Here is a 72,089-nt window from a genome sequence, read left to right on the forward strand (position 1 = left end):
AGAAAATTGGTGCACACGTTAATATCTCTATGTAAACCTGACGTGTGGGCCTTTTCTCCATATTTCCTGATAACCCCCTGCAGAAGTAGACAAACACCAAAACTCGTGGAATTCTGTTAGATAAAACCCTAAGACTAGGCGTCGGTTGCATTTGGATCCTTTTCCATGATTAGTTGACGGTAAAATGTGAGCATTAAGGACCGTCAACAAGCTCCTCCAAGCTTAACCTTTGCTCGTCCTTAATGGTACACATGCGTTCAAACAAGATCTCATCTCTAGGTTAGGGTAAACTGTTAAGATTTAAACTTACTCATTTTACCTTCCACCATGGGGCTTGCAACCGTCACTTGTGTCATGAGCAGTTAAAAGATAGAACGGTCTAGTCAAGCACCATGTCTCTTGTTCTTCGATTAACTATAGCTCTGGAGTTTTTGTTGCAGATTTTCAAATAAAACTCAGAGATTCCTTGTATGACTCTCTCTAGTCTCTCTTTTGTGGTATTTTTGGATCCTTACCAAGGCAGTAATGGTATATGCCTTCTCTCAAAGTATGTGGTATTTTTGGTATGAGGCATAGTGGCATTGCCTTCTCTCTCACCCTACTCTAATAAGGTTTTGATATCTGGAGCTCATAGGTGGGAGACAGCTAATACATACTTACAAGACATTTATTGTATAGTCAAACCATGGATCTAGAAGAGCAAGTCAATAAGTCAAATCAAGATGTGGATGTGTGGAAAAATGAATGGTGATAATGGTGAAAATTATGGTGAAAGTCTAATTCTACTTTTGCTCTTTTGAGGGGGTACATACCTTCCTTGCACTTGAGGCTTTTGAGGGGAATGAGATGCTCTATATTTTATTTTTCTTTTCTCGCAGGTGGGTATCTTGTACCCCTAATTCTACTATTGGACACTTGTCCATTTTTACCTCTCGTCTCACTTTTTCTTTTTTTTTTCTTTTTTCGAGGTTTCGGGCACTTGCCCCTTTTTATTTCCTCGTATTCACTTTTTTTTTCAGAGCACTCACCCTCCTGGAATAATGTAGCAAGTGGTAGTAACCAAAATATCTAGAACATTTATTTCACGGGGAATAACAGGGATAGGATAATGTTTTTGGCTATTTTCTCCTAGATAGGAGTAGAATAATTTTGGGTCAATCTGGATATGGAAATAAGTGGATGTATGTGGATGCATAGTTCCGGAGTAGAAGCAGCATGTATGAGTGAACGTGCAAGTGAATCTTGATTTTAACCTCATGACAAGCTCCTAAGGGTCTACACAGCTTGACCACACTCAATACTCATAAGCAGTAAAAAGTAAATGTATGGTTCATAGTCTAATAAGCATGTATATATGGCTGTGGTAGGATTTTCAACTCTCATCATACAGGAACTCATCATGCAATATTTTAAAGATTTTCAAAGATAAAATTCTCCAGAATTGTAGCATCTCTAGGAACAGATAAACAATAGCTCAACCTTCCCATATCATATCCGTTAACGACTTAGACTTTAGATCAAGTACTTTTCCCACGAGTTCAGATTCAGAGCAAATCTTAATTAATAACAGTCATGCCTAAACTTGAGAGAGATTTCAATTTTGAGAACTAGTCATGGCAGAGCAACTATTCACCATTTCCATGTGAGAGCTTATCATGAGGGTTCATAACAAACTTTATTTATTTATTTAGCAAACTAAGCAAAGATATATGTATATAAGCACAAAATCTTTATTTGGGTTTTTACGATTATGCATCTTTTTATTATTTGAGTAAAGTATAAACGTGAGTAGAACACTTAGCTGGATAAATTGGGGTGCTCTCCCCGAAGCTGGATTTTGACATAATTTCTCCTGATGTAGCTAGCAGGTAGCGGAGGTGTATTTGAATGTCGGCAGCACCCTGACAGCGATTAGTATGTCCTCCGTCTGCTTAGTCTTCTTTGATCCTTGAATTATGTGGAGCTCAAATAGACAACAAAGCTTTGTGGAACTAGTTAAGTGTTAGCATAAATATCTAGCCTTTATCATGTTGAGCCTCCTCAATAAATGTTACTCTATTTAGTAGGATCATAAATTTATTTTTTTGTATTTTTATTTTTATAGGACAGGAATATATTTATTTTATTTTTATGCCACCACAGTGAATGTGCTTATCGGTTTTATGCCATGAGCATACTCACATGGGGCTTATTATTTTTAACATTTTTATTTTCTTTTCGAGATGATATGAACAAGGTACCAACTCAGACGCAGAGGTTCTTCAATATTCCCTTTGGGAAACTTAGTGTCCGATCTGCAAGCCTGGGCATAATGTTGACGCTGGAGCCAAAGTCGTAGAGTGCTTCTGGGAAGTCCACCATGCCGATGGAGATCGGGATGACGGGGCGTCCTGGATCGCCTCTCTTGACCGGCAGAAGGTCAGTAATTAGTTCCACAACCGGGTTACTCTAGTAGTTACCTTGATAATTACCTGAGTAGTTAGGCCTCTGTTGATTCCAACCTTGATTTTGTTGAGGACGGTTGTAGTAGTAGTAGTTGTTGTTGATGTAGTTTACGTCCTCAAGCATCTCAGGGCAGTGATTGCCTGAGTGTCTAGAATCTCTAGTGTGTTTGTGCTCGTAGATCCAGGTTCTTCACTTGCTGGAGTCTGAAAGTTGTAAAACTCCTTCATATTTTGCTCGAAGTGTACCTGCTCATAGAGACAAGGCAGAGATCAAGTGCATGGGCCCTGTTGGTGGAAAACACCAACAGAACCAAAAGTGTATTTATTCTTCTCTAACCTTAAGCATAGTGAGCAAGACAAAGTTGATGGATAATAAGATCATGAGTGTAACATTTAAAGTATTTGTCAGATCACATCGCTCAACCAAATGGAAAGATAATCTATCTATACTTATGTTTTTTTATATATCTTCCAAAGATTGCGTGTGCAACAATTTAGCTCATATGATTAGGAGCGTGGGATCACAAAGGTGGAAGGACTAAACATATTGAATCGATTGGGTTGGTTAATCTAGAGTTGTAAATCATACATCCTCTTTTATTCATGTGAACGCCAGAACCAAGGAGAAGCTTATAAATGTTACCTTACTTGAAGAGTGATGGTACAGTATCACCTTGTGAAGCTTTCCTTTCTTAGCGGTTGTGCAACGTGTTTGTGGCACCCTCAATGGATCATATCTTATGAGCTATGCCTTCCTTGTGTATATTGTTAACCTTCATGTGTCTATCTCTTTGTCTCCAATATGAGTTTATCTGAGGACTTCCCAGGTCGATATTGAAAGTTTTCCTGCAGGGGTTAGTCCAACAAAATATCCAATTCTACTATAGCATACTATCAGCTCAAAAATCAACCTAGACACCATGTCTAATTTGATTTAGGAGGGCATTTTAACCTAAGAACCATGCTTAATTTAAAATCCCTTGGAAGTAAGATCATCATTCCTAACTAAGCACCATGCTTCATTAAGAGAAATGAAACTACTCCAAACCTAGACATATACTAAAGCAAATAAAGGTAGCATGAGAGCATTTATAGAGATCTACTCAAGTGGAGATGAAGTAGTGTGATTAGTATTTAACAAATTGAGCATGTCTCAAAGGTAGGGACAACCAACATAGCAACATGGCAAAGGATGTTTTTATGTAAAGTACTCCCCCAAGCTTGAATTTTGCAAAATTCAAGTTTGGATGCATTTAATTGAATGTTGTATGATGATTGGTTGGACATACCTTGTGCTTGTCATTCATCCCATCTTCTTGCTCCAATCCTGGAAAGGTTAGTGCCAAGAATACCCGGAGGAATTTTTTATAATTATCCTTATATGCTCAATACACAAGGTAATGTTGTAAATAATTAAAAGCTCATGTTACGATCTGATCAGTGCTTATTTTAGGATAATAAGCTTGTCCTTGGGAAACCATCAATTTATGTCGGCAAAGTGGTTTACCCTCCAACGCTGACCTATATCAAGATCAACTCAACGAGATCTGCAATATTTTTATAGACATATGCATCGACAACCGCCCTTTTAATGTTTTTATAAATAGAAATGAAGATGGGGTTGGAGATCTTGAATGTTGTGATGTCGGAGAGACCAATAGATTGGGAAGATATTAAATATGAGCATGGAGTAAACGAAGTGGCTATGAAATAAATTCCATGCTCATTAATGTTTGGAGTGAAATCCATGTGGTATGGTGAAAATGGTAAGGTGAGTGTGGTGAAAAAAGGAAAAGAAAAAGGATACACGGATGACTTGGTTCGAAACTAGCACAGCTACCATTCCCCGGCAACGACACTAGAAAGCTTGTTGGGTATTTTAAACGCAAACAGAAAAATCCGCAAGCGCACGGATACCAATGTAGCTTTCACCCGGGAGTATTCCAGAGTATCGATTTTCCACAGGGAACGTGAGTGAACTAATTAAGATTCAAGATCGCCCAAGGATAACTATATAATTATTTTTGGTGGGAAGAGAGGAAGTTTCCTGAGAGTTCTCTAGTTGATCTAAGAATCAAGAATTACTTCGAAGATTATTTATTTCGGGACATCAGAACACTAACCACAGAAAGAGATGAGAAGGGGGCTAGGAAGCTCTAACTACGGTCCTACAAACACCGATCCGAACGAGGTGGAATACGTCGACCGTTAGGGCTGTCACTACCCTAGGGCTACCACAACAATCCGCAGGATTTGGTGCAATTCTAGGTAATTGCAAGACTAAACACCACATCTAATCTATTATGTACTACTCTAGTGTTTCAAAGACTAGAGCAGTTGATGCAAGCGGGAATCCAATAAATAACTTGAATGTAAATAAAAGTAATTAAAGAACTCATGAATTATGAATTGAAGAACTTGGAGAACGATGAAGAACGAACCAGTTGCTGCAAAAGTACAATGTTGAGGAAGATCCGACAGATCCGTCTCCTCCTCCGCTCTCCTCTTCTCTGTCCCTATTTTATAGATTACAACTAGAACTAGATGAACTAGAACTAGATGAACTAGAACTAGATGAACTAGAACTAGATGAACTAGAGGGATCCTCTCTACTTGGATGAATAATTGAAACCCTAGCTTTGATTCTATAGAAGAGGTATGTTCTCCAGGAGCTAGGGGGCCTGCTTATATAGCCCTTCCAAATGAATGTGGGCCGTCGGATCAAACCGACCTTAATCGCACGGTTTTCCTTGATACTCAAAGGCGGTGGAGCACGATCCGCGAGACCTGCCCTGATTGGTCACCAGGGCAGGGCAGGCGCCCAATAGGGGAGGGCGAGCGCCCTGCCCCCGGGCCCGCTCGGCCTCCCGTTCGTTCCCATGGCTTCTGGAGTCTTCTAGATGATAGAAAATTGGCACACACGTTAATATCTCTATGTAAACCTGACGTGTGGGCCTTTTCTCCATATTTCCTGATAACCCCCTGCAGAAATAGACAAACACCAAAACTCATGGAATTCTGTCAGATAAAACCCTAAGTCTAGGTGTCGGTTGCATTTGGATCCTTTTCCATGATTAGTTGATGGTTAAATGTGAGCATTAAGGACCGTCAACAATTCCCACAATGAAGAAGAGCATGTAGAGCATCTGCGTATAGTGTTAACTCGCTTGCGTGACCATCAGCTTTATGCTAAGTCTAGCAAATGCGAGATTTGGCTAAAGAAAGTACCTTTCTTGGGCCATGTCTTATCTGAAGAAGGCATATCGGTGGATCCGGCTAAGGTGCAAGAAGTGCTGGATTGGAAGGTTCCAACTTTGGTGCACGAGGTTCGGAGTTTTCTGGGTTTGGCTGGGTATTATCGTCGTTTCATTCCGGAGTTCTCAAAAATATCCAAGCCTATGACTCGCCTACTTTAGAAAGATGAGAACTTCGTGTGGATGCTTGAATGTGAAGAGTCATTCCACAAGTTGAGGACATTGCCGACATCAGCTCCTCTCCTAGCTCAACCCGATATCGAGAAGCCTTTTGATGTCTTTTATGATGCATCTGGTATCGGTCTGGGCTGTGTGTTGATGCAAGAAGGTCGTGTTATCGCTTATGCCTCGTGCCAACTCCGGAAGCATGAGGTCAATTACCCTACTCATGATTTAGAATTGGCTGCAGTTGTTCATGCTTTGAAGATATGGAGGCACTATTTGCTGGGTAATCTGTGCAATATCTACACTAATCATAAGAGTCTCAAGTTCATCTTGACCCAACCTGAATTGAACATGCAACATCGAAGGTGGCTTGAGTTGATTAAGGATTATAATCTTCAAGTGCACTACCATCCGGGCAAGGCAAACGTGGTTGCGGATGCTTTGAGTCAGAAACCGCACTGTCATTCAGTTCAGATTGAAGATCCATCGTTGTCACGTCTTATGCACCCGCTAGTGCTCCACAAGATTTCTCTGGAGAGTTCTCTTCGCAATCGAGTAATCAAATTGCAGCAAATAGATGTAGGTATCCACCATATAAAGAGGAAAATGAAGGAAGAAGAAACCAAGCATTTCTGGGTCAATGAAAACAGAATTCTGTGGTTCAAAGATCGGCTTGTTGTGCCGAAGGACCGTGAGCTCTGAAATCAAATCCTATCTGAAGCTCACTCGTCCAAGTTGTCTATCCATCTTGGTAGTAGCAAGATGTATCAGGATCTGAAACCTCTGTTTTGGTGGACGAAGATGAAAAAAGAGATTGTTGCTTTTGTTGCCCGTTGTGATAACTGTTGTCGTGTGAAGGCAGTTCACATGAAAGCAGGCTTGCTTCAACCCTTGTCCATCCCTGGTTGGAAATGGGAAGAAGTGAGTATGGACATTATCTCAGGACTCCCAACTTCTGTTAAAGGTTATGACTCTATCTGGGTGATTGTAGATCGCTTGACCAAGGTTGCTCGTTTTATTCCAGTTTGAACTGACTATCGTCCACATCAGTATGCCGAGTTGTACTTCGAGCACAATGTCCGTCAGTATGGTTTGCCTCGAACTATCATATCAGATCATGGACCGCAGTTCACTGCCCATTTTTGGTAGTGTCTTCATGAGCAGATTGGTACTCACTTGGTTCGTAGCTCTGCATATCATCCCCAAATGGATGACCAAACTGAACATGTTAACCAAATCCTAGAAGACATATTGAGGGCATGTGCTCTCTCTTCAAAAGGTTCTTGGGTAAAGTGGTTACCGTTAGTTGAGTCCTCTTATAACAATAGTTACCAAGAGAGCATCAGGATGGCTCCGTTTGAAGCCCTGTATGGACGAAAGTGTCGAAACCCGTTGAATTGGGTGGAACCCGAGGAACGAAGGTATTATGGCATGGACTTCGTGAACGAAGCAGAGCAGCAAGTCCGTACAATCTAGCAACATCTAGAAGCTGCTCAAGCTAGTTAGAAAAGTTATGCTGATAAGAGGAGAAAGCCGATTGAGTTTGCAGTCGGTGATCATGTGTATCTCAGGGTGTCTCCGATGAAAGGTGTACAAAGGTTCGGAGTCAAGCGAAAGCTTGCACCCCGTTATGTGGGACCTTATCGGATTCTTGAGAGGAAAGGGAACGTAGCCTACAAGGTTCAACTACCGGTTGAGCTACGAGCTATTTTTCCTATCTTTCACGTATCACAGTTGAAGAAATGCCTTCGTGTTCTGGAAGAAAGAGTGGAAGTTCAGGATATCAAATTGAAATCCGACTTGGTGTATGAAGAGAGACCTATAGCGGTTGTTGACTGTAAGGAACGGGTGACTCGTAATCGTGTGGTTAAGTTCTACAAGGTGTTGTGGAGTAACCACGGGGAGGAAGATGCCACTTGGGAAACAGAGGACTATTTAAAAGAAGTTTATAAAACCTTCTTCGAAAATCAGTAAGCTTTCAAATCTAGGGACGAGATTTTTGTAAGGGGGGAGGACTGTAACACCCCAGTGTTATGGTTGCATCATTTCACCTACATGGCATGAGCATTATCATCTTCATAAGCATATCATGATCATCATTTACCTTTGGTCATGTCATTTTATGCATAAGTGTGATTTAACTTGCTTAATTATGCCTTCTATGCTTATGATTGTTTGTAGCATGCTCTTGTTTGTGTTCTGTGTCTTGGTAAATAGTTCATCTATGCTTAACTCAACATTTGGAACAATGTTCATTTGGTCGCATCTCCAAATTATGTCTCTAAGCCATACTTTCACTTATAGGCCCTAAAAACAGCTTTTGCTTAGGCCTTTAAAAAGTGTTTTATAGATTGTTTGCATGTCAAACCTTCCTAAAGCAAAGTTGTAGCAAATTTTATAAGGAACAAAAGTTGTTTCATGGCCATCACATGAAAATGATCACAACATGCTCAAAAAGTGCATACAAGGCAGATTCGGGGGCTGTCTTGGCGCCACCAGTTTGCTTGATCTGTTTTGGAAACTTCATATCTCTTCATCCAGGCTGATTTGGTCTTTGCTCTAGTTGACAAACTTGTAGAACTTGATTAGTACTTCAAGAATGTCAACTACACCATCTCCTAATTCGCCAGGGTTGGGAAGTTAATCAACGTCAAAGTGGCTCTGTCACACAAGCATCGCGGTTTCTGAATGGACGCGGTCCTCGACGTCGTAGCCGACCAGCGCAGCACCTGGCTGCCGTTTGGCAGCCGTACACCGACGCTAGCCCCACTCATCAGGTCGTCGACACTGTCATGGATGCCATGACACCATGCACTCGCCCAGCGCTCGTCCACTCTCTCCCTCTCTCTCTCTCTCTCACGACTCCGACGGCGAAAGCGCCATCGCCATTGCCGCCGAGAGCTTCGCGAGCTCCTCGCGCCCTCGCCTTCGCGCCTCGCCTCTCCTCCGAGCGTCTCTGTGTCCGCCTCGAGCTCCTCCATCTTCTGCACCTCATGGCTGGCCGAGATGTCCCCGAGGTGAGCCGCATTTTGCGAGATTGCCGTCGTCGGGTTCACGGCCGTCGCGACCCCAATTCCGGCGAACCTCGCCGCTGCTCCATCCCTACCTTCTTTCTTCTCTCTGAGTCACGTTAGCAGTTGTCTAGGTCACAGTCGCGGTCTATGTCACGCCATTCCGGCCTTGGTGCCACTGTCGTGCGGCAACACGGCCACCGCACCGCCGCGCTCACCGCCGACGACCACCCCACACGTGAGCAGACTCACCGGAGCCATTAGGGTTAGGCGTTTCTACCTAGAAAGCTCCACGCTGTCTCACTGATGCTTAAGCCGCCCTTCCCCGACGCTCTACCGGTCGGAGATGGCCGGCATAAGCCGAGGTAGCTCCACCGTGCCGCCATGGCCGACGGCGACCTCTCTCCATCGCTCCAACCCTAGAGCCACCTACCTCTACCGACGCGTAATCACTCAAGGAGCACGTTGGTGCCCTTGGATCCGCCGGAGAAGCTCACCGTCGGCGAGCATTCGCCGGCGAGTGTGTTCTTTCTGGGTCGCTGACACGCGGGTCCCACTGTCAGTGACCCAACGGCTCCCTCCTCTCTTTTATTTAAAATTCTAGATTTCTTGCAACCTTGCAAAAATCATATCTCCAGTTTCTGAGCTCCAAAAGTTGTGAAATAAATTTTGTAATGATCCATGGGACGGCTAGTTTTTAATAAAAATATAATATGCACCATGTTTTCTGTGAAAAATAATTGTTATGAATTAATCTTGTTAATTAGGTGTAAATTCATATCTTGTTATATACTGCTCCAATTGCTGTGAAATTTTTATGCAATGCTCTGGATAGTTTTGGAATGCTCTAGTAAATATTTCATGATTTTTGGAGTGTTGTATCTCTGATATGTAATTTATGTTAATACTATGGCCTGATTTCATATTTAAAACATAATAAATGTTTTATGCTTATGCTGGTGTTCTCCTTTGGTGCCAAGCTTGTTCATAGTAGTACAAACATGTAAATAATCTGAAATCTATTGTTTGACACTATCTAAGTCATGTTTCTTAGTTTATGAAATAAGCACCTTGTTACATGTTAATTAATTATCTTAAGTGTGGCATGTGCAATTGCTCTGAATATTTTATGGTGATGTCCTGATGCCATGCTTGTGCATCTGTAATTTTTGTAGATTTTTCTGAGCACTCTTGCTAGTATCTTGTAATTATGTCCTCTTATGGAATTAAATTAATAAATGCCTTGTTATTATGTGTTTAGGGGTCAACATGTGGTTTTCTGGTAATCTTAGGTTATGCTTGTGCTTATAAGCCCCTTTGTTGGTACTGAATATGTTTTTGCTATGTCATCAAATAATTAATTGAAGGTTATATAGCTGTTCTGGACAGCAAGGGAGTAATCTGATCATTGTTTGATGATAACTTTCTTTTCTGAAAGAATTGTCTAAATCAAAGATGTTGTAAACATTGTGAACTAGCTGCAGTTTAAATTTGGGATCAATTGGTCCAGTAGTTTAAAAGTTATGGCTTTTCCAAGTTGAGTTCCAGAACTAGGCGCTCTCTGTTTTTCTGGAACAGAACCTGGAACCTTGTTTAGTTGACCTGCTTAACTTGTGAATCTTGCTGTGATGTCTAAAAATGAAATGTAAACAATTTCATGAGATTTCCAGAATGTCCTCTTCATGTTTGTTGGATCTGTTTTGCTTTAGTTATGATTTGTTCTTGAGCTGCTCTGTTAATCGGTTGTTGCTGTTTAGTGGTTTAACTTGGTGAATCTTGTTAGTAAAGTTGGTACTCTTTTGTGAGCTTGTAATGGGAGTTACTCCGTAAATGAGTGTCCAGTGAAGTTTCTAAGCATGTTACCAAGCATTCATCATCATCTAGTGTGCACCATTCCTCACTTATCGTGCATGCAATAGGTGCATCGGAAGCAGCAGCCTCGTTCGAGCTCGAGAGGGTGAACCACGAAGGCCCGGAGATCAATCAGGAGGTGGAGGTCCAGCCAGCAGGACAAGAGGAGCCCAAAGAGGAAGTCGAGTGCCCTAGTCACGAGCCAGCTTCGTTCGTGAAAGGCAAGACCCAGAGCATCTTAAGTCTTCCACTTTAATTTCAAAGCATACTTGAATATGTTATATCTATTGATGCATTACGCATAGGAGTTGTGATGAAACCCTTGCTGCATTATACCTTTCCTTGTCCAGATAATCATACCACTACCTGGTTGTAGAGTTTGGATCGAGTAGCAGCTTAGCTATACTTTAATCGATAGAAGTCGGGTGATACCCTGTCACCTGCGCGATATAGGGTTGTTGTTGGATCACGATTGACTATATGTGCTATCATGGGAAAGAACCTTTTTAAATTGGCTTAAGCCGGACGGAGTTTTGCAAGGTGGTAGTAACTCCGTCTGTGGCAGCTATGGACCGATCGTTGTACGTCCTTTTGTCATGTTGAACGCATGCCTAACACTTAGTTGGCCGGATAACTTGTTCCGACCGCGAAGCCTAGTAGTATGACTCTGTTGGAATATTGTTACACATGTATGGCAGGCCTGTATAGTAGCTAGGCTATGTTTAGTAGGAGGCTATGTTTAGTAGGCTACAGTTACACATGTATGGTAGGCCTGTATAGTAGGCTAGTATTGGTGTCTATCACCTCCTGTAATTCAGTCCATTGGCTTATATATAATGGCGCCCCTGGCTGTTGCCGTGTGTGGCCTTTGCCCCCAATCTAATCTTTCCACTCTAAAATGGTATCAGCCGCATACCCGATCCTCCGCTTCCGCTGATCGCGCGCCCAGGCCGCGACTCTTCCTCGCGACGCCGCGCGCCCAGGCTGCGACTCCTCCTCACCGCCGCCACCCCTCTCCGCCCTCCTCCACTCTCTCCCCTGCCATGGCCGACAATGCGCTCCTCTCTGATCCCACCGCGGCTCTTGCTGCAGCCCTCGCCGCAGCTCTTCCTGCCGCCGCTCCTCGCAATCCTGCTGCCTCTCTCGCCACCATCAATATCAAAACTCACCACCCCATCACCCTGGAACTTCACCCCCCAAATTATCGTGCCTAGTGTGAGCTTTTCACCACCCTCCTCGGCAAGTTCGGCGCTGGTCACCACATCGATGGTACGCCGGTGCCTGACCCGGTCACACCGGTGTGGACGACGACGGATTTCTCTGTCCGCTCCCTCCTCTATTCGTCCATCTCTCTGAAGCTAATGAACAAAGTGATGACGCCCGGCGCAAACGCCCGCACCATCTGGCTGGCGATCGAGGCGCAGTTCCGGAGCAAGAAGCCGTCGCGGACCCTTGCATTGGAAGCGGACTTCCGCAATCTCGCGCAAGACAACCTCTCCTTCTCCGACTACAGCGAGCGCCTCAAGTCGTACGCCAACGCGCTCGCCGATCTCGGATTCCCCGTCAACGAGCCGACTCTGGTCCTCACGCTCATTCGAGGCCTAAGTCTGACTCTTCGTCACATGGGGACCCTCATCAAATCCCGAGATCCCCTACCGACGTTCAACACTGCGTGCTCCATGCTGGAACTCGAGGAGGCGGACCTCAAGACCCCGCAGCCTAGAGAACAAACGGCGCTGGTGGTGGTGCCTCAACCGCCGGCACCCCAGCCGCCAGCTTCTCCTTCGGCGCCCCAGCAGTCCTCTTCTGCACCGCGGAACAACAACAAGAACCGGTACAAGAACAAGAATCGTAGCAGTGCGCCATCCTCCAGCAGGCCTGGCGTGGCCGGCGGTTTCGGCGGCTTCTGTCCGTTCCTGAACCCCTACACCGGCACCTTCCAGATGTGGCCAATGCAGCCTACCCAGGGCATGCTTGGTCCACGTCCCGGCGTTCCGCATTAGGCCATGTTCGCTGGCACCCCTCCTGGATTCCCTACTACCGGCGCGCCTGCAGCAGCTGCACCGACGACCGCCACGAACACCTGGGATCCCACTGCCTTGATCAACACGTTGAACTCCATGACCCTACAGCAGCCCGACTGGTTCATGGATTCCGGCGCATCCTCTCATCTGTCCAACAATCAGGGTATTCTCTCCTCCACTTCACCTTCCCAAACACCCACAAATATTCTTGTCGGCAACGGCTCTTCCATTCCCATCACTGCTAGTGGCAGTGTTGTTTTTCCCTCTCCTACCCGCCAATTTTCTTTATCCAACGTTTTAATTTCTCCTCAATTAGTCACCAATCTTATTTCTGTGCGCAAGTTTACCATTGACAACCTTGTGTCTGTGGAGTTTGACCCGTTTGGTTTGTCTGTGAAGGATCTGAAAACTAAGGCCCAGCTCTATCGGTGCAATAGCTCCGGCGATTTGTACCCTTTCTTCACGACACCCACCTCCACTCGTGCTGTGTTGCTGGCTCTTGCAGAAGACATTTGGCATCGGTGCCTCGGCCATCCCAGCGCCAAAGTTCTCTCTCAATTGAAGTCAGCCAACACCAACTCCTTCGCCCCAAATAAAACATCTGCCACTCCATGTCATGAGTGTCAGTTAGGAAAACATTTTTGTTTGCCGTTTGCTACATCTTTAACGCGCACTCAGCGCCCTTTTGAGATCATTCATTGTGATTTATGGACTTCTTCGGTTCCCAGTGTGTCTGGCAATAAATATTATTTGGTGTGTTTAGATGATTTCACTCATTATCTCTAGACTTTTCCCTTGAAACTAAAATCTGACACTTTTTCCACTATTCGCGACTTTCACACCTACGTGTTAACACATTTTCAGTGTCGTATCAGTTTCGTCCAATGCGATAATGGTTGTGAATTTGATAACCATGCTGCTCGCTCCTTTTTTCTTTCCTAGGGAATTCAGTTCTGATTCTCTTGTCCACACACTTCACCACAAAATGGAAAAGCTGAGCGTGTCATCCGCTCAATCAACAATATTCTTCGAACATTGTTGATTCAAGCCGGTCTTCCTCCTGCCTTCTGGGCCGATGCCTTACACACAGCCACCCACCTCTTTAACCTCCACCCCACAAAAGTCCTCAAAAATCTCACACCACACCAGGCCTTGTTCGGCTCCAAGCCATCCTATTCCCACCTCCGGGCTTTTGGGTGTCGCTGCTATCCCAACCTATCAGCTACCACTCCTCACAAACTTGCGCCACGATCCACCGAGTGCATCTTTCTCGGCTACCCCTCCGATCACAAGGGCTACCGCTGTCTTGATCTCAAGTCTAACAAAATCATCACGTCCCGGCATGTCGTGTTCGACGAGCTAATATTCCCTTATGCTGCTCATACCAGCACCCCTGCCTCTTCGTATTCATTTTTGGATGACTTTGCAGATGATGATATGGTGCTCCCTGGTGTTCCTGCGCCTCTGCCCGACGTGCCCAGCTCACTGCCGGCAGCAGGACCTACCCTACCGCCAGGCACACCTGGATCTCCCACGCCGCACGGGCCTGCCCCGTCGGCTGACGCGACTGAACCGGCGCCATCCTCGTCGCAAGCTGCTGCAAGGGTGCCGGCATCGCTGACTGGGCCAGCCCCGATACATGGCGCGCCTGGTTCGACGACAACGTCGCACGCCACGTGCGGCCCCTCCACGCCCGGCGCTGCAGGTGCAGCCACCTCTTCATCGGCACCGAACGACTACAACACCAAGCTGCCTATAACGGCTGTCTATACTCGTCGTCCACGTCCTGCGGAACCCTCCATCGACCAGCGCGCTCCCGCGCCGGCAGCACCTGGTCCTCAGCAGGCCACCGCGCCGGCAGCACCTGCTCCCCAGCAGGCCTCTCGTGCATCTGCTCCTACGCCGATTCCAGCCTCTCAAAGGTCTTCAGAAGCTCAGAAAGTGCCCATTCCGCCTGTCTCCAATAACCATTCAATGGTTACTAGGGCCAAGAGTGGGTTCCGTACTCCAGCTACTTTTCAGGTAGCCGGACCATCGCCCATTCCACTATCCTACAAGAAAGCTCTTGCTGATCCTAATTGGAAGAATGCAATGGTTGAACAGTTCAATGCTCTCACGGCTAACAGGACTTGGGATTTAGTGCCTGCCCCACTCAATGCCAACATTGTTACTGGGAAGTGGATTTATCGCCAAAAGCTTAAGTCTGATGGGTCACTGGATCGTTATAAAGCCCGTTGGGTGCTTCGTGGTTTCTCTCAGCAACCAGGTGTCGATTTTGAGGAGACCTTTAGTCCGGTAGTGAAACCTGCTATGATTCGCACTGTTCTTTCTCTGGCAATCAGCAGCAACTGGTCTGTTCATCAATTGGTTGTGAAGAATGCCTTCTTAAATGGTACTCTGGAAGAGACAGTTTACTCTCAGCAGCCATCTGGGTTCATTGATCCAGCCTTCCCACAACATGTTTGCAAGTTGGACAAGTCACTATATGGACTTAAACAAGCCCCACACGCTTGGTATACTCGCTTCTAGTCTTTCATCCTCTCTACTGGCTTTTGTAGTTCCAGATGTGACACCTCCTTGTTCAGTCGCAAGTCTGGCAATGACATTGCGTACTTGCTGCTGTATGTGGACGACATCATTCTTACAGCCTCCTCCTCGGCACTGCTTCAGCAGATCATTGCCTCCCTTCAACAGGAATTTGCTATGTCCGATCTTGTTGACCTTCATTATTTCCTTGGCATCACTGCATCCTGGAATACCTCTGGCTTGCTGTTGACTCAAGATAAGTATGCCCTGGAGCTTCTTACCCATGCCAAGATGCAGCACTGCAACCCCTGTGCCACTCCCATTGAAGTGAGCCCCAAACTACATGCAGAAGCGGGTCCTCCAGTTGCCGACGCCTCCCTCTATCGCAGTCTAGCTGGTGGTCTTCAGTACCTTACTCTTACACGGCCTAACATCGCTCACGCCGTCCAACAGATCTGCTTGCATATGCATGATCCGAGGGAGGAACACTTCTCTCTTCTCAAGCGCATTCTTCGCTACATCAAAGGCACTATCAAGTATGGCCTTCAGATCTCTCGCAGCTCCTCTCATGATCTGCTCCTTTACTCCGATGCGGACTGGGCGGGCTGCCCCGATACTAGGCGCTCTACCTTCGACTTCTGTGCCTTTATTGGAGATAATCTGGTGTCCTGGTCTTCCAAACGGCAACAGACAGTCTCTCGCTCAAGCGCTGAAGCTGAATATCGCGGCGTTGCTAATGCTGTGGCCGAAGCATGTTGGCTTCGCCAGCTTCTTGCTGAACTTCATCGCACGTTGTCTAAGGCTACGGTGGTCTACTGCGACAACATTAGTGTTGTCTACCTCTCTACCAACTCGGTTCAGCATCAACGCACCAAGCACGTGGAAATTGATTTGCACTTTGTGCGTGAACGTGTTGCTCTCGGGGAAGTTCATGTTCTACATGTTCCAACAACACTTCAATATGCGGACATCTTGACAAAAGGACTGCCTTCTGCTGTCTTCCAGTCGTTCCGATCCAGCCTCAACGTCCGATACTCTCTCGGTTGATACTGGGGGGGCTGTTGGAATATTGTTACACATGTATGGAAGGCCTATATAGTAGCTAGGCTATGTTTAGTAGGAGGCTATGTTTAGTAGGCTACAGTTACACATGTGTGGTAGGCCTGTATAGTAGGCTAGTATTGGTGTCTATCACCTCCTGTAATTCAGCCCATTGGCTTATATATAATGGCGCCCCTGGCTGTTGCCGTGTGTGGCCTTTGCCCCCAATCTAATCTTTCCACTCTAACAGACTCAGGCCGGAAGACCGGCAATTATAAAGTGCGCACTACCGGAGGAAGTGCGGTGTGCGGGGGGCCCTTGGCGTAAGAGCAAAGGCAGGTTAGTTAAAAGTCCTGACCTCCCTGGCAGAGTGGCAGCCCTGGGAGTGCGGCGCTGATCGGAGCCGCGATTCCTGAGTCGTACCAAAGGTGACCCGCTTGCTCTCCGATGGGGGATGCTTGGGTGAGTGCTAGGAATAACCCTCCAGCTGGATAGGAATCGATTCGAATCGCTGTCTCTCCTGGATAGTGAGAACTTGATAGAGCAGCGACAAACGTAGCATTCACTAAGTACAATGGTTTTTGATAATGATGTTGAGGATAGCAAGGAAGAACATATGATGAAACTTGATATGGTTATTATTGTTTGTAATAATCAAGTGAAGTGCTTAGTCTAGGTGCTAATCTAGTGGGAGGCTAATGATGATTAATATGATGCTTTTATAAATGGTGTACTATCCAATATAAGCTTTTGGCAAATTGTCTGAGTCAAGCCAGCTACACTTATACTTAGCCTTGCATGATCCTTGGTGTCTTTTGTGTTTGGTTAGACGGGTAAGTCTAGCTGAGTACATCCTCGTACTCAGGGTTTATTCCCACCTATTGCAGATGATGTCTTTTATGATGGCTTCTGCAAGACCTGTCTCCATCCCGCCGGGGATGAGGACTAAACCATTGGGCACGGTTCTCTAACAACTTCATATCCTAATGCTTTTGGTGGATGAGATGAGACTCTGGCAGTAACAAGAACTAATGAAATGTGTGTGTAAACTATTTTGCTTCCACTACTTCAAAACTTGTGTTGTAATAACTAACTCCGATGTGGTGCCGCTTCGTCGGCAATGAATGAACTATGTAACAATCGCTGTATTGTGTTGAACTATTACGATCTTGGTATGTTGCAAAGTTGGTTTGAAGTCCTTCGTGATTTTAGTTGACTACCAGGATTATATGGGCTCAAGTCTGGAAACTTGATTGCTAGATCGATCGTTTCTACACTTGAACTCTTATAATTTGGTCGGTTCTGGGAGATTGATGATCTCTAACAACTTTGTATTCAAAATTGTTTCATTTGAAGTCATCAAATGGGTCATTTGACCAAGTTTGAAGCACTCAATTTAGAATTTTGAAAGAATTCATAGCCACACACCAGTTTCCATAACCCTAGATGGTCTCAACTGGAAAAGTCATGAATACCAATATTGTTCCACTCATCAAGATCTACATTTAATATACAGACCATTTTTGCATTTGACAAAGTGTTGGGAAGGTGTAGTTGAAAATCCACAATTCTCACATATAGTTTCATATAGTTTATGTGAGATTCAAGATTTGGTGAGTATTGTTTTCTTAAAATTTGTCAAATGGAAAAATGGTCTATATAAAAAGTTTGGATCTTGATGATCTCTAACAACTTGGTATTCAAATGTTTTTCATTTTAAGTAATTTAGTTTGTCATTTGACCAAGTTTTACCAAAACCCGTCTTGGATTTTAAACACATGTGCCTAGGATTAGCTAAAATTTATCCAAATGGAAAAATGGACAATGTATGAAATGTAGATCTTGATGATCTCTAACAACTTTGTGTTCAAAATTGTTTGATTTGAAGTCATCAATTGGGTCATGTGACCATGTTTGAAGCACTCAATTTTGAATTTTGAAACAATTATAGCCACACACCGGTTTTCCGAACCCTAGAGGGTCTCGACTTGAAAAGTCATGAAAACCAATATTGTTCCACTCATCAAGATCTACATTTAATATACAGACCATTTTTGCATTTGACAAAGTGTTGGGAAGGTGTAGTTGAAAATCTACAATTCTCACATATAGTTTCATACAGTTTATGTGAGATTCAAGATTTGGTGAGTATTGTTTTCTTAAACTTTCTCAAACGGAACAATGGTCTATATAAAAAGTTTGGATCTTGATGATCTCTAACAACTTGGTTTTCAATTTTTTTTCAATTTAAGAGATTTAGTTTGTCATTTGACAAAGTTTGACCAAAACTTGTCTTGGATTTTAAATACATGTGCCTAGGATTGACTAAAATTTATCCAAATGGAAAAATGGACAATGTATCGAATGTAGATCTTGATTAGCTCTAACAACTTTGTGTTCAAAACTGTTTCATTTGAAGTCATCAAATGGGTCATTTGACCAAGTTTGAAGCACTCAATTTTGAATTTTGAAAGAATTCATAGCCACACACTGGTTTCCATACCCCTAGATGGTGTCAGCTAAAAAAGTCATGAATACCAATATTGTTCCACTCATCAAGATCTACATTTAATATATAGACCATTTTTGCATTTGACAAAGTGTTGGGAAGGTGTGGTTGAAAATCCACAATTCTCACATATAGTTTCATATAGTTTATGTGAGATTCGAGATTTGGTGAGTATTGTTTTCTTAAACTTTCTCAAATGGAAAAATGGTCTATCTAAAAAGTTTGGATCTTGATGATCTCTAACAACTTGGTATTCAAATGTTTTTCATTTTAAGTAATTTAGTTTGTCATTTGACCAAGTTTGACCAAAACCCGTCTTGGATTTTAAACACATGTGCCTAGGATTGGCTAAAATTTATCCAAATGGAAAAATGGAGAATGTATCAAATGTAGATCTTGATGATCTCTAACAACTTTGTGTTCAAAATTGTTTCAATTGAAGTCATCAAATGGGTCATTTGACCAAGTTTGAAGCAATCAAGTTTGAATTTTGAAAGAATTCATAGCCACACACTGGTTTCCATAACCCTAGATGGTCTCAATTGGAAAAGTCATGAATACCAATATTGTTGCACTCATCAAGATCTACATTTAATATATAGACCATTTTTGCATTTGACAAAGTGTTGGGAAGGTGTAGTTGAAAATCCACAATTCTCACATATAGTTTCATATAGTTTATGTGAGATTCAAGATTTGGTGAGTATTGTTTTCTTAAACTTTCTCAAATGGAAAAATGGTCTATATAAAAAGTTTGGATCTTGATGATCTCTAACAACTTGGTATTCAATTTTTTTTTCATTTTAAGTGATTTACTTTGTCATTTGACCAAGTTTGACCAAAACCTGTCTTGGATTTTAAATACAAGTGCCTAGGATTGACTAAAATTTATCCAAATGGAAAAATGGACAATGTATCGAATGTAGATCTTGATTAGCTCTAACAACTTTGTGTTCAAAATTGTTTCATTCGAAGTCATCAAATGGGTCATTTGACCAAGTTTGAAGCACTCAATTTTGAATTTTGAAAGAATTCATAGCCACACACCGGTTTCCATAACCCTAGATGGTCTCAATTGGAAAAGTCATGAATACCAATATTGTTCCACTCATCAAGATCTACATTTAATATACAGACCATTTTTGCATTTGACAAAGTGTTGGGAAGGTGTAGTTCAAAATCCACAATTCTCACATATAGTTTCATATAGTTTATGTGAGATTCAAGATTTGGTGAGTATTGTTTTCTTAAACTTTGTCAAATGGAAAAATGGTCTATATAAAAAGTTTGGATCTTGATGATCTCTAACAACTTGGTATTCAAATGTTTTTCATTTTAAGTGATTTAGTTTGTCATTTGACCAAGTTTGACCAAAACATATCTTGGATTTTAAATACATGTGCCTAGGATTGACTAAAATTTATCCAAATGGAAAAATGGACACTGTATCGAATGTAGATCTTGGTTAGCTCTAACAACTTTGTGTTCAAAACTGTTTCATTTGAAGTCATCAAATGGGTCATTTGACCAAGTTTGAAGCACTCAAGTTTGAATTTTGAAAGAATTCATAGCCACACACCGGTTTCCATAACCCTAGATGGTCTCAACTGGAAAAGTCATGAATACCAATATTGTTCCACTCATCAAGATCTACATTTAATATACAAACCATTTTTGCATTTGACAAAGTGTTGGAATGGTGTAGTTGAAAATCCACAATTCTCACATATAGTTTCATATAGTTTATGTGAGATTCAAGATTTGGTGAGTATTGTTTTCTAAAACTTTGTCAAATGGAAAAGTGGTCTATATAAAAAGTTTGGATCTTGATGATCTCTAACAACTTGGTATTCAAATGTTTTTCATTTTAAGTAATTTAGTTTGTCATTTGACCAAGTTTGACAAAAACCCGTCTTGGATTTTAAAGAAATGTGCCTAGGATTGGCTAAAATTTATCCAAATGGAAAAATGGACAATGTATCAAATGTAGATCTTGATGATCTCTAACAACTTTGTGTTCAAAATTGTTTCATTTGAAGTCATCAAATGGGTCATGTGACCATGTTTGAAGCACTCAATTTTGAATTTTGAAAGAATTCATAGCCACGCACCGGTTTTCGGAACCCTAGAGGGTCTCGACATGAAAAGTCATGAATACCAATATTGTTCCACTCATCAAGATCTACATTTAATATATAGACCATTTTTGCATTTGACAAAGTGTTGGGAAGGTGTAGTTGAAAATCCACAATTCTCACATATAGTTTCATATAGTTTATGTGAGATTCAAGATTTGGTGAGTGTTGGGTATTTTAAACGCAATCAGAAAAAATCCGCAAACGCACGGATACCGATGTAGCTTTCACCCGGGAGTATTCCAGAGTATCGATTTTCCACAGAGAACGTGAGTGTACTAATTAAGAATCAAGATCGCCCAAGGATAACTATATAATTATTTTTGGTGGGAAGAGAGGAAGGTCCTGAGAGTTCTCTAGTTGATCTAAGAATCAAGAATTACTTCAAAGATTATTTATTTTGGGACATGAGAACACTAACCACAGAAAGAGATGAGAAGGGGGCTAGGAAGCTCTGACTACGGTCCTACAAACACCGATTCGAACGAGGTGGAATACGTCGACCGTTAGGGATGTCACTACCCTAGGGCTACCACAACAATCCGCATGATTGGGTGCAATTCCAGGTAATTGCAAGACTAAACACCACGTCTAATCTATTAATTACTACTCTAGCGTTATAAAGACTAGAGCACTTGATGCTAGCGGGAATCCAATAAATAACTTGAATGTAAATAAAAGTAATTAAAGAACTCAGGAATTATGAATTGAAGAACTTGGAGAACGATGAAGAACGAACCAGTTGCTGCAAAAGAATAATGTTGAGGAAGATCTGACAAATCCGGCTCCTCCTCCGCTCTCCTCTTCTCTCTCCCTATTTTCTAGATTACAACTAGAACTAACTAGAACTAGAATTAGAAAAACTAGAACTAGAACTAGATGAACTAGAACTAGAACTAGATGAACTAGAGGTAGAACTAGATGAACTAGAGGGATCCTCTCTACTTGGATGAAGAATTGAAACCCTAACTTTGATTATGTAGAAGAGGTATGATCTCCTGGGGCCAGGGGGCCTTGCTTATATAGTCTTTTCAGATGAATCTGGGCCGTCGGATCAAACCGATATTAATCGCACGGTTTTCTTTGATCCTTTCGGTCGGTGGAGCGTGATCCGCTAAACGGGTCCGAATTGGACACTGTAGCTGGGCGGGCGCCCTGTCCCCGAGCCCTCTTGGCTTCCCGTTCGTTCCCGTGGCTTCTAGAGTCTTCTAGATGATAGAAAATTGCGCGGCACGTTAATATCTCTATGTAATCCCGACGTGTGGGCCTTTCCTCCGTATTTCCTGATAACCCCCTGCAAAAATAGACAAACACCAAAACACGTGGAATTCTGTCAGATAAAACCCTAAGTCTGGGTGTTGGTTGCATATAAGTCCTTTTCCATGATCAGTTGATGGTTAAATTTGAGCATTAAGGACCGTCAACAAGCTCCCCCAAGCTTAACCTTTGCTCGTCCCTGAGTAAAGATGGACTTAAGAGTTTCTGCAGTGGTTTCATGCCTTAAAGGTACACATGCGTTCAAACAAGATCTCATCTCTGGGTTAGGGTAAACTGTTAAGATTTAAACTTACTCATTTTACCTTCCACCATGGGGCTTGCAACCATCATTTGTGTCTTGAGCAGTTAAAAGACATAACGGTCTAGTCAAGCGCCATGTCTCTTGCTCTTCGATTAACTATAGCACTGGAGTTTTTTAGATTTTCAAATAAAACTCAGAGATTCCTTGTATGACTCTCTCTAGTCTCTCTTTTGTGGTATTTCTGGATGCTTACCAAGGCAGTGATGGTATATGCCTTCTCTCAAAATATGTAGTATTTGTGGTATGAAGCATAGTGACATTGACTTCTCTCTCATCCTACTCTAATAAGGCTTTTGATATCTGGAGCTCATAGGTAGGAGACAGCTAATACATACTTACAAGACATTTATTGCATAGTCAAACCATGGATCTAGAAGAACAAGTCAATAAGTCAAATCAAGATGTGCATGTGTGGCGAATAAATGGTGTATGGTGATGATGGTGATAATAATGGTGAAAGTCTAATTCTACTTGTGCTCTTTTGAGGGGATACATACCTTTCTTGCTCTTTTGAAACTTTGTGAGGAGAATAAGACGCTCGGTAATTTCTTTTTATTTTCTCTCAGATGGGTATCTTGTACCCCTAATTCTACTGTCGGACACTTGTCCATTTTTACCTCTCGTCTCACTATTTTCTTTTCTTTCGAGGTTCCAGGCACTTGCCCCTTTTTATTTCCTCGTATCTTTTTTTCTCTCTTTTTTTAGAGCACTCATCTCTTGAACTAATGTAGCAAGTGGTAGTAACCAAGATAACTTGAGCATTTATTTCACATGGGAAAACAGAAATGTTTTTGACTATTCTCTCCCGGATTAGGAGTAGAATATTTTTGGGTAGTTCTGGAGATGGAAATGGGTGAATATATGTGGATGCGTACTTCCGGAGTAGAAGCAGTATATGTGAGTCAACGTACAAGTGAATCTTGATTTTAACCACATGACAAGCTCCTAAGGGTCTACACAGCTTGACCACACTCAATGCTCATAAGCAGTAAAAAGTAAATGTATGGTTCATAGTCTAATAAGCATGTATATATGGCTGTGGTAGGATTTTAAACTCTCATCATGCAACATTTTGAAGATTTTCAAAGATAAAATTCTCTAGAATTCTAGCATCTCTAGGAACAGATAAACAGTAGCTCAACCTTTCCATATCGTATCTGTTAACAACTTAGACTTTAGATCAAGTACTCTTCCCACAAGTTCAGGTTTAGAGCAAATCTTAATTAATAACAGTCATGCCTAAACTTGATAGAGATTTCAATTTTGAGAACTAGCCATGGCAGAACAACTATTCATCATTTCCATATGACAGCTTATCATGAGGGTTCATAGCAAATTTTATTTATTTATTTAGTTAGCAAACTAAGCAAAGATATATATATAAGCACAAAACTTTGTGATTATGCATCTTTTTATTATTTGAATAAAGTATAAACATGAGTAGAAACACTTAGCTGGATAAATGGGGATGCTCTCCCCCAAGCTGGATTTTGACGCAATTTCTTCTGATGTAGCTAGCAAGTGGTGGAGGTGTATTTGAATGTCAGCAGTACCCTGACAGCGATTAGGATGTCCTCCGTCTGCTAGTCTTCTTTGATCCTTGAATTTTGTGGAGCTCAAATAGACAACAAAGCTTTGTGGAACTGGTTAAGTGTTAGCATAAATATCTAGCCTTTATCATGTTGAGCCTCCTCAATAAATGTTACTCTCTTTAGTAGGATCATAAATTTATTTTTATATTTTCATTTTTATAGGACAGGAATATATATATTTTATTTTTATGCTACCACAGTGAATGTACTTATGGGTTTTATGCCATGAGCATACTCACATGGGGCTTACTATTTTTAACATTTTTATTTTCCTTTCAAGATGATATGAACCTGATTAACTAAGAAAACTATTTTAAATAGTTGAAAGGAAAAAGGATAACTACCAAGTTTACCTCTTGGCAAAGCGTTTGGTGTTTTTAAGTCCTCCGAACGGGACTCTCCATTTTCTCAGTCGTCCTGGGATTCGCTGGATGGCGTAGTCGGTGGTTCCGGCGGCGCCTCCTCTTCGTGTATAACTATCTTCTCTCTCCACACCTGACTCAGTGTTACGGTCTCCTCAGGACAGTTTTGTTCAAGCTGTATGTCTTCAGACCTTACTACTTCTACTTCATAGTCTGCTCATCCATCCTTGATGATTTGCCTCCTCTGGTTGCGGTTGCGTCGTCTTCTTCTTGTCCTGACCTTCCTAGAGTCTTCAACTATATAGTTAGGGTCAGTAAAATAGTGGCGTAACTTCTCAGAGGGGAAGTTCATGTGGACTTCTCCGGTTCCAATGTAGATGATTGCTTTAACGATGCTGAGGAACGATCTCCCAAGGATGATGGGTGGATCGTACTCGTCTTCTCCCATGTCAATAACCTTCAACATTTCGGAATGTCTGATCTGCCATCTAGAGCTGGGTCGTCCTTCTTGGTCAAGAACGGTGACTTGGGTCGATGATCTTGACCTTCTTGAACTGCAGTGACCATCTTAGCTGACTCGGTCCACACTTGCTTGTTCCTGTCCCTCCTGTTGGTCCTCTTCCTTGGTCCATGTCGGTATTGCTCTGGGATTTGTGTAGTCTTGTTCTTGAAGGAAAACGTCTCCTTCCTCCCCTTGATGTAGAAACTGATCTTGGTAGCACTAGCATAGATGACAGCTCCTGAGGTGTTCAGGAATGTCCTCCCTAAGATGACGGGTGCCTTCTCATTAGAACTGGTCTCTATCACCATGAAGTCTGCTGGGGCGTACAAGGTACCAACTCGAACGCAGAGGTTCTTCAATATTGCCTTTGGGAAACTTAGTGTCTGATCTGCAAGCTGCAAACACATGGTTGTTTCTAGTAAAGGATGTGTAAAGGGGGGATAGAGTTCCGGGCAAGACTGTTTGGCTCTATGTTCAGGAAAGGAATGCCCTCAGGGAAGAAAGAGGAAAGTAGCATAGGAGGGGGTAGAGGCCACAGCGGAGTTGGACGCTGCGGACCGGGGAAGGGAATTACTGGGTTCACCCCTAACAGGGGGGTGATCCATATTCATAGAGTACCCTTAGCATAATGTTGACGCTGGAGCCAAAGTTGCAGAGTGCTTCTGGGAAGTCCACCATGGCGATGGAGATCGAGATGACGGGGCGTCCTGGATTGTCTCTCTTGACCGACAGAAGGTCAGTAATTACTTCCACAACGGGGTTACTCCAGTAGTTACGTCCTCAAGCATCTCAGGGCAGTGATTGCGTGAGTGTCCAGTATCTCCAGTGTGTTTGTGCTCGTAGATCTAGGTTCTTCACTTGGTGGAGTCTGGGAGTTGTAAAAGTCCTTCATATTTTGCTCGAAGTGTACCTGCTCATAGAGACAAGGCAGAGATCAAGTGCATGGGCTCTGTTGGTGGAAAACACCAACAGAACCAAAAGTGTATTTGTTCTTCTCTAACCTTAAGCATAGTGAGCAAGACAAAGTTGATGGATAATAAGATCATGAGTGTAGCATTTAAAACATTTGTTAGATCAGATTGCTCAACCTTATGGAAAGATAATCTACCTATATTTATGTTTTGTTTATATCTTCCAAAGATTGAATGTGCAACATTTTAGCTTATATGATTAGGAGTGTAGGATCACAAAGGTAGAAGGACTAAACATGTTGACTCGCTTGGGTTGGTTAATCTAGAGTTGTAAATCATACATGTTTGTCTCTTTTATTCAGGTGAACGCCAGGACCAAGGAGAAGCATATAAAAGTGATAGTCAAGCACCTTAAGATGTTACCTTACTTGAAGAGTGATGGTACAGTATCACCTTGTGGAAGCTTTCCTTTCTTAGCGGTTGTGCATCGTGTTTGTGGCACCCTCCATGGATCATCTCTTGCGAGCTATGCCTTCCTTGTGTAAATTGTTAACCTTCATGTGTCTCTCTCTTTGTCTCCAATGTGAGTTTATCTCAGGACTTCCCAGGTCGATATTGAAAGTTTTCCTGCAGGGGTTAGTCCAATATCTACTATAGCATACTATCGGCTCAAAAATCAACCTAGACACCATGTCTAATTTGATTTAGGAGAGCATTTTAACCTAAGCACCATGCTTAATTTAAAATCCCTTGGAAGTAAGATCAACATTCCTAACTAAGCACCATGCTTAATTAAGGGATAAATGAAACTACTCCAAACCTAGACATATACTAAAGCAAATAAAGGTAACATGAGAGCATTTATAGAGATCTAATCAAGTGGAGATGAAGTAGTGTGATTAGTATTTAACAAATTGAGCATGTCTCAAAGGTAGGGACAACCAACATAGCAACATAATAAGGGATGTTTTTATGTAAAGTACTCCCTCAAGCTTGAATTTTGCAAAATTCAAGTTTGGATGAATTTAATTCAATGTTGTATGATGATTGGTTGGACATACCTTGTGCTTGTCATTCATCCCATCTTCTTGCTCCAATCCTGGAAAGGTTAGTGACAAGAATACCCGAAGGAATTTTTTTACTATTATCCTTATATGCTCAACACACAAGGTAATTTTGCAAATAATTAAAAGCTCATGTTACGATCTGATCAGTGCTTATTTTAGGACACTAAGCTTGTCCTTGGGAAACCATCAATTTATGACAGTGAAGTGGTTTCCCCTCCAACGCTGACCTATATCAAGATCAACTCAACGAGATATGCAATATTTATTATAGACATATGCATCGACAACCGCCCTTTTAAAGTTTTCATAAATAAAAAGGAAGAGGGGGTTGGAGATCTCGAATGTGGTGATGTTGGAGAGACCAATGGATTGGGAAGATGTTGCATATGAGCATGGAGCAAATGAAGTGGCTATGAAATAAATTCCATGCTCATTAATGTTTGGAGTGAAATCCATGTGGTGTGGTGAAAATGGTAAGGTGAGTGTGGTAAAAAAGGAAAAGAAAAAGGATATACGGACGACTTGGTTCGAAACTAGCACAGCCACCGTTCCCCGACAACGGCGCTAGAAAGTTTGTTGGGTATTTTAAACGCAAACAGAAAAAAATCCGCAAGCGTACGGATACCGATGTAGCTTTCACCCGGGAGTATTCCAGAGTATCAATTTTCCACAGAGAATGTGAGTGTACTAATTAAGAATCAAGATCGCCCAAGGATAACTATATAATTATTTTTGGTGGGAAGAGAGGAAGTTTCCTGAGAGTTCTCTAGTTGAACTAAGAATCAAGAATTACTTCGAAGATTATTTATTTCGGGACATCAGAACACTAACCACAGAAAGAGATGAGAAGGGGGCTAGGAAGCTCTGACTACGGTCCTACACACATCGATCCGAACGAGGTGGAATACGTCGACCGTTAGGGCTGTCACTACCCTAGGGCTACCACAACAATCCGCAGGATTGGGTGCAATTCCAGTTAATTGCAATACTAAACACCACGTCTAATCTATTAATTACTACTCAAGCGTTATAAAGACTAGAGCACTTGATGCAAGCAGGAATCCAATAAATAACTTGAATGTAAATAAAAGTAATTAAAGAACTCAGGAATTATGAACTGAAGAACTTGGAGAACGATGAAGAACGAACCAGTTGCTGCAAAAGAATAATGTTAAGGAAGATCCGACAGATCCGGCTCCTCCTCCGCTCTCCTCTTCTCTCTCCCTATTTTCTAGATTACAACTAGAACTAGAACTAGAGGAACTAGAACTAGAACTAGATGAACTAGAACTAGAACTAGAACTAGATGAACTAGAGGTAGAACTAGATGAACTAGAGGGATCCTCTTTACTTGGATGAAGAATTGAAACCCTAACTTTGATTCTGTAGAAGAGGTATGATCTCTAGGGGCTAGGGGGCCATGCTTATACAGTCTTTTCAGATGAATCTGGGCCGTCGGATCAAACCGACATTAATCGCACAGTTTTCCTTGATCCTTTAGGTCGGTGGAGCGTGATCCGCGAAACGGGTCCGAATTGGACACTGTAGCTGGGCGGGCGGCCTAGGGAGTAGGACGGGCGCCCTGTCCCTGAGCCCTCTTGGCTTCCCGTTCGTTCCCGTGGCTTTTGGAGTCTTCTAGATGATAGAAAATTGCGCGGCATGTTAATATCTCTATGTAGACCCGACGTGTGGGCCTTTCCTCCGTATTTAATGATAACCCCCTATAGAAATAGACAAACACCAAAACTCGTGGAATTCTGTCGGATAAAACCCTAAGTCTGGGTGTTGGTTGCATATAAGTTCTTTTCCATGATCAGTTGATTGTTAAATGTGAGCATTAAGGACCGTCAACAGTGAGTATTGTTTTCTTAAACTTTCTCAAATGGAAAAATGGTCTATATAAAATGTTTGGATCTTGATGATCTCTAACAACTTGGTATTCAAATGTTTTTCATTTTAAGTAATTTAGTTTGTCATTTGACCAAGTTTGACCAAAACCCGTCTTGGATTTTAAACACATGTGCCTAGGATTGGCTAAACTTTATCCAAATGGAAAAATGGACAATGTATCAAATGTAGATCTTGATGATCTCTAAAAACTTTGTGTTCAAAATTGTTTCATTTGAAGTCATCAAATGGGCCATCTCACCATGTTTGAAGCACTCAATTTTGAATTTTGAAAGAATTCATAGCCATGCACCGATTTTCGGAAACCTAGAGGGTCTCGACTTGAAAAGTCATGAATACCAATATTGTTCCACTCATCAAGATCTACATTTAATATACAGACCTTTTTTGCATTTGACAAAGTGTTGGGAAGGTGTAGTTGAAAATCCACAATTCTCACATATAGTTTCATATAGTTTGTGTGAGATTCAAGATTTGGTGTGTATCGTTTTCTTAAACTTTCTCAAATGGAAAAATGGTCTATATAAAAAGTTTGGATCTTGATGATCTCTAACAACTTGGTATTCAATTTTTTTTCATTTTAAGTGATTTAGTTTGTTATTTGACCAAGTTTGACCAAAACCTGTCTTGGATTTCAAATACATGTGCCTAGGATTGACTAAAATTTATCCAAATGGAAAAATGGACAATGTATCGAATGTAGATCTTGATTAGCTCTAACAACTTTGTGTTTAAAACTATTTCATTTGATGTCATCAAATGGGTCATTTGACCAAGTTTGAAGCACTCAATTTTGAATTTTGAAAGAATTAATAGCCACACACCGGTTTCCATAACCCTAGATGGTCTCAGCTGGAAAAGTCATGAATACCAATATTGTTCCACTCATCAAGATCTACATTTAATATACAGACCATTTTTGCATTTGACAAAGTGTTGGGAAGGTGTAGTTGAAAATCCACAATTCTCACATATAGTTTCATATAGTTTATGTGTGATTCAAGATTTGGTGAGTATTGTTTTCTTAAACTTTCTCAAATGGAAAAATGGTCTATATAAAAAGTTTGGATCTTGATGATCTCTAACAACTTTGTGTTCAAAATTGTTTCATTTGAAGTCATCAAATGGGCCATCTCACCATGTTTGAAGCACTCAATTTTGAATTTTGAAAGAATTCATAGCCATGCACCGATTTTCGGAACCCTAGAGGGTCTCGACTTGAAAAGTCATGAATACCAATATTGTTCCACTCATCAAGATCTACATTTAATATACAGACCTTTTTTGCATTTGACAAAGTGTTGGGAAGGTGTAGTTGAAAATCCACAATTCTCACATATAGTTTCATATAGTTTATGTGAGATTCAAGATTTGGTGTGTATTGTTTTCTTAAACTTTCTCAAATGGAAAAATGGTCTATATAAAAAGTTTGGATCTTGATGATCTCTAACAACTTGGTATTCAATTTTTTTTCATTTTAAGTGATTTAGTTTGTCATTTGACCAAGTTTGACCAAAACCTGTCTTGGATTTCAAATACATGTGCCTAGGATTGACTAAAATTTATCCAAATGGAAAAATGGACAATGTATCGAATGTAGATCTTGATTAGCTCTAACAACTTTGTGTTTAAAATTGTTTCATTTGATGTCATCAAATGGGTCATTTGACCAAGTTTGAAGCACTCAATTTTGAATTTTGAAAGAATTAATAGCCACACACCGGTTTCCATAACCCTAGATGGTCTCAGCTGGAAAAGTCATGAATACCAATATTGTTCCACTCATCAAGATCTACATTTAATATACAGACCATTTTTGCATTTGACAAAGTGTTGGGAAGGTGTAGTTGAAAATCCACAATTCTCACATATAGTTTCATATAGTTTATGTGTGATTCAAGATTTGGTGAGTATTGTTTTCTTAAACTTTCTCAAATGGAAAAATGGTCTATATAAAAAGTTTGGATCTTGATGATCTCTAACAACTTGGTATTCAAATGTTTTTCATTTTAAGTAATTTAGTTTGTCATTTGACCAAGTTTGACCAAAACCCGTATTGGATTTTAAACACATGTGCCTAGGATTGGCTAAAATTTATCCAAATGGAAAAATGGACAATGTATCAAATGTAGATCTTGATGATCTCTAACAACTTTGTGTTCAAAATTGTTTCATTTGAAGTCATCAAATGGGTCATGTGACCATGTTTGAAGCACTCAATTTTGAATTTTGAAACAATTATAGCCGCACACCAGTTTTCCGAACACTAGAGGGTCTCGACTTGAAAAGACATGAAAACCAATATATTTCCACTCATCAAGATCTACATTTCATATACAGACCATTCTTGCATTTGACTGTAACACCCGATTTTAAGGACAAAATCAGATATGCACCATATGTGAGTTTTAGAAGATAAACCTCACATATAGCTACAAATAACGGGTAATATCAAAGGACAACGCATAAATTACAGAGCGTACATAGAAAATCAGAAACAACCTTAGGCAGCAAACCACGGAAGAGAACTCCAAACTTCGGGTGCTAACCTCACTCTACAGGATCCAACTGACTGGTTGATCACAAGCCCAATACTTCTGCTGAGGTGTGGGGGAGATAGCAAGAGTGAGTCCAAGACGAACTCCGCAAGTATAACAACTAGATTGTTTAGATTCCACAATCTCATGATCAATGTGACATAAATAATATAGAGCATTAAACAATAATCAATGAGTTTCTTAACACAAGATTCATCACCCTTAATGTAAGAGTTCCCAAGGCCGCTCGTGACCGTGAGCACGGCTAGTATACCAGTTTTTAACACTCTGCAGAGGTTGTACATCTTTACCCATGAGTCATGATTTACCCTTTCGCCTGAGGTAATCAGCCTCGTAACCCACTACCAAGGTAGGTCGGCATGGATCATTATGAAGTCTTTCAAATGTTCGACTAACAAGTTAGGGCCGCTTGGTTTCGGTAGTCAGTCCGTGTGATTCTACCACTCGCAGGGAATCCACGGTCTGCTATCCCCCATTTGCGCCACACGGGTAACCTCTAACAAGCTAGAAAAATTACTCATACTTGACTAAAGCCAGAGCCATTATAGCCCTCATGGTTGCACTTTCATCCCGGTTGTCACTTACGAATAAATCCTCAAGTTGCTAAAAAGTCATTATTATCATTTGTTGCTTTATATCAATCTAGTCACAAGATCATGGTCATGGAATTAAAACCAAAATACTATACTTGCCTTGATCCAATTGCTCCTGCTAGTCCTGCTGATCTTACTTGCTTCCAAGACTCTGATCTTGATCACCGAAGTAATGCCCACTGACTAGGCTCGGTCACCAAACATCAACACACAAGCAATCGGAGACAGACATACATGAAGCAAACAAAATTACAATTAGATTAGTACACCAGCAGTAAATAAATTTAAATAAAAGTTTTCCAAAATCATCTACACGCTGCTACGATCATGTCAACGAGAAATTCACGAAAAATGGAGTTACGACGCGAAAGTTACGCTTTTAACGGGATTTCAACAGCAGTTTACGGACTTGTAATTAACTAGGGAATCTAACAGTGGTGAATCTAGCCAACAAAGGTACCAACGCGAAGCTTATGAAATTATAAAACTAACGCAACTTGAACGGATCGAATCAGAGCTAAAACGGAGAAGATACGAATTTTCTAAGATTTTCTTTAGAAAAGTAATTAATTAAATAGGATCACAAAATTAAAAAGTTTCAAACTGATGAACCAAGATTACTAACATGTTGAACTCGCGAAAACGAATCTAACACAATTTGAACGGGTCAAATCGGAGCTAAAACGAATATTTTATGGCCAAAACATACTCAGTGGCATTTTTGTAAATATAGAAAACGTATTTTGAAATAAATCGGCAGACTTTACGTTTTCAAAAATGGAAAGCGTATTCCCTCATATGCGCTTTGGACTGCGGGTTAGAAATTAGAAAACTAGGGGGTCTCTTTAGAAAATTTGCCAGGCCGAAGGGGTATGGGCATTTCCTGGCCGTCAGATTCAAGATCAACGGGCGAGATTAGATGGGAGGGGAGAGAGAGGGGACTGGCGGCCAGAGTTGGGGAAGGTTGCGGCGGCAGCCATTGCCGGCGGCGAGGAGCTCGCTGGAGTAAGCCGTTCGGGCGCTACGGTGCACCAAATTCAAAACCGCGAGAACCAGGAGAAGGAGGAGAACGAAACGAATTCATTCGCGAGCACGGCGAGAAGCGGGGCAAAGAATCACCGAGAGAAAGAATCACCGAGAGAAAGAGGGGGAGAAGGAGATGCTCACCACGGCGAGAAGCGGGGCAAAGACGGCTCGAAACGCCGAGCGACGCTCGGCCAACGGCGGTGGTTTTCGGTGCTTGCGCAAGTGGAGCAGATGCGAGGGAAGTGAAATGAGGGGAGGGGGGAGGGCGGCTCGGGCGCGGACGCTCTTCCAAATGAGCAAAACGCGAGGGAGAAAGGAGTCGTGGGGGAAGTGGGAGCGGGGTGCGGCGGTTCTACAGAATCGGGAGAGAGGGAGGAGGCAGTTTGGATGGAGGAGAGGGATAACAGGCGGGCCCGGCCTGTCAGCGGGTGAGGAGAGGGGAAGGGGGAAAATGGCCGGCTGGGCCGCGGCCCAGGAAAGAGAGAGGGGGCGCGGGGGGGGGGGGGGAACTAGGCCGAGCAGGCCGAGAGGAGAAGGGGGAGGAAAAAAATTCCCTTTTCTTTTTCAAATACATTTTTGAAATGCATTTTCCAATTGAATTTTTAAGCACATTGATATTTTGTTTTTAAAACAATCATCACCATAAAAATGCACCAACATGTATGCATCAAAAATTTTCTAAACTTATATTAATTTTTTTAATTCTCCAAATTTATTTATTTTTCCTATATTTTGATGCTCACAAAATTGACTATAAAATCAAATTCAACTATTTAAAAACAAGCAAATTTTAGGGTGTTACAATTCTACCCCCCTTAAAATGAATCTCGTCCTCGAGATTTGGAAGAGGCTCAGATCCTTTGAGAGAAACAGGAAAATATCTTTATAATCCTTTCATCTTCACAACTTGCATACCAAACTTAAACACTTGTCTCAAGGTCACACCTCATGAACATAATTTCCATTGAATAACTATTATTCATAATTGACCAAAGTCCATCTTGACTACTAATTTCCTTTAGCTTACAACTCCAAGAGACATAGGAACTTAATATGCATTTGCTTCATCAGGTAGGAGTGGACTACCGTGATACTCAATTCTTTTCCTTGACGGTGCTGTTAAGAGCATTTTGTACTGGGTACCATACATCACTCCTTTGTGTGCACACAACCATCCATTACCAAGGACCAAGGGAATACCAAGCGACTGTAACACAATGAGGTTTACAGTGAAGTTTTCCTTGTTTATGACCAGATTGATATTTGAGCACACCTGATCTGCTTGTATTTCTCCCACTGGGGTTTGAACTAACAAAGGCTTCCTCGTTGGGCACTTCACCCTCTCGATTGTCTTTACGAGGTCGGTGAAAATGAAAGAATGCGAAGCACTCGGTTCAAACAGAGCAAAAACTAACACTGAGTCCACTAGAATATACCCACCCACCACTTTGGTAGCTCCAAGAATGTTATGCCTATCCACATTGCTCAGTCTTGCATTGATATAGTCTCGTTGCACCCTACTTCCATGAGCAGGCTTCTTACGGCTTTTTCTTTTTCTCTTTCGTCGTTGTGGATTCTAATTTGATTCACTTCCAACTTGCTCTTGAGTATCATTATTTTGATAGCACTCAGTTTCATCATACTCATAACATCCTTCAAGGGTAGGATCATCATTCTCTTCCCACGTATCAGTAAGAGGCATCATATATGGCTCCTGATCCATGGGATACTACACTCCCTGTCATCAAGTGACCAACGTCAATGACACAAGAAGGAGAGATGATCATATTCGTAGAATATCTCACGAGACAACTCTCACTTCAAGATAAGTTGAAAATGCATCAACCCGTGATATCAAGGTTCTACCCCCCTTAAGAAAGGTCGACTAGGAGGCACAAGGAAGGTAGCTTGCACTTTTTCTTGACAAGTTATCTTGCATTGAGACCCTTTTGACATCCCAAGGAACTTATGTGCAAGGAAGAATTAAATATCTTGAAATTTCCTCGCGATAAAAAAATCACCAGCGCAGTAAAATGGACATAACTCTTGTTCTGTTAATCCAATAGGGCTATAGCTTATACCGTTAGAAAGCTTGGAAACTTATCTAAAACTTTGCTGTAGAACACTTTTCCAAAGTTGTGGGGGTATAAACCCCTATACCCTCATGGGCCTATATGGGCCGCACCATCAGAGGTGGCTCGGCCCACAGGATGAAGACGTGCGGCGCATGACTGGTCGGCATGCACCGCAAGGCTACAAGATATTGTACCAAATAGGATACTTTGCATGTAACTCTGTCCCTTCACGATATATAAGGAGGGGCAGGGGTCCCCTAGAGGACAGGTCATACACATGATTATTCTCAATCCAATACAATCAGATGCAGGACGTAGGTATTACGCCCACCCGGCGGCCAAACCTGGATAAAAACCTTGTTCGTGTCTTGCGTCACCATCGAGTTCGTAGTTTGCGCACCGTCTACCGATAAACTACTACCGTGGGTACACCCCAAGGTAGACTGCCGACTAGCTTTCGTCGACAGTGGCGCGCCAGGTAGGGGGTGTGCGTACAACTATCCTAGACGAACAAGATAGCCATCCTCCCCCACTTCACGGCCATGGCGGACGGCTTCATGTTCATTGTCGGCTTCAACCGCTTCATCGCCATGACCGCAGAGGAGGCGTAGATTCGATCTATGCCGAAAACTTCTTCACCGACGTCGGCTGCGGCTCCAACCACGCTGGCTACGGTTTCGACCACACCAGCAACGTCTCCGACCACGCCGACAACGCGTCGCCCCTTCTCTGCTACAAAGGGAGGCAGATCGACGACACCGACCTACTCAGGCTATCGACCAAGTTGTTTGGCCTACTTGCTCTAACCACGACTCACAATAATAATCGCCACGAAGAACGGTGCTATGACAACCGCGACCACCGTCAAGACAGCAAGTCAAAAAGCTCGAGGGCCAGACAATTCTGTCACCACCGACCAGACTTTCGTCCAAAGATAAGTACACTTCTAATATTTTATTTATTTTGGCGTAATATCTTTTATTATCCTTCAAAACAACTTTTTGGTTTCCTGACTAGTTTTTTCTCCTACACGAGCTTTCCAGAGCCGGTACTGTCTTCGACTCCTCCCTACACGTGCATGAGATCCGCCCTCTGCGTTCCGGGTGGTCGGCAGTAGCTCTCTGGCGAGGCTGACAATCCCACGCGTGTCTAGGTTCTGCACCTCATGCTGATTGTTGGCTAGACCAGAGATGGTACAAGCTCTAGGATGAACTAACTACTCGTGCTAATTTTATAACAAAAAATCTAAAACTTATCTTAGTACTGATTTTTTATCTAAAGGTTATTTATACATCATGTACTACCAATTCTTTATATTTATTTTTCAGGAGTTTGGCCCAGTCGACAAGCTACGCTCGGAGACTCGTCGACTATTCTCTACGCTGTGCCCGGGGACTGCTCCGACCACCGAGCATGTTTACGTTCCCAACCATGCTTGGGGACTTGTCCACTACTCTCTATGCTGTGCTTGAAGACTGTGCCGACCACCGAGCACGTTTACGTTCCCAACCACACTCGGGGACTTGTCCACTGGTCCCTACGCCGTGCTCGAGGACTGTGTCGACCACCGAGCACTATACGCTCGGGGACTGTTCGACCAGCTCACCAATTTGAGAGTTTTCGGACTGCACCGACCACCGAGCACTATACGCTCGGGGACTGGTCGACCAGCCCACCAATTTGAGAAATCAGGGACTGTACCGACCACCGAGCGTTATATGCTCGGGGACTGGTCGATTAGTCTATTCAATTGCAGACGAGCATGATATGCTCGGGGACTGGTAAATTCAATTTTTTAGACCTTGCTACAAGGCTCATACTTCGCCTTCCAGCAAGCTCGAGGACTACATCGGTACGATGCATCTCGTGATGCATTTCAGTATGAGATTTTCTATGTGGTTTTTTCTTTTTGGACCCTGGCGCCACGTGCCTACGTCACCTACTACCAGGCTCGGGGACTAAGTGGGCACACTTCACCTTGCGGTGAATATGCTTGCTTTTTTGAGATCTATACTTTTCAGAAAAGTAAAGTGGGCACACTTCACCAGGAAAGAAATCTTTTTTAATTAAGAGCACCATGCATTCTTCGAACAACCTGCTTCTTCGATGTCAATGTTGATCAACTGTCTTTTGAGTTGGTCAAAATACCGTTGCAACTGTTTGGACGACTTTTCTGCTTATTGAAGACGTCAAGCCTCACTGCTCGAAGAAGCTCAAGACGGCGTGTTACATCACAATACATGGTGCTCGGGGACTAGCTGTGGGGGTATAAACCCCTATACCCTCATGGGCCTATATGGGCCGCACCATCAGAGGTGGCTCGGCCCACAGGATGAAGACGTGCGGCGCACGACTGGTCAGCGTGCACCGCAAGGCTACAAGATATTGTACCAAATAGGATACTTTGCTTGTAACTCTGTCCCTTCACGATATATAAGGAGGGGCAGGGGTCCCCTAGAGGACAGGTCATACACATGATTATTCTCAATCCAATACAATCAGACGCAGGACGTAGGTATTACGCCCACCCGGCGGCCGAACCTGGATAAAAAGCTTGTCCGTGTCTTGCGTCACCATCGAGTTCGTAGTTTGCGCACTGTCTACCGATAAACTACTACCGTGGGTGCACCCCAAGGTAGGCTGCCGAATAGCTTTCGTCAACAAAAGTCTATAGTTATATTTGTCCCAAACAGTAAGCAACCAAAACTGGTCAGATTCTTGACAGCACCACTGTATCATCTTGTGATTTTCATAACTCCAATACCATAATATCTACGGGGGTGATTCTTGAGGTCAGAGAAAGATATTGAAGTCCACTCTCATCCAGAATTTTCTCATGATTTTTAATCATCCAAGAACAGAGACATAAGTCGATAAAGATGAGATACTCTAGAAAGGCAGGATAAGGTAACAAGAGAAAACCAAAACCCAACTATTTATGTCATTAATCCTTATGCCTTAGACATATTAACTAAATGAAATTGTGAAGAAACTCACAAGATCATTACACTCATTACAAAGATCCAAATCAAACATAAACATAAAGACAATTCAACCAAGCAGTAAAGGTTCACAAGGCACACAAACTCGACTTTCGCTACTAGCATTTTTATTACACAAGGGCACAAACTCCTATATCTTAAACTTAGTGTGGCTTCTTTCATGATACTACTGTTGGTTCTTCTGTGGACAAGACTTTACATAGTGTCCTTCCTGTCGGCAGTGATAACACTTTTTCTTAGCTGGATCCTTTGTGATATGATTTTCCACTGAGGTGTTGCTCGGTGTGTTATCAGCTCGCTGACTCTGAAGGTTTGTCTCTGGCTGGCTAGCTTTCTTCCTAACTTGGTTGATCCTTCGAGGTTGATACTCTTTATAAGTGATGGTCCATCCATCTATCCATACCTCATGAGCAGTGGGGTAGCTTGAGAAGTTTCTTCATCTACAAGGTTTGGATTTTCATGGCCAGTGTCCAAAGCTAAATGTGACAACTTAGGATTTGAATGTTGTTCAATTCCCAATGTTGGACCTAGTGATTTTGCCTTCCTCTTCTTATCCTCATTAGTCACACAATTTGGTTTTACCTTAACTTCCTTTTTAGCTGACCTATTCCGAAGACAAGGAAGACCATAATGCCTACAACAATGGCATTGATCCTGATATCCCGATGTATTACTATCAACACCTCCATGAGTTCTCATATTTTTCCAAGCTTCTGCTACTTGTCTCTTCACTGGTCCTGAGATGCACTGTTGAGAGTTCCCAATCTGAGTCATTCCTTCCACTACTTGTTTTTGCATGGCTAGAAGCTTCTCTTTGTCGAATGCTTTTACAGGTGGGATCTCTGAGTCCTTTTGTTCATTCATGCCAAATATCTCCTCATTATGAGCCATCTAAATAGGCAATGTGGGAGGATTTAGAATAGAGACAAAGTTTTATAATAGAATAGGGTGGAGGTAAGCATAAATTTTAGCAATTATCAAGGTTAAGGTGAAAGCAAGAAGAAAGCAGAGATAAAAGCATGCTAAAACGTTCGGTTCTAACTAGGCTTGCGTCCTACAGTCAGCATTGCTTTGATACCACTTTGTAACACCCGATTTTAAGGACAAAATCAGATATGCACCATATGTGAGTTTTAGAAGACAAACCTCACATATAGCTACAAATAAGGGGTAATATCAAAGGACAACGCATAAATTACATAGCGTACATAGAAAATCAGAAACAACCTTAGGCAGCAAACCACGGAAGAGAACTCCAAACTTCGGGTGCTAACCTCACTCTACAGGATCCAACTGACTGGTTGATCACAAGCCCAATACTTCTCCTGAGGTGTGGGGGAGATAGCAAGAGTGAGTCCAAGACGAACTCCGCAAGTATAACAACTAGATTGTATAGATTCCACAATCTCATGATCAATGTGACATAAATAATATAGAGCATTAAACAATAATCAATGAGTTTCTTAACACAAGATTCATCACCCTTAATGTAAGAGTTCCCAAGGCCGCTCGTAACCGTGAGCACGGCTAGTATACCAGTTTTTAACACTCTGCAGAGGTTGTACATCTTTACCCATGAGTCATGATTTACCCTTTCGCCTGAGGTGAACAGCCTCGTAACCCACTACCCAGGTAGGTCGGCAGGGATCACTATGAAGTCTTTCAAAGGTTCGACTAACAAGTTAGGGCCGCTTGGTTTCGGTAGTCAGTCCGTGTGATTCTACCACTCGCAGGGAATCCACGGTCTGCTATCCCCCATTTGCGCCACACGGGTAACCTCTAACAAGCTAGAAAAATTACTCATACTTGACTAAAGCCAGAGCCATTATAGCCCTCATGGTTGCACTTTCATCCCGGTTATCACTTACGAATAAATCCTCAAGTTGCTAAAAAGTCATTATTATCATTTGTTGCTTTATATCAATCTAGTCACAAGATCATGGTCATAGAATTAAAACTCAAATGCTATACTTGCCTTGATCCAATTGCTCCTGCTAGTCCTGTTGATCTTACTTGCTTCCAAGACTCTGATCTTGATCACCGAAGTAATGCCCACTGACTAGGCTCGGTCACCAAACATCAACACACAAGCAATCGGAGACAGACATACACGAAGCAAATAAGATTACAATTAGAACAGTACACCAGCAGTAAATAAATTTAAATAAAAGTTTTCTAAAATCATCTACACGCTGCTACGATCATGTCAACGAGAAATTCACGGAAAACGGAGTTACGACGCGAAAGTTACGCTTTTAACGGGATTTCAACAGCAGTTTACGGACTTGTAATTAACTAGGGAATCTAATAGTGGTGAATCTAGCCAACAAAGGTACCCACACGAAGCTTATGAAATTATAAAACTAACGCAACTTGAACGGATCGAATCAGAGCTAAAACGGAGAAGATACAAATTTTCTAAGATTTTCTTTAGAAAAGTAATTAATTAAATAGGATCACAAAATTAAAAGGTTTCAAACTGATGAACCAAGATTACTAACATGTTGAACTCGCGAAAACGAATCTAACGCAATTTGAACGGGTCAAATCAGAGCTAAAACGAATATTTTATGGCCAAAACATACTCAGTGGCATTTTTGCAAATATAGAAAACGTATTTTGAAATAAATCGGCAGACTTTACGTTTTCAAAAATGGAAAGCGTATTCCCTCATATGCGCGTTGGACTGCGGGTTAGAAATTAGAAAACTAGGGGGTCTCTTTAGAAAATTTGCCAGGCCGAAGGGGTATGGGCATTTCCTGGCCGTCAGATTCAAGATCAACGGGCGAGATTAGATGGGAGGGGAGAGAGAGGGGACTGGCGGCCGGAGTTGGGGAAGGTTGCGGCGGCAGCCATTGCCGGCGGCGAGGAGCTCGCCGGAGTAAGCCGTTCGGGCGCTACGGTGCACCAAATTCGAAACCGCGAGAACCAGGAGAAGGAGGAGAACGAAACGAATTCATTCGCGAGCTCAGCACGGCCGGAGAAGGACCCGCGCAGTGTGGACCACGGCGACACCATTGTCGACGCCCTCGGTGCGCGCGAACAAGGCCCTAGAGGCCACGAAACGGAGCGAAAGAATCACCGAGAGAAAGAGGGGGAGAAGGAGATGCTCACCACGGCGAGAAGCGGGGCAAAGACGGCTCGAAACGCCGAGCGACGCGCGGCCAACGGCGGTGGTTTTCGGTGCTTGCGCAAGTGGAGCAGATGCGAGGGAAGTGAAATGAGGGGAGGGGGTAGGGCGGCTCGGGCGCGGACGCTCTTCCAAATGAGCAAAATGCGAGGGAGAAAGGAGTCGTGGGGGAAGTGGGAGCGGGGTGCGGCGGTTCGGCAGAATCGGGAGAGAGGGAGGAGGCGGTTTGGATGGAGGAGAGGGATGACAGGCGGGCCCGGCCTGTCAGCGGGTGAGGAGAGGGGAAGGGGGAAAATGGCCGGCTGGGCCGCGGCCCAGGAAAGAGAGAGGGGGCGCGGGGGGGGGGGGAACTGGGCCGAGCAGGCCGAGAGGAGAAGTGGGAGGAAAAAAAATTCCATTTTCTTTTCCAAATACATTTTCCAAATGCATTTTCCAATTGAATTTTTAAGCACATTGACATTTTGTTTTTAAAACAATCATCACCATAAAAAAGCACCAACATGTATGCATCAAAAATTTTCTAAACTTATGTTAATTTTTTTAATTCTCCAAATTTATTTATTTTTCCTATATTTTGATGCTCACAAGACTATAAAATCAAATTCAACTATTTAAAAACAAGCAAATTTTAGGGTGTTACATTGACAAAGTGTTGGGAAGGTGTAGTTGAAAAACCACAATTCTCAGATATAGTTTCATATAGTTTATGTGAGATTCAAGATTTGGTGAGTATTGTTTTCTTAAACTTTCTCAAATGGAAAAATGGTCTATATAAAAAGTTTGGATCTTGATGATCTCTAACAACTTGGTATTCAAATTTATTTCATTTTAAGTGATTTAGTTTGTCATTTGACCAAGTTTGACCAAAACCTGTCTTGGATTTTAAATACATGTGCCTAGGATTGACTAAAATTTATCCAAATGGAAAAATGGAAAATGTATCAAATGTAGATCTTGATTAGCTCTAACAACTTTGTGTTCAAAACTGTTTCATTTGAAGTCATCAAATGGGTCATTTGACCAAGTTTGAAGCACTCAATTTTGAATTTTGAAAGAATTCGTAGCCACACACCAGTTTCCATAACCCTAGATGGTCTCAACTGGAAAAGTCATGAATACCAATATTGTTCCACTCATCAAGATCTACATTTAATATACAGACCATTTTTGCATTTGACAAAGTTTTGGAAAGGTGTAGTTGAAAATCCAAAATTCTCACATATAGTTTCATATAGTTTATGTGAGATTCAAGATTTGGTGAGTATTGTTTTCTTAAACTTTCTCAAATGGAAAAATGGTCTATATAAAAAGTTTGGATCTTGATGATCTCTAACAACTTGGTATTCAAATGTTTTTCATTTTAAGTAATTTAGTTTGTCATTTGACAAAGTTTGACCAAATCCTGTCTTGGATTTTAAACACATGTGCATAGGATTGGCTAAAATTTATCCAAATGGAAAAATGGACAATGTATCAAATGTAGATCTTGATGATCTCTAACAACTTTGTGTTCAAAATTGTTTCATTTGAAGTCATCAAATGGGTCATGTGACCATGTTTGAAGCACTCAATTTTGAATTTTGAAACAATTATAGCCACACACCGGTTTTTCGAACCCTAGAGGGTCTCGACTTCAAAAGTCATGAAAACTAATATTGTTCCACTCACCAAGATCTACATTTAATATACAGACCATTCTTGCATTTGAAAAAGTGTTGGGAAGGTGTAGTTGAAAATCCACAATTCTCACATATAGTTTCATATAGTTTATGTGAGATTCAAGATTTGGTGAGTATTGTTTTCTTAAACTTTCTCAAATGGAAAAATGGTCTATATAAAAAGTTTGGATCTTGATGATCTCTAACAACTTGGTATTCAAATGTTTTTCATTTTAAGTAATTTAGTTTGTCATTTGACCAAGTTTGACCAAAACCCGTATTGGATTTTAAACACATGTGCCTAGGATTTGCTAAAATTTATCCAAATGGAAAAATGGACAATGTATCAAATGTAGATCTTGATGATCTCCGACAACTTTGTGTTCAAAATAGTTTCATTTCAAGGCATCAAATGGGTCATGTGACCATGTTTGAAGCACTCAATTTTTAATTTTGAAACAATTATAGCCACACACCGGTTTTCCGAACACTAGAGGGTCTCGACTTGAAAAGACATGACAACCAATATATTTCCACTCATCAAGATCTACATTTCATATACAGACCATTCTTGCATTTGACAAAGTGTTGGGAAGGTGTAGTTGAAAAACCACAATTCTCACATATAGTTTCATATAGTTTATGTGAGATTCAAGATTTGGTGATTATTGTTTTCTTAAACTTTCTCAAATGGAAAAATGGTATATATAAAAAGTTTGGATCTTGATGATCTCTAACAACTTGGTATTCAAATTTGTTCATTTTAAGTGATTTAGTTTGTTATTTGACCAAGTTTGACCAAAACCTGTCTTGGATTTTAAATACATGTGCCTAGGATTGACTAAAATTTATCCAAATGAAAAATGGAAAATGTATCAAATGTAGATCTTGATTAGCTCTAACAACTTTGTGTTCAAAACTGTTTCATTTGAAGTCATCAAATGGGTCATTTGACCAAGTTTGAAGCACTCAATTTTGAATTTTGAAAGAATTCATAGCCACACACCAGTTTCCATAACCCTAGATAGTCTCAACTGGAAAAGTCATGAATACCAATATTGTTCCATCATCAAGATTTACATTTAATATACACACCATTTTTGCATTTGACAAAGTTTTGGAAAGGTGTAGTTAAAAATCCAAAATTCTCACATATAGTTTCATATAGTTTATGTGAGATTCAAGATTTGGTGAGTATTGTTTTCTTAGACTTTCTCAAATGGAAAAATGATCTATATAAAAAGTTTGGATCTTGATAATCTCTAACAACTTGGTATTCAAATCTTTTTCATTTTAAGTAATTTAGTTTGTCATTTGACCAAGTTTGACCAAAACACGTCTTGGATTTTAAACACATGTGCATAGGATTGGCTAAAATTTATCCAAATGGAAAAATGGACAATGTATCAAATGTAGATCTTGATGATATCTAACAAATTTGTATTCAAAATTGTTTCATTTGAAGTCATCAAATGGGTCATGTGAGCATGTTTGAAGCACTCAATTTTGAATTTCGAAACAATTATAGCCACACACCGGTTTTCCGAACCCTAGATGGTCTCGACTTGAAAAGTCATGGAAACTAATATTGTTCCACTCATCAATATCTACATTTAATATATAGACCATTCTTGCATTTGACAAAGTGTTGGGAAGGTGTAGTTGAAAATCCACAATTCTCACATATAGTTTCATATAGTTTATGTGAGATTCAAGATTTGGTGAGTATTGTTTTCTTAAACTTTCTCAAATGGAAAAATGGTCTATATAAAAAGTTTGGATCTTGATGACCTCTAACAACTTGGTATTCAAATTTTTTTCATTTTAAGTGATGTAGTTTGTCATTTGACCAAGTTTCACCAAAACCTGTCTTGGATTTTAAATACATGTGCCTAGGATTGACTAAAATTTATCCAAATGGAAAAATGGACAATGTATTGAATGTAGATCTTGATTAGCTCTAACAACTTTGTGTTCAAAACTGTTTCATTTGAAGTCATCAAATGGGTCATTTGACCAAGTTTGAAGCACTCAATTTTGAATTTTGAAAGAATTCATAGCCACACACCGGTTTCCATAACCCTAGATGGTCTCAACTGGAAAAGTCATGAATACCAATATTGTTCCACACATCAAGATCTATATTTAATATACAGACCATTTTTGCATTTGACAAAGTGTTGGGAAGGTGTAGTTGAAAATCCAAAATTCTCACATATAGTTTCATATAGTTTATGTGAGATTCAAGATTTGGTGAGTATTGTTTTCTTAAACTTTCTCAAATGGAAAAATGGTCTATATAAAAAGTTTGGATCTTGATGATCTCTAACAACTTTGTGTTCAAAATTGTTTCATTTGAAGTCATCAAATGGGCCATCTCACCATGTTTGAAGCACTCAATTTTGAATTTTGAAAGAATTCATAGCCACGCACCGGTTTTGGGAACTCTAGAGGGTCTCGACTTGAAAAGTTATGAATACCAATATTGTTCCACTCATCAAGATCTACATTTAATATACAGACCATTTTTGCATTTGACAAAGTTTTGGAAAGGTGTAGTTGAAAATCCAAAATTCTCACATATAGTTTATATAGTTTATGTGAGATTCAAGATTTGGTGACTATTGTTTTCTTAAACTTTCTCAAATGGAAAAATGGTCTATATAAAAAGTTTGGATCTTGATGATCTCTAACAACTTGGTATTCAAATGTTTTTCATTTTAAGTAATTTAGTTTGTCATTTGACCAAGTTTGACCAAAACACGTCATGGATTTTAAACACATGTGCCTAGGATTGGCTAAAATTTATCCAAATGGAAAAATGGACAATGTATAAAGTGTAGATCTTGATGATCTCTAACAACTTTGTGTTCAAAATTGTTTCATTTGAAGTCATCAAATGTGTCATGTGACCATGTTTGAAGCACTCAATTTTGAATTTTGAAACAATTATAGCCACACACCTGTTTTCCGAACCCTAGAGGCTCTCGACTTGAAAAGTCATGAAAACCAATATTGTTCCACTTATCAAGATCTACATTTAATATACAGACTATTCTTGCATTTGACAAAGTGTTGGGAAGGTGTAGTTGAAAATTCACATTTCTCACATATAGTTTCATATAGTTTATGTGAAATTCAAGATTTGGTGAGTATTGTTTTCTTAAACATTCTCAAATGGAAAAATGGGCTATATAAAAAGTTTGGATCGTGATGATCTCTAACAACTTGGTATCACTACTACAGAAATATTTAACCGTGGCGGGGAAAACAGGTTAACCGTGGCGGGCCATGCAACCGCCACAGATGAAAGGCCACGGTTAATTGTTGCCTTAACCGTGGCGGTTGTCCAACCGCCACGGTTAATATGTTAACTATGGTGGCCGCTGTTAGAAAGCCGCTTTTTTAAATTGCTTTATCGGAGGCGGCCGTTATAAAGCAACCGCTTCCGTTAACATGTTAACCGAGACGGTTTTTTTAAAATGCCCGTCTTTACTAATTGGTCAACAGAGGCGGTTTTTGTAACTTGCCCACCTCCTTTAAGTGTATCCAGAGTAAAAAAACCTCATTTCAGTTTATTTTCAAATTTGAATCCAAAATTTGTTAGGTTGAAACATATACAAAGCAAAATACATATGTATAAAGGATGACCACATTGAATCCGAAATTTGCTAGATTGAAACATATACACAGCAAAAGACATAAGGATAAGCACATATATTACATCCATATATGTCATCTTTATCATTCCACGGTCCATGCATGTCACAAACTATGTTCATATTACATCAATGTACATAATGTTCATAAAAAGCACATCTAAAATAATGTTCGCTCAAAAATATCTGGCAACCTATAGTCGTTCAAATCTAAGCCGCTGGTTCTCCAGTTGCGTAGCTTCTCGAACCTCTCTTCTGTCGCTAGCTCGCTCCCGATATAAAAGAATTGTCTGTCAACTTGACAACATTGATCCGTGACAAACTTACAAATGTCAGCTACTATTTGTGTGATGTTCCTTCGATCAATTGTTTCGTTTTCCCACCAACTTTGGGATTTCTGTAGCTGCCTCTAGCTTTAATTTCCCACAAGCCCTGAGGTACTCAAAAGCATAGTACCCACACAGAACTGAGCCTTCAGGTTTCTTAGCGCACTGCATTCATGCTTGATGAAGGTAACACATGAGAATTATGACTCGTAGTAGTATCCCTACAAGACAACCATCAGTAGTAGTAGAACTAGAGGCAGGCGGAGTAAGTACGGGGAAGTCTCGCCTCACCACCAGTTTGTGGCCATACTTTTGCTTGTCTTTCTCAGACCTCCAATCATAGCAGTTGGGGTCTTCCACGTACTTTCGGTAAGCACTGTATGAAAACTACTAGTGTCAGCAACAAATTTCATACGTACTTTGAGTGCATGAGGTGTGTCGTCACTTACTATCGTAGGATACTTTCGAAATGCTTGTATCCTTCTTTGTTCGAGGAGGAGTCGAATACGACAGCCTTTCCATCCCGAGGATAGATCATAAATACAATCCAGTGGCCCATGACGCCCAAGCTGTACCATTGAAATAATATTCATCTCAAATTTTCAAATATAACAAGTGAGAAACCTAGTAGCTATTGTAAGTATCGTTCTGACTTACCCAAACTGGTGGGCGGCAAGAATGCAGCCATTTCCCCTAATCTTCTTCATGGCTTCTAAGACATATTGTTCCTTTCTAAATTTGATCTCTCCTTGCATCAATTTCCGAGCTAGCACTCGCTCCATCCCCTTCAGCTTCACTAGCCTAGCATCCGTGTCTAGTATATCAAAGCCAATGATGGCTCTTTGAGAAATATGCATAGGAGATAGGTAGATAATATCTTTGTCTAGTTCCTTGCACACATATGATTGCATCCTGCAAACACAAGTTGTCGTACAAGCTTTTTAGCTTGATCGTAATGAATTTGCATACCTACAGCAATGCAGGGTTATAAAACTTACAGGGCAAAAAGGGTGACTTGGGTGACATCTAGATCCTTGCGCCGCAGTAGCCTACACATGTCGTGAAAGACAACAGGGCAATAAGCATCCTCGTCCAAGTGGAAGTACTCCTTGGGGTCCCTCACAATGAACTCCTTCATGCCTAATTTTGCCGGTTGCATATACCAGAGATGGAACCTCTGAACCGCCCATGGCTCCTCCTGAACGAGCTGGCCTAACGACAACATGAACTTGCCATTCTCAAAGTTATCCGGGCAATCTGGAGAAGGAGGCCAAATTGACGGCGTGGTTCGCTCCCTATAATCGAGACAAGAAGTCTGTTAGCATTATCGAACGTCACATAATCTATTGGCTAGATTTAGGTGCCATTAGCGCATATACCTTTGGAATGTTGTTGTGTACTGATACTCTTGTGCTATTCTATACACCGCCCATTCCATCTCTGTTAGTTCAGCAGGTTTGTCCCCCTCTTCTTCTACAACCTTCTTTGGCGCAGGTGGACATTGTCATTTGCCTTGGCTTGGAGGCGGTGTGTCGTTGCCCGGTGCACCCCTTGAACCACCTTGTGATGGGTTGCTAGGGATGAGACACAGGGTACGTCCAGGACTACTATCTGGTGTTGACGGTCCTTAAGTATCAAATTTAATTATCAAATAAATAAAGAAAAGGATCCAAATGAAATCAAGATCCAGACTTAGGGTTTTATCTGACAGAATTCCACGAGTTTTGGTGTTTGTCTATTTCTGCAGGGGGTTATCAGGAAATATGGAAGAAAGGCCCACATGTCAGGATTACGTAAAGGTATTAACGTGCTGCGCAATTATCTTACATCTAGAAGACTCCAGAAGCCACGAGACCGAAGCGGAGGCGAATCGGGGCCAGAGACAGGGCGCCCGCCCTGTCCAACTGGGCGCCCGCCCACCTCCTGAGTCCAATCAGGACTCTGCTTTGCGGGAGATCTCCACCGACCTAAAGGATGAATCTGAACCATACAATCTATGTCGGTTTGATCCAAGGGCCCATATTCACTTGAAGGGACTATAAAACCAGACCCCCTGGCCCCTGGAGGAGAGAGCCTCTCAACCCTAATTCATTGTTCCATCAAGGGAGAAGAAGCCTCTGATCAAGATTAGAGCCACCACATCAATTAGATATCTAGATTAGCATAGCTACATAGGATTAGAACTAGAAGGAGTCAATCTTCGATTGGTTTCCGGATCTGTCAAGAGGATTCTTGGTAATTCTCTAATTGTGCTTCTAATTGCTTTCTAATTATCTTTGTTCTTCAATATTATGAATATGACTTTGTTCTACTTCAATATATTGCTTATGACTTTGCTCTACTTGCTTATATTCAAGATTATATTGTTCTTAGTTTATCATAGTTATGTACTTGGCTTAGTTAGATTGGATCTATATACATGCTTAGGATCGTATAGCGTTTATCCATCGGATCCATGGGTAAATGATAGATATTGTGTAGGCGTGGTGCTTATACCGTATTTATCTGCGATTGTACCCAATATGCCAGATCGTGGGGTTGTTCGTGATAGTGACAGCTTCATTGATTCTTATATAGTCCCCCTCTCGTGTATTGGGCTGGCAGAGCAACATTATTACAGGGGAGTGATTGCTATGTTTCTCATATTCCTTGCTAATATCACTATGCATGGGCGTAGTCTTGTCTTGCAATGATTGCTAAGTATGCTTGCACTAACTATGATAATGCTAGACTATATAGTTGAGAATAACTTAGGGAATATTCTTTAGTTCGTTCTAATACCATGCTAATGACTTTCTAGAGTATCTAATTGAGGTGCTTATCATATTTATTATGTGGCTAGATCAGATTAGTTATCCTTGTCACTATTATTATTTCATATATCTTTTATGTGACACTTATCCCTGTATGAAGAGTTAGATATAATGTTCTCAATTATACATGCAATGATAGATGCTCAATCTCATATTGTATTCTGTAATCATTAGTGATGATTGCTAATCCCTTCCCAGTGGTAAAAATATAAATAACGATACCTGGAATACTTCCCGGTTAAAATGCTACATCGGTATTAATCTGTGCGCTTGCAGATCCAATTCATTATTTATTTAGAAGAGCAATTGCATATTTCAATATCGCGTCTCTTATATCATGCTGGGGATGACAACTTGGCTTAAGTGGTGTGAGGGATAGGTTTGGCATCTTTGGCACCGTTGCTAGATTTAGAACTTAGTCTACTTTTAGTAATGATGTTAAGAATACCCAACAAGCATTTTTGGCGCCGTTGCCGGGGAAGGTTGATTACTAATCAGGAATGGAATAAAAGATTTTGAGTTATCATTCGCATCACTAATATGATTGAGCTTATCTATTCTCTCATACAGTTTTACCCCGATATTTTTTTATTTTATCTTATGCAGGGGAATGTATGAATAGAAGACATCTTCCAGGAAATTTTGTTGACAATCCCGAAGCATTATTCAAGAAGACGAGAGCCAAGCTCAATAAGAGATCATCAACACTTCACGAAGAAGCTTCATACAATCAAGAAGATCACCGGAACTTGTCTTCAGAGTTCGAAGCCATGGCGAACAAATCAATCCGCGAGTTCTCAGCTCCCACTACGGACAACATCCGCACTGGACCTGCTGCAGAGATCGATGGCAACTTTGAGCTCAAGCCTGGACTTATCAACATGGTGCAATCCAACCAGTTCTGTGGGAAGGCACACGAAGACACTAGTGCTCATTTACAACACTTCCTGGAGATTTGCAACACATTCACCATAGCAGGAGTTTCCAAAGACGCTATACTACTTCGCCTCTTCCCATTCTCACTGTTAGGAAGAGCGAAGCAGTGGTTCTACGCTACAAAGGAGAAGAATACTACATGGGCACTCTGCTCAACAAACTTCCTGGCTAAGTTCTTTCCCATGGGCAAGACCAATGCTCTCCGCGGGAAGATTACAAGTTTTCAGCAACAAAATGATGAATCTGTTCCAGAAGCATGGGAGTGCTTTCAAGACTACATCCTAGAATGTCCCCATCATGGAATGGAGAGTTGGCTACTGATGCAGACATTCTATCATGGGCTCAGCAACAGTGCTCGAGAGACCATGGATGCTGCAGCTGGAGGAGCATTCTTATCACTTACTATACCACAAGCCACAGCTCTTGTGGAGAAGATGGCGTCCAACCAAAGCTGGAATGAAGAGAGGACCCAGACACGCAAGAGAGGTGGAGGTATGCATCAGCTGAAGGAGGTAGACATGCTGTCTGCAAAGCTAGACCTGCTCATGAAGAAGCTCGATGATAGAGCTGGAGACAAGAAAGAAGTTATGCACATCTACGACTCTCACATGACTTGTGAGGAGTGTGGAGACACTGGACACTCAGGCAACCACTGCCCTGAGATGCTTGAGGATGTGAACTACATCAACAACAACAACAACTACTACAACCATCCTCAACAAAATCAAGGTTGGAATCAACAGAGGCCTAACTACTCAGGTAATTATCAAGGTAACAATTCTTACAACAATAATAATAATTTTCCACCTTTGAGAGAGTTAGTGTCTAATCAAGGAAAGCTAATGGATAATCTATCTAAGAAATTGGCGTCTAATGATAAAATGCTAGAAAATATAAATAATAGAATGGATAATTTCTCTACTGCCATCAAGAATCAAATTAGCTTTAATAAAATGATTGAATCTCAGTTAAATCAAATAGCTGCTGCTGTTCCTACTGCTAACCCCGGTATACCATCACAACCGGAAGGATTAGAATCTGCAAATCTTGTAGACGTGTTTGATGCAGGTAATTGGAGTAACCCCGTCACTGAATTTTCTACTGACCGTCTGCCGGTCAAGAGAGGCGATCCAGGACGCCCCGTCATCCCGATCTCCATCGGCATGGTGGACGTTCCAGAAGCACTCTGTGACTTTGGCTCTAGCGTCAACATTATACCCACGGTACTCTATGAGAAATTCTTTACATATCCTTTATTAGAAACAACCATGTGTTTGCAGTTTGCATAAGGAAATAGTGAGGAACCTTTGTGTCCGAGTTGGTACTTTATATGCCCCAGCAGACTTCGTAGTGGTTGAGACCGGAAATGATGAGAGAGCACCTATCATCCTAGGAAGGCCATTTTTGAACACCACGGGAGCTATCATCTACGCTAGTGCTGCCAAGATCAGTTTCTACGTCAAAGGGAAGAAGGAGACATTTTTCTTCAAGAACAAGACTACACAAATTCCAGATCAATCCAGACGTGAATCAAGGAAGAGGACCAACAGGAGAAACAGGAACAAGCAAGTGTGGACCGAGTCAGCTAAGATGGTCACTGTAGTCCATGGAGGCCAAGATCACCAACTTAAGTCACCGTTTTTGACCAAGAAGGACGACCCAGGAATGCCAAGCATCTACTGCTCCATAAATGGATATAACTTCTACAAGACGATTTGCGACACCGGATCGGGCGTCAACATAATGGCCGCAGTCACTTATCGGCTCTTGTTCGGGACCATGCCACTAAGACCAACATACATTCAGCTCCAGATGGCAGATCAGACATTTCGAGAAGTTCAAGGGATAGTATCTGATGTCCCAGTAAAAATAGACGATCACCTTGTCTACATAGACTTTCAAGTTATTAACATGGGAAAAGACGAGTATGATCCACCCATCATCCTTGGAAGACCGTTCCTCAGCACCGTTAAAGCAATTATCTACATTGGAACCGGAGAAGTCCATATGCACTTCCCCTCAGAGAAGGTACGCCGTTATTTTACTGACCCTAACTATATCATTGAAAAATCTAAGTAGGTAAGGAAAAGACGCAACCGCAACCAGAGGAGGCAGATCATCAAGGACGGATGGGCAGACTATGAAGGAGAAGTTGTAAGGTCAGAAGACGTGGAGTTTAAACAGAATTATCCAGAGGAGATTGAAGCACCGAGTCAGGTATGGAAAATGAAGATAACTATACATGAAGAGGAGGCGCTACCGGAAGTACCGACTTCGCCACCCAATGAACCTCAGGACGATTAAGAAATTGGAGAGTCCCGTTCGGAGGACTTAAAAACACCGAACGCCCTGCCAAGAGGTAAACTTGGTAATTACCCTTTCCCTTTCAAATTATTTCAATTATTTCAAATAGTTTACTTAGTTAATTATGTTCGTGCTATCCTAAAAAGAAAATAAAAATGTAAAAAACAGTAAGTCCCATATGAGTAGACGTATGGCATAAAACCCATAAGTACATTCACTGTGGTGGCATAAAAATAAAATAAATATTTTTTCTGCTTTACAAAAACAAAAATATAAAAACAGGGAGTAACAATTATTAAGGAGTCTCAACATGATAAAGGCTAGATATTTATGCTAATACTTAATCAAGTTCCACAAGCTTTGTTGTCTATTTGAGCTCCACAGAATATCAAGAAGACTAGCAGACGGAGGACATTCTAATCGCTGTCAGAATGCTGCTGACTTTCAACTACACCTCTGCCACCTGCTAGCTACATCAAGAGAAATTACGTCAAAATTCAGCTTGGGGGAGAGCACCCCCATTTATCCCGATAAGTATATCTATCTATCTTTATACTTATATTATTTTAGAATATTAAAATACGCATAAACTATGGGAAAACCAAATAAAGATTTTATGCTTATATATGTCTTTTGCTTAGTGTGTTTAAGTGGCTATGCTAATCTGTATCCAAATAAAACTTAAGCATGGATATGATAAATAGTTGCTCTGCCTAATTTGCACATTCTAAGTTCTCTCTCAAGTTTAGATATAACTGTTATAATTTAAAGCTTAGACCTAAACTTATGGGATGAAAACTTGATCTGAAGTCTAAGTTGTTAACGGATACGATATGGGAAGGTTGAGCTGCTGTTTATCTGTTCCTAGAGATGCTAGAATTCTGGAGAATTTTATCTTTGAAAATCTTTAAAATGTTGCATGATGAGTTCCTGTATGATGAGAGCTTAAATTCCTACCACAGCCATATATACATGCTTGCTAGACTTTGAGCCACACATTTACTATTTACTGCTTATGAGCATTGAGTGTGGTCAAGCTGTGTAGACCCTTAGGAGCTTGTCATGTGGTTAAATCAAGATTTCACTTGCACGTTCACTCATATATGCTACTTCTACTCCGGAAGTACCATCCACATATATCCATCCATTTCCATCTCTAGAATCACCCAAAAATATTCTGCTCCTAATCCGGGAGAGAATAACCAAAAATATTTCTGTTTCCCCTTGTGAAATAAATGCTCAAGTTATCTTGTTACTACCACTTGCTATATTATCTCAAGAGATGAGTGCTCTAAAAAAAATATATATATACGAGGAAATAAAAAGGAGCAAGTGCTCGGAACCTCGAAAGAAAAGAAAGAGTGAGACGAGAGGTAAAAATGGACAAGTGTCCGACAGTAGAATTAGGGGTGCAAGATACCCACGTGAGAGACAAGAAAAATATAGAGCATCTCATTCTCCTCATAAAGTTTCAAAAGCAAGGAAGGTATGTATCCCCTCAAAAGAGCAAAGTAGAATTAGACTTCCAGCACCATTGTTTTCACCATTGTTATCACCATCATCACCATACACCATTCATTCGCCACACATGCACATCTTGATTTGGCTTATTGACCTGTTACTTTGGATCCATGGTTTGACTATGCAATAAATGTCTTGTAAGTATGTATACTTTATCTCCCACCTATGAGCTCCAGATATTAAAGCCTTATTAGAGTAGGGTGAGAGAGAAGGCAATATCACTATGCCTTATACCACAAATACTACATATCTTGAGAGAAGGCATATACCATCAATGCCTTGGTAAGGATCCAAAAATACCACAAAAGAGAGACCTGAGAGAATCATACAAGGAATCTCTGAGTTTTATTTGAAAATCTGCAAAAACCCCAGAATTATAGCTGATCAAGAATAAGAGACATGGCACTTGGCTAGACTGTTCTATCTTTTTAACCACTCAAGACAGAAGTGACGGTTACAAGTCCCATGGTAAAGGTAAAGTAAGTAAGTTTTAAGTCTTGACAGTTTACTCTAACTCAGAGATGAGATCTTATTTAAAAAGCATGTGTACCGTCAAATTTTTAAAATATAGCAACAATTTATGATCCATAGCTGAGTCTATCCTTGCTCAGGGACGAGCAAGAGGTAAGCTTGGGGGAGTTTGTTGACGGTCCTTAAGTATCAAATTTAATTATCAAATAAATAAAGAAAAGGATCCAAATGAAATTAAGATCCAGAATTCCACGAGTTTTGGTGTTTGTCTATTTCTGCAGGGGGTTATCAGGAAATATGGAAGAAAGGCCCACATGTCAGGATTACGTAAAGGTATTAACGTGCTGCGCAATTATCTTACATCTAGAAGACTCCAGAAGCCACGAGACCGAAGCGGAGGCGAATCGGGGCCAGAGACAGGGCGCCCACCCTGTCCTACTGGGCGCCCGCCCACCTCCTGAGTCCAATCAGGACTCTGCTTTGCGGGAGATCTCCACCGACCTAAAGGATGAATCTAAACCATACAATCTATGTCGGTTTGATCCAAGGGCCCATATTCACTTGAAGGGACTATAAAACCAGACCCCTGGCCCCTGGAGGAGAGAGCCTCTCAACCCTAATTCATTGTTCCATCAAGGGAGAAGAAGCCTCTGATCAAGATTAGAGCCACCACATCAATTAGATATCTAGATTAGCATAGCTACATAGGATTAGAACTAGAAGGAGTCAATCTTCGATTGGTTTCCGGATCTGTCAAGAGGATTCTTGGTAATTCTCTAATTGTGCTTCTAATTGCTTTCTAATTATCTTTGTTCTTCAATATTATGAATATGACTTTGTTCTACTTCAATATATTGCTTATGACTTTGCTCTACTTGCTTATATTCAAGATTATATTGTTCTTAGTTTATCATAGTTATGTACTTGGCTTAGTTAGATTGGATCTATATACATGCTTAGGATCGTATAGCGTTTATCCATCGGATCCATGGGTAAATGATAGATATTGTGTAGGCGTGGTGCTTATACCGTATTTATCTGCGATTGTACCCAATATGCCAGATCGTGGGGTGGTTCGTGATAGTGACAGCTTCATTGATTCTTATATAGTCCCCCTCTCATGTATTGGGCTGGCAGAGCAACATTATTACAGGGGAGTGATTGCTATGTTTCTCATATTCCTTGCTAATATCACTATGCATGGGCGTAGTCTTGTCTTGCAATGATTGCTAAGTATGCTTGCACTAACTATGATAATGCTTGACTATATAGTTGAGAATAACTTAGGGAATATTCTTGTAGTTCGTTCTAATACCATGCTAATGACTTTCTAGAGTATCTAATCGAGGTGCTTATCATATTTATTATGTGGCTAGATCAGATTAGTTATCCTTGTCACTATTATTATTTCATATATCTTTTATGTGACACTTATCCCAGTATGAAGAGTTAGATATAATGTTCTCAATTATACATGCAATGATAGATGCTCAATCTCATATTCTATTATGTAATCATTAGTGATGATTGCTAATCCCTTCCCAGTGGTAAAAATATAAATAACGATACCTGGAATACTTCCCGGTTAAAATGCTACATCGGTATTAATCTGTGCGCTTGCAGATCCAATTCATTATTTATTTAGAAGAGCAATTGCATATTTCAATACCGCGTCTCTTATATCATGCTGGGGATGACAACTTGGCTTAAGTGGTGTGAGGGATAGGTTTGGCATTTTTGGCACCGTTGCTAGATTTAGAACTTAGTCTACTTTTAGTAATGATGTTAAGAATACCCAACATCTGGTCCGCCAACATTGTTGTTACCCTTGCCACCATTATCATCATCGTCGTCATCACTTGGGCCACCTGGGGGAGACGATGATTGTCGCGAGGGCTGAGATGCTGGTGTTGGCATTTCTAACAAAATGTCTGCCTTGTTCCAAAGCATGCGCGAGCCTATAGTTCCGCCAATCAACCTAACTCCATCTTCAGTCGAAAAGTCAAGTTCATCCTCCTCATAGACATTGTGTGTCCACGCCACATCCACCAAGGCATAGTCGGGCGGGTTGCGCTTGCCATTGTACATGGCTTTAGGGTTATGCGGTTGTACCATTCCCTGTGCCACATCCTTCTTCCTCCCCGACCTACCCCAGGGCACCTGAAGCGTACAGAGTGTTTGCACCCCGATCTCATCGACCGGGTTCTTTTGGAATTCTGAGGTACGCATCACCATTTGTCCTTGTACGACGGCTTCACCCTGTCGTGGTAGCACACCTGCCTGTCGGAACATCTGCGCCCTCAACTCTACCATCTTCGGGTCAGTGCTGGTGAAAGCATCTTGAATCGTCCCCATGACTATTTCTCTCTTGGCCTCTTCTTTGCCTTTCTGGAATATCTCCTCCTTGTATCTCTGCCTAGTGTGGTAAGAGGCAGTGTCGGACTGTCATGATTCTACATTCTTCCAGCTCTGCCTCGAGGATACTCCCCGAACGCGGCCATGGTGCTCGGGGTTTCCCAGCGCCTCGGTCAGTTCGTCGTGATCCCTACGAGGTTGGAACTCCCCTCGTTCCTTGGCCGACTTGATTGCGAGCAATGCCTTCTCTGCCTCCTTGGTTTGTGGCTCATTGTACTTGTTCCTTCCTTCCTTTAGCTTCTTCGGCCGATGGGCATAGAAGATGTCACGTGCTCGCTCGTCAACTCCTTCGAACGGATTATCCAGCCCGGCCTCAGCTGCCTCCCTTTCCTCCTGTCGCCACTTCGGTCTCTTAGCGGCGTACCCTGTCATGCCCACGTGGTGGTGGAGCGTATTCCACTTTGCAAGGTCAGTGAACTCCTCACTCTTGGCCTTTGCTTCTTCGGTACTCATTTTTTCGACGAACTCCTCCCAGACAAGATGCTTGATGAAGTTGTAGTCCTCAAAAGGTGTCTTCCCTTTCTGCACATAGTTCTTATTGAGTTTTGACCTCAAGCTGCGAAGTGCTTTGCCCGCAATAACCATAGCATGCCCCTTGCAAAGATCTTCATTGAATTGGTCCTGTGTATATTCGAACCGCTTCTTCACATCGCTCCACACTTTATCCTTGAGGTCCTCCGGGACTTTTCTCCAATCCATACAAGTGATCGGCACATGCTCTCTGACTAGACGGGAGCATTGGTTGCTGAAGACACTGATCACAGTTAGTGGCTCCATGGGCTCTCCATGTGGCCCTATCTTGGTTATGACATGCACCTTCTTGCTCACCTTGTGCCGCCCGTGTTGGCCCCTTTTTAGGCCAGACATCTTGTCACTGGCGGTGTTGGTTGAAGTGCTCGGGGTGAGAACGGAGGCATGCCCCTCCTCTGCTGCCTTTTCTTCCCCAGGGAACTCCAAAGCCATAGGAACCACTGGTAGTTGGATAGGAGAAGAACGCACATTAGTTTCCTTCTTTAAACAAGATCCCCAGACATTGTATTACTTGATTTATTACGCGGCCCTCTTCACTCTGTGCTGTGGTGCGTGAATTCCGTGATGAAGGCCCCGTCTTTTCTGGCGTATAGGTCGGATCCTGTTCTTCCTCCGTTCTACCTTTCTTCTCTGGCCTTGCTGTTAGCACCTCCTCCTCGTACGAGGTGTTGTCGTTTGATGACGACGAGCCTTCCTTATAACTCGATGCCGGGCTTGGCTCGCGCCATTCTCTAGCATGCTAGTATGGTACACATTAAGAAAATTACAAAAGTGTTTAAGAAAATTACAAAAGAGTTTAAGAAAATTACAAAAGAGTATAAGAAAATTACAGAAATGTAGAATAAAAAAAACATTTACATATTTGGCTCAGATTTGCCCCTTGTAATCACATCGCTTCTAAAATGGTTGCTTGTATTTGGTATACAAGCCATCCTAGTTTAGCGGCTCACAAGTAGGGGGGCAATTTCATCATCATAGCCGCTGCCTCAGCATAAAAAGTATCACATCATTGCATATGCCACTGCCTCAGCACATTTTTAAATTTTTGAATAGTTCATCATTGCATATGCCACTTCCTCCTACTGCGTGGTCAGTTGGAGAGAGTAGAGAGTAGTAGGAGTAGAGGAGCACCAATAGCAGCAGTAGTAGTAGTAGTAGTAAGTAGAGAGTACTAGTAGCACAAAGTTAAGTAGACAGTACTAGTAGAGTAGTAGTAAGAGGAGTTGTAGAGCAGTAGTAGGAAGAAGTATTAAGAGGAGGGAGTAGTAGAGCAGTAGTAAGAGGAGGGAGTAGGAGCAGTAGTAAGAGGGAGTAGTAGAGTAGTAGTAAGAGGAGAAGGGAGTAGGAGCAGTAGTAAGAGGGAGTAGACAATACAGTAGTAGTGCTAAGTCCTTCAATGTAACAATAGTAGATAAGTAGTAGACAGTATAGTAGATGAGTGAAAATTGACAGTGTTGCATATGTATAGGACTGCAATGTACTCCCAATTAATCTAAAATTCATCTTAATTTTGCCTAATTCATCTCAAATGGTGAGTAGTAGGAGAAAAAAGTAGTAGAAGTAGTTGAGTAGAAGTAGTAGTAGCTTGCAGTAGTAGTAGTTTAGTAGTATTAGCTAGTAGCCAACACACCAGCAGTAGGAGTACCAGTAGGTGAAATTTGCATGTTTGTTCTGATAAGATGGTTTCAAAATAATCTCAAAATCAATGGCAATGCATGATAGGCAACTAATTATGAAAATCATTGGCATGTGGCATATGCTCAGTGTAAATTGATAGTACAATTACATCACCGGCAGCATAACATTCAAATTCAACCAAAACATACATCATAGACAACATAGGTGAGGAACAGGGCAGCAGCTAGGGTTCACCAGAGTGGAGCGAGAGATGAAGATGCAGGGTCACTCCTCTGTGCCCGAGATAGGCAGGCCGACCACGAACACGGAGACGGCACTGGATCTCCTCAGAGCTCGAGAAAGAGGCGGAGACGGAGATGGAGATGGAGCCGACGGAGACGGAGCCGGTGACGGAGACGGAGACGGAGACGAAGCCAGGGACGGAGACAGAGACGGAGCCGGAGCCGGCGACGGAGGAGATAGAGACAGATAAGCGCGCACCCGAGACGGGGAAGCGCGCACCCGAAACTTTTGCGGCGCTAGGGTTAGGGCGGAGCGCGCGCGGGGGAAATTTTGGCAGCCCTTCGGGGTGGGAAAGCGCGCAGCCGAGATGGGGAAGAAGAGCTGGCTGACCGCAGCCTTATATAGGCATATATTAACCGAGGCGGGCACGTTAGGCCAACCGCCACGGTTAATATTAACTGTGGCAAGCGGCTAAGGGCGCCCGCCACGGTTAATGTATCAACTGTGGCGGGTAGAATAGAGTTCCCGCCACGGTTAAGATTTTCCCTTTTTTGATGACACTATCAAATATTTTGGTAGTAGTAGTAGTAGTAATAGTAGTAGTACGATTACATTTTGTTCCATTACATAAAAATTAGTAACACAAACAGTTATTGCTAATCGATAAGTTTGTACATTATTACAAATAAAGTAGTACTAGTACGATTACATTTGGCATACATCTCATTTTGGGAGTGATCCTATGACACACTTCTTTTGACCATCAGAGCGGAACCAAGGCTTCATGTCACTCTTGGTTACACGGTTCTCGACTTCCTTGATCTTGCGCGGATGGTCGGTAAAGAGCGAGAACTCTGCGTAGTGGTTGTGTTCTTCGGGACTCTGGACTCCATCTGCTCCCACTATCCTCTGCTTTCCAGACACAACCACATGCCTCTTTGGGTCTTTGGGCTTTGCATAGTAGGCTACCTGCGCGACACGGTTTGCTAGTACCCACTGATCATCTTTATAGCCGACACTTTGGAGCTCCACGGTGGTTAGCCCATACTCGTCCACGACAATTGACTTTGGCTTGACCCATTGGCACCGAAAGATTGGTATCTGTAGTTCACAACCGTAGTCAAGTTTCCATATCTCTTCAATATGCCCATAGTATGTCTTGGTCTCCCCTGTGGCCTCGTTGATGCCATCATATCGAACACCACTATTCTGTGCTGCGCTCTTCCTGTCCTTCTGTTTTGTGTGAAACCTGTATCCATTGATATCGTATCCATGCCATGAGGTTATCTGGGAGAATGGACCGGATGCAAGCCTTGCTTCATCAGTTTCACCATAGGGAGGTATGCCCTGCTGTTGGATCCACGTTGTGAAATTCATCTTGTGCTATCTCTGTACCCATGCCTCTGTGCGTCCGTTACAACCACGGCGAATCTCCTCTAGGTGCATCTCAACCCAAGTGGCCATGACCACTAACTGATTAAGGGTGCTGTGATGAGCCTCTTGCAACTGTTCTTCTTGTACATCCATGCGTACTTTCCTCCCCGTGCACCCCATACCCATGGTTTTGCCTTCATGCACAGGGACAGGCAGCCCAATTGCATTTCCATCCCGGATGTATTTCATGCAGCAGTTAATGGCCTCCTCTGTTGTGTATGCCTCAATCATAGAGCCCTCCGGGTAAGCACGGTTATGGACATATCTATTTAGGGTCGACATGAACCTCTCATACGTCAACATCTTGTGTAGGTAGACGGGCCCAAGTTCCTGTATCTGATCAACCATGTGCATCATCAAGTGTGGCATAATATCGAAGAAAGATGGCTGGAAGCACATCTCGAGTTGGCAAAGTGTCTCTGCGATGAACTGTTTTAGTGCTGGCAGCTCAGCTTCATTGATGACCTTTTGTGTGATAAAGTTGAAGAAATAACCTAGGCGTGTGATTACCATCTTCACGTACTCTGGTTCGATAGCCTTGATCACAATTGGGAGGAAAACTGTGAGCATGACATGACAGTCATGTGCATTGAAGCTGGTGAGTGTGAGGTCCTTCATTTAGACTATGCTCTTGATGTTGGAACAGAAACCGGTTGGCACCTTGACACCTCTAAGACACTGTCAAATGTCCCGCTTCTCATCTATCGTGAGGTTGTAGCTCGCACCCGAAAGATCCACTTCCCCGCTTTGTGCGGCCGGTGTTGGATGAATTTCGGTCCTAATGTCCTGGTTCACAAGATCCAGACATGACTTCAGACCATCCTTCATCCTAGTCTTGATGTCTAGCAGGACCCCGATCGTGCTCTCAAACAAATTCTTCTCTAGGTGCATGCAGTCGATGGTATGAGGCATATCTAGCTACTTCCAGTACGACAGGTACTTCAAGAAACACGACTGCTTCTTAAATGGAACGACAGGGGTAGGCTTTCCTTCTTCCTCCATCGTACCCCGCTTCCTCTTCTTCATTGTTATGGTCTCACCTTGCTCAACTTTCTTCTTATTCCCAAACTCAAAGTTTATGCCCTTGACAATGTCAAACACCTTTTACCCATAACCTGTCTTCTTGGGCTCAACAGTTTGAGGTTCCGCCTGGTTATGAAGGAATTGATTCATTGAAGGGTGTCGGTACCTGTGCTTTTTGTCAAGGAATCGCCTGTGCCTCATGTACACCAACTTTTTTGATGCACTAAGGTAAGTATAGCATGTACCGTCAATGCAGACTACACAACCTGACTTACCTTTGATCTGCCCCGATAGTGAAAAAAGGCCAGGGTAATCCGTGATGGTGACAAAGATGATGGCTTTAAGAGTGAAGTACTCCTTTCATGATGCATCCATCATATTGACCCCTTTTTCCCATAGTGTCTTCATGTCCTCCATGAGCAGCTCCAGGAACACATCTATATCATTGCCTGGCTGTCGTGGTCCAGAAATAATCATGGTTAGTAAAAGATACTTGCGCTTCTGACATAGATATGGAGGTAGGTTGTAGATGGTTAGGATGACTGGCCATGTGCTGTGGGAGCTACTGAGGTCACCAAACAGATTCATCCCATCGGTACTTAGTGCGAACATGACATTCCTTGCCTCATCACCGAACTCTTTCGGAAACTTGGCGTCAAACCGCTTCCACTGCTTGCCATCAGAGGGGTGTCGCAACTTGCCATCATCCTTCACTCGTTCTGCTGATTCATGCCACGACATCAGTTGGGCATCCTCTGGGTTCCCGAATAGCGCACGTAGGCCGATCGATCACTGGTAGGTACCACACTGAGAGTGCAGGGCTTTTCCTCTACATGTAACCCCCTTCCTCCTCATCCTCAGGAGATGGGATCTGCTTCTTGGCCGTCTGGATCTTCGCCTTCTTGTTCCCTCTCTCTGTTGGTCCCTCAACATCCGCGTCTGCACGACAACCGGCATTCCTCTTATATCGGCTCGTGCCACAGTGCGGACAGCTATGCAAGTTCTCATACTTACCCCGATATAGAATACAGTGGTTAGGGCATGCATGAAACTTTTTAAGCGTCATCGCCACTGGACGGATCATCTTCTTCGCTAGGTAGGTATTGGTAGGCACCTTGTTACCCTCTGGGTATGAGTCAGCAAGCCTCTCTAACAGGTCATTAAAGCTTGTGTCGGACCACCCATGGCGAGCTTTCAGCATGAGCATCTGGAGGTTAAAACGCAACACCGTCAAATGCTTTGGACAACCCTCATACAGGGGATCAATTGCTGCCTGCTTCATCTCTTTGAAATTCTCCAACCACTTCGGATTTCCAAACAGAACATCATCTTGATCCATACGGTTAGCAACATTTAAAAAAAATCTCCACATCTTCGGGCCCCAAGACAACATCACCCGGCTCATCATCATCACCGCCACCATCTCCAATCAGATCATGGAGGCACGCCAATGCAGATGGTTGTCGTCCCCCAACATTCACCGTTGACGAGTTACCTCTGCCAGATGCACCTGTCACACTTGGATCTGCTTCTTCACCGTGATACTTCCAGATGGTGTAGTCCTTGACGAAGCCATGTCGGATCAAGTGAGACTGCACCACGTTATCTTCCTGTACAAGATTGTTCTTACAGCTATTGCATGGACAAATGATGCGCTCACGACCCAAAGACACACGGTGCTTTTTCACAGCGGCAACAAACTTTCTCACATGTCCTAGAAAAGCTAAATCGTTACTGACCCTCGGTATCTTATACATCCACTCTTCCCTATCCATAGCTGCGACCACCAAGCACACACAAAGGGAGGAAAACAAATAAAGATATATGAAAACATGTGAGTAGCCCTAATCTAGTTTTATTTCTCTCCTCCATTTGGATCTAGAGATAAAACATTTGGATCTAGATCTAGATCTAGCAAACCACCTAAATAATGCAAAGGGGAAAATGAGAGTTAGAGAGTAAGAAATCCACCTCTTGCAATGCCCCCCTTCACCAAATAAAAGGGCAAAAAGATTTCCCCTCTAAGATATTAAATATTAGGGTTTTGAGGTCAAAACCCTAATAAATGAAGAAGGAGCCACGGGGAAGAAGAAGGGGCCGGGCTGTTGCTTTTACAGGCACAACCTTACTTGTGGCGGGGAATTTAAAGAAACCGCCACCGTGGCGGTCGCTGTGAAAGCAGCAGCCACGATTAATGCATTAACCGTGATGGTTCGCTTAAGCAGCCCGTCATGGTTAAAAGATTTACCGAGGCGGTTTCCCTAAAGCAACCGCCACGGTTAATATATTAACCGAGGCGGTTTCCTTACGACAACTGTCACGGTTAACGACAGATTAACCGTGGTGGTTTGCTTACAGTGACCGCCACGGTTAAAGAATTATCCGTAACGGTCGCTCGGTGGCCCAATACAAAATGTCTCCTAAAATTTCTTCTGTAGTAGTGTATTCAATTTTTTTTCATTTTAAGTAATTTAGTTTGACATTTGACCATGTTTGAGCAAAATCCATCTTGGATTTTAAACACATGTACCTAGGATTGGATAAAATTTATGCAAATGGAAAATGGACAATGTATCAAATGTAGATCTTGATGATCTCTAACAACTTTGTGTTCAAAACTATTTCATTTGAAGTCATGAAATGGGTCATGTGACCAAGTTTGAAGCACTCAATTTTGAATTTTGAAAGAATTCATAGCCACGCACCGGTTTTTGGAACCCTAGAGGCTCTCGACTTGAAAAGTCATGAAAACCAATATTGTTCCACTCATCAAGATCTACATTTAATATGCAGACCATTCTTGCATTTGACAAAGTGTTGGGAAGGTGCAGTTGAAAATCCACAATTCTCACATATAGTTTCATATAGTTTATGTGAGATTCAAGATTTGGTGAGTATTGTTTTCTTAAACTTTCTCAAATGGAAAAATGGTCTATATAAAAAGTTTGCATCGTGATGATCTCTAACAAATTGGTATTCAAATGTTTTTCATTTTAAGTAATTTAGTTTGACATTTGACCAAGTTTGAGCAAAACCCGTCTTGGATTTTAAACACATGTGCCTAGGATTAGCTAAAATTTATCCAAATGGAAAATGGACAATGTATCAATTCTAGATCTTGATGATCTCTAACAACTTTGTGTTCAAAATTGTTTCATTTGAAGTCATCAAATGGGTCATGTGACCAAGTTTGAAGCACTCAATTTTGAATTTTGAAAGAATTCATAGCCACACACTGGTTTTCGGAACCCTAGAGGCTCTCGACTTGAAAAGTCATGCAAACCAATATTGTTCCACTCATCAAGATCTACATTTAATATACAGACCATTCTTGCATTTGACAAAGTGTTGGGAAGGTGTAGTTGAAAATCCACAATTCTCACATATAGTTTCATATAGTTTATGTGAGATTCAAGATTTGGTGAGTATTGTTTTCTTAAACTTTCTCAAATGGAAAAATGGTCTATATAAAAAGTTTGGATCGTGATGATCTCTAACAACTTGGTATTGAAATGTTTTTTCATTTTAAGTAATTTAGTTTGTCTTTTGACTAAGTTTTACCAAAACCCGTCTGGATTTTAAACACATGTGCATAGGATTGGCTAAAATTTATCCAAATGGAAATATGGACAATGTATTAAATGTAGATATTGATGACATCTAAGAACTTTGTATTCAAAATTGTTTCATTTGAAGTGATCAAATTGGTCATGTGACCAAGTTTGAAGCACCCAATTTTGAATTTTGAAAGAATTCATAGCCACACACCTGTTTTCGGAACGCTAGAGTGTGTTGACTTGAAAAGTCAAGAATACCAATATTGTTCCACTCATCAATATCTACATTTAATATATAGACCATTTTTGCATTTGTCAAAGTGTTGGTGAGGTCTAGTTGAAAATCTGCAATTCTCACTTATAGTTTCATATAGTTTATGTGAGATTCAAGATTTAGTGAGTAGTGTTTACTTAAACTTTCTTAAATTGAGAAATGGTCTATATAAAAAGTTTCGATCTTGATGATCTCTAACAACATGGTATTCAAATGTTTTTTCATCCTAAGTAATTTAGTGTGTCATTCGACCAAGTTTGACCGAAACTCGTCTTGGATTTTAAACACAGGTGCCTAGGATTGGCTAAAATTTATCCAAATGGAAAAATGGACAACGTATCAAATGTAGATCTTGATGATCTCTAACAACTTTGTATTCAAAATTGTTTCATTTGAAGTCGTCAAATGGGTCATTTGACCAAGTTTGAAGTACTCAATTTAGAATTTTGAAATAATTCATAGCCACGCACCGGTTTCGGAACCCTAGAGGGTCTCGACTGAAAAAGTCATGAATACCAATATTGCTCCACTCATCAAGATCTACATTTAATATATAGACCATTTTGCATTTGCAAAGTGTTGGGAACATGTAGTTGAAAATGCACAATTCTCACATATAGTTTCATATAGTTTATGTGAGATTCAAGATTTGGTGAGTATTGTTTTCTTAAACTTTCTCAAACGGAAAAATGGACTATATAAAAAGTTTGGATCATGATGATCTCTAACAAGTTGGTTTTCAAATGTTTTTTCATTTTAAGTAATTTAGTTTGACATTTGACAAAGTTTGAGCAAAACCCGTCTTGGATTTTAAACACATGTGCCTAGGATTGACTAAAATTTATCCAAATGGAAAATGGACAATGTATCAAATGTAGATCTTGATGATCTCTACCAACTTTGTGTTCAAAATTGTTTCATTTGAAGTCATCAAATGGGTCATGTGACCAAGTTTGAAACACTCAATTTTGAATTTTAAAAGAATTCATAGCCACGCAACGGTTTGCGGAACCCTAGAGGGTCTCGACTTGAAAAGTCATGAATACCAATATTTTTCCACTCATCAAGATCTACATTTAATATACAGACCATTTTTGCATTTGACAATGTGTTGGGAAGGTGTAGTTGAAAATCCTTAGTTCTCACATATAGTTTCATATAGTTTATGTGAGATTCAAGATTTGGTGATTATTGTTTTCTTAAACTTTCTCAAATGGAAAAATGGTCTATATAAAAAGTTAGGATCTTGATGATCTCTAACAACTTGGTATTCAATTTTTTTTTCATTATAAGTTATTAAGTTTGTCATTTGACCAAGTTTGACCAAAACCTGTCTTGGATTTTAAATACATGTGCCTAGGATTGACTAAAATTTATCCAAATGGAAAAATGGACAATGTATCGAATGTAGATCTTGATTAGCTCTAACAACTTTGTGTTCAAAACTTTTTCATTTGAAGTCATCAAATGGGTCATTTGACCAAGTTTGAAGCACTCAATTTTGAATTTTGAAAGAATTCATAGCCACACACCGGTTTCCATAACCCTAGATGGTCTCAACTGGAAAAGTCATGAATACCAATATTGTTCCACTCATCAAGATCTACATTTAATATACAAACCATTTTTGCATTTGACAAAGTGTTGGGAAGGTGTAGTTGAAAATCCAAAATTCTCACATATAGTTTCATATAGTTTATGTGAGATTCAAGATTTGGTGAGTATTGTTTTCTTAAACTTTCTCAAATGGAAAAATGGTCTATATAAAAAGTTTAGATCTTGATGATCTCTAACAACTTGGTATTCAAATGTTTTTCATTTTAAGTAATTTAGTTTGTCATTTGTAATACCCGATTTTAAGGACAAAATCAGATACGCACCATATGTGAGTTTTAGAAATCAAATCCCACATATAGCTACAAAGAAGGGGTAATATCAAAAGACAATGCATAAATTATATAACGTACATAATAAATCAGAGATAACCTTAGGCAGCAAACAACAGAAAATAACTCCAACTTCGGGTATTAACTCCACTCTACAGGATCCAACAGACTGGTTGATCACAAGGCTAACACTCCTCCTGATGTATGGGGGAAATAGCAAGAGTGAGTCCATGTCGAACTCCACAAGTATAGCAACTAGATTGTATAGCTCCCACATCCTCATGATCAATGTGACATAAATAATGTAAAGCATTAAATAATTAATAATGAGCATATTTAACACACAGGAATCATCATCGTCGCAGCAAGAATCCCCAAGGCCGCTCCTGACCGTGAGCTCGGCTAGTATACTAGTTTTTAACCCTCTGCAGAGGTTGCACATCTTTACCAATGAGTCATGATTTACCCTTTCCCCCGAGGTTGCTAATCTCTTAACCCCCTTCCTAGGGAGGTCGGCAGGGATCACTATGAAGTCTTTCAAAGGTTCGTCTAACAAGTTAGGGCCGCTTGGTTTCATTAGTCAGTCCATGTGATTCACCCGCAGGAATCCACGGTCTGCTATTCCCCAATTGCGCCACAACGGGTAACCGCTAACGAGCTAGAAAAGTTACTCATACTTAACTAAAGCCAGAGCCATTATAGCCCTCATGGTTGCACTGTTGTCCTGGTTATCACTTACAGATAAATCTTCAAGTGGCTAAAAAGTCATTTTTATCATTTATTACTTAACATTAATCTAGTCACACGATCATGGTCACATAAATAAAATCCAAATGCTATACTTGCCTTGATCAAAGCTCTCCTGAGCCTGCTGATCTTGCTAGTTGTCCAAGGCTCTGATCTTGATCACTGAAGCACTCTTGATCACCACAAATTGCTCACCGTCTAAACTCCGATCATCAATCACACAAACAATCGAAGAAAAACATACACGGAGCAAACAAAGCTACAATTAGAACAGTACACCAATCATATAAAAACAATATGAAAAGTTTATAAAATGACTCTACGCATCGCTACGATTTCATAGACGTAAAGATCACGAAAATTGGAGTTGAAACGGAGAAGATATGAATTTTCTAAGATTTCCTATAGATAAATAATTAATTAAATAGGATCACGAAATTAGAAAGTTTCAAACTGAGTAAATAATTTTACTAGCATGTAGCGCTCGTGATTACGAACCTAACGCAATTTGAATGGACAAAAACGGAGTTAAAATGAGCATGTTATAAGCAAACTAAAACCAGTGGCAGAACTGTAAATAGTGAAAACGTATTTACAGCTGAACCGAGAGACAATACACTTTCAATACCTAGAAAGCGTAAACCTCGACAGCGCTTTGGACTGCGGGTTCTAAAAGAGATAAGCACAGGGGCTCTTCAACAAAATAGCCGACCGAAGGGGTATCGGCTGCTGTGATCCGTTGGATTAGGATTTGATGGCCCGGATTAGATGCAAGAGAGAGGGAAGGGAGTTTGGCCGCCGACGGTGAGGTCGGCACGGCGGCGCCATTGACGGTGGTCCAAAAGCTCACCGGAGTTGCTAGAAACGGCGATGCTGACGCCCAAAAAACAAAATAAAAACGTGGGGAGGTGGAGACGCTTACTACGAGCTCACCGGTGCCCTTAACGCGACCCGAGAGGGCTGGGAAGGAAACGGGCACGCGTGGAAAGCTTTGGCGAGATCCGCTCCTCGACGTCGGTGGCGGCTAGGGCCTCTCGGGCGCTTTAGATAAAAAAACGCGTGCGGGGCAGGGCTAGGGGCCTAAATAGTGCTCGGTTGCGCGTGTGGGCAAGAAGATCCCGTCGATTTCGGAATCAAATCGTGTCCGGTGCGGTGAAGAGCCCGGCTCGGCCACGTTGGGAAGAAGGAGACGGGAGCTGACGTGTGGGCCTCGGCCGTCAGCGGCAGGGAAGAGAGGGCCCGTCGGTCAGTCAAACGAAAAGAGAGAGGGGGGAGGCGCGCCCGTCTGTGGTTTGAGCGGGCCGGTGGCTGGGCCGCGGGGAAGGGAAGCAGGCTGCGCGCGTTCTGGGCCCGGGCGGAAGGAGAGAAAGGAGGCCAGGGGAAAAAAAGGAGTGGGCCGGGTAAAGAGAGGAGCTGGGCTGGCTGGGGTGTTTCCCTTTTTTTTTCTTTTCTATTTTATTTTCCAAAGCATTATCAAATCCATTTTAAAATCACTTTGAATTACTTTTGAACTTTAGTCAAATCACTCAGCGCAATAAAATTAATTCTCCTGCATGAATGCACAAACAAGTTGCTAAGCTCTATGATAAATTTATTTTAATGAAAAATATTATTTTCCTATATTTCATGAGCACAAAAATACAAATTAACGTAATTTCTCCTATTTTTAAATACTTGCAAACTTTAGGGTGTTACAAATCTACCCCCTTAAAATGAATCTCGTCCTCGAGATTCGGAAGTGACACGGATTCCAAAAGGGAGACAAGAACAAGATCTTGATATCTATTTCAACTTCACAACTTGTATTCCAAAAGCAACACTCATGTCTCGGGATCACAACATGTGAACAAAACTTCCATAAAATGTCTATTATTCATAGCTGATTAAAATCCATCTTGACTACCAACTTTTTGACTTATACAACTGTCGACGAAAGCTAGTCGGCAGTCTACCTTGGGGTATACCCACGGCAGTAGTTTATCGGTAGACGGTGCGCGAACTACGAACTCGATGGTGACGCAAGACACGGACAAGCTTTTTATCCAGGTTCGGCCGCCGAGTTGGCGTAATACCTACGTCCTGCGTCTGGTTGTATTGATTTGTGCTGAGAGAATATGATGTCCTAGGGGGGTCCCTTGCCCCTCCTTATATAGTCTGGAGGGCAGGGTTACAGATCTAGAAACTAATCCTAGTCGGTTACAATTGCCATAGATAATTCGATATCAATTCCTATTCTAACCGACTAGAATTCTGCTTGATCTCCACGTCTTGTTTCCTTGCGCGAAACTCCGGGCTGTCTGATCAAGCCTTGAACTCGTCTCGTAGTGGGTCAAGTTTCCTGGCTGAAGTCTCGCCGTAAGGGTATAGGGGTTTATACCCCCACAGCTAGTCCCCGAGCACCATGTATTGTGATGCAACACACCGTCTTGAGCTTCTTCGATCAGCAAGGCTTGTCGTCTTCAATAAGTGGGAAAATCGCCCAAACAATTGCAACGGTTCCTTGACCAACTCGAGAGACAGTTGATCAACATTGACATCGAAGAAACAGGTTGTTCGAAGAATGCATGGTGCTCTAAAAAAAATTTCTTTCCTGGTGAAGTGTGCCCACTTTACCTTTTTGAAAGGTAGAAGCATCAAAAAAGCAAGCAAATTCACCGCTAGGTGAAGTGTGCCCACTTAGTCCCCGAGCCTGGTAGTAGGTGACGTAGGCACGTGGTGCCAGGGTCAAAAGAAAATCCCCCAAAGTAGTTTTGAGACTGAGATGCATCGCTAGATGCATCGTACCGATGTAGTCCCCGAGCTTGCTGGAAGGCGAAGTATGAGCCTTGTAGCAAGGTCTAAAAAATTGAATTTACCAGTCCCCGAGCATGTCATGCTCGTCTGCAATTGAAAAGACCAATCGACCAGTCCCTAAGCACTTAGTGTGCTTCTTGGAATTATATGTTGCTATACTATACGACCAGTCCCCGAGCGTCGAGTGCTCAGTGGTCGGTGCATGCTTTAAAGCTTTGAGCTGATAGACTGAGCGACCAGTCCCCGAGCGTCGAGTGCTCGGTGGTCGGTGCAGTCCTTGAAGTTCCATGCAGATAGACTGGGCAACCAGTCCCCGAGCGTCGGGTGCTCGGTGGTCGGTGCAGTCCTTGGAGTTCCGAGCTGATAGACTGGGCGACCAGTCCCCGAGCGTCGAGTGCTCGGTGGTCGGTGCAGTCCTTGAAGTTCCGAGCTGATAGACTGGGCGACCAGTCCCCGAGCGTCGAGTGCTCGGTGGTCGGTGCAGTCCCCGGATTGTTGACTCACTGGCGTATGTGTCTTCTTACTTTTGAAAAGATCTTTTCAGTTAAAGTTGACGTGACGGGGTCTCCTGACGATATGTCAGACAGATGCATGAAAAGCTGCACCTGGCAACTGT

The sequence above is a fragment of the Sorghum bicolor genome, chromosome 7, assembly GCF_000003195.3.
Source record: "Sorghum bicolor cultivar BTx623 chromosome 7, Sorghum_bicolor_NCBIv3, whole genome shotgun sequence".
NCBI lineage: Eukaryota > Viridiplantae > Streptophyta > Magnoliopsida > Poales > Poaceae > Sorghum > Sorghum bicolor.